This window comes from Scyliorhinus canicula, chromosome 16 (genome assembly GCF_902713615.1).
Source record: "Scyliorhinus canicula chromosome 16, sScyCan1.1, whole genome shotgun sequence".
Lineage (NCBI taxonomy): Eukaryota > Metazoa > Chordata > Chondrichthyes > Carcharhiniformes > Scyliorhinidae > Scyliorhinus > Scyliorhinus canicula.
The window spans coordinates 121,118,779-121,190,867 of record NC_052161.1 but is presented as its reverse complement, the minus strand read 5'-3'; the positions used below and the strand labels follow the sequence as shown (position 1 = coordinate 121,190,867).

The window sequence follows — 72,089 nt, the reverse complement described above, 5'->3', positions numbered from 1 at the left end:
TTTGCTGACCACACCAAGTGTACGTGAAGGGGAGACATTTGTGCTGTATGGACAGGAGCTTTTGGAGGAACTCGGTGTAAGGGGGAAGAGATCTGTAATTTCCAACTGATTCGGAGTATTGCCTTGTGGCCCCAGCCAGTCTCAGTGGGGCTGGGTCTCGGGTGAGCGGTGGGGCTGGGTCTCAGTGGGGCTGGGTCTCGGGGTGAGCGGTGGGGCTGGGTCGTGGTGGGGCTGGGTCTCGGTGAGCGGTGGGGCTGGGTCTCGGTGAGGCTGGGTCTCAGGGTGAGTGGTGGGGCTGGGTCTCGGGGTGAGCGGTGGGGCTGGGTCGCGGTGGGGCTGGGTCTCGGTGAGCGGTGGGGCTGGGTCTCGGTGAGGCTGGGTCTCAGGGTGAGCGGTGGGGCTGGGTCTCGGGGTGAGCGGTGGGGCTGGGTCTCGGGGTGAGCGGTGGGGCTGGGTCTCGGGGTGAGCGGTGGGGCTGGGTCTCGGGGTGAGCGGTGGGGCTGGGTCTCAGGGTGAGCGGTGGGGCTGGGTAGCGGTGGGGCTGGGTCTCGGGGTGAGCGGTGGGGCTGGGTCTCTGGGTGAGCGGTGGGGCTGGGTCTCTGGGTGAGCGGTGGGGCTGGGTCTCGGGGTGAGCGGTGGGGCTGGGTCTCTGGGTGAGCGGTGGGGCTGGGTCTCGGGGAGAGCGGTGGGGCTGGGTCTCGGGGAGAGCGGTGGGGCTGGGTCTCTGGATGAGCGGTGGGGGCTGGGTCTCGGGGTGAGCGGTGGGGCTGGGTCTCGGGGTGAGCGGTGGGGCTGGGTCTCTGGATGAGCGGTGGGGCTGGGTCTCGGGGTGAGCGGTGGGGCTGGGTCTCGGGGTGAGCGGTGGGGCTGGGTCTCGGGGTGAGCGGTGGGGCTGGGTCTCGGGGTGAGCGGTGGGGCTGGGTCTCGGGGTGAGCGGTGGGGCTGGGTCTCGGGGTGAGCGGTGGGGCTGGGTCTCGGGGTGAGCGGTGGGGCTGGGTCTCGGGGTGAGCGGTGGGGCTGGGTCTCGGGGTGAGCGGTGGGGCCTGTTCTCGGGGTGAGCGGTGGGGCTGGGGGTGAGAGGACAGAATGGTGTCTGAGTTTGCACAGCGTTAGTCTGTGACTGACTGAGCTAGCACAGTTACTCGTCCTTCAACCTGCCCTGATGGAATCCCGCTTTTCAACTGTGTTGAGATTTAGTTAAATTGCTCCAAACCTAACTGCTTCTAAATCCCAAACAATTCCAGTCTCTGAAACTATTTCGCGCTTTGCTAGAAATTCCTTATTGAATGTGGTCGATGATCAACTTAAGGTTTGATATAAACTGGGAAAGTAAAATCTATGCCAACACTATCTCTGAGGCATGTTTAGTCTGCTCTCTGTGATGCGAATGGGTGGAAATTTGGAGCGGCTGGGCTAATACTCCATTATTTTCTGCAGGTGGGAATATGATGGACCTTGCAACCAATCATGCTCTTCAAATAGAGCCTTGGGGAGGGGCATAGATTGGAGATTTTTGACCGTGTTACAGGGAGAGTGGACCTTATGTATATCTTTCATACCCGATGAAAGAATCAGCCATCAGAAAATCCAACAGATTGCACTTTGCTTTCCTAAATAAAGCAGTGCTGTGAAATAGATCAATAATTGACTGAGAGAAGGACTGGGTGTTGGTGAGTTCACTCACTGAGCTGTCGAGGCTCATTGTGCTGCAGGCTCCCACGTTCAGTCTCCAGTCCCTGAAATTCCTGTTTCTGATTGTCAATGCCTGAGGACTCTGTGTCTGCGTGCAATGTCCCCACAGTTGAATCGCCAGCCTTCACTATTGCCTCTTTCGATGCATGAACCTGATATTCACAAATGATTGGGAACTTGGATGAGTGCCAGTAGGCAGCTAATGTTCATGGGATGGTTTGGGACGGAAGTCTATAAGACCACTCCCTCCTCCCAGCACAGCTTCAAACATATTGGCGGAGTCACCGCCCCCTTTGTACTCCCTTTGGTCTGGATTTGCTTGGGGGGGGGGGGGGGGGCTCTTGCGCTTGATGTGAACTTTTACATCTGCTGTAATCACTGAGTGAGTTTTTATTCATTTATTTATGCTCTGTGCTCGTGTGTTAATGTTCTGTGTGTCGTATTCACTGTATGTCACAGAGGCTTTCTGAGTGTCCTAGAAACACCGCTTGAGGCACAAAGTTGAAAGTAATCAGACAGATAAACATAACATCCTAAATTGCCCATTTCGGCACTGGCAAACCCTTGCTGTGATGTTGTTGTTCCAGGATTGCAGTTTGAACAATACTCTGCCTGTGTGACTTTCTAACCAGCCTCTGTACTTTCACTTCCTGGTGAGCCATGGAATAAAGGCAGTGTGTTGGTCAGGAGCAGCTCATGGATTCTGCCCAGCAGCCATACTGTGTTACTCCGTGAAATACAAATAATTAATACCCACACTTCAGATCAGACTGGTTTAAACGACATATTGCTGACCCTGTTTATTTAGCTGGTTAGATAGAAACAAACTAACCATCAAACCAGCCTTGGGGATCATTTACAGGAGGGATGTAATTCTTCACTTTTACTGTCTTCCACTTAAATGCCTAAGGATTGTTTACTATCGAGGATGGGGCAAGATTTTCATTCTACCCAGCAGTTTGTGAGCCCTCTCCAGCCCCTCTGGCCTGTTCTTCAGACAGCTGGCAATGGCAAATAAAGCATGTCCTCATCTTCTGGAAGAATGAGGTGGACAATTTCTCACTCGCCTTCCCCTGCTGTGCTCACTGGTCCCAATTTACAAAGCCCCATCCACAGAGCCTGGGAGCAGCTTGACTAAACAATCCCTGGTTGTGAAATTGTGTGTGGTGGAACGTAACTTCCAATGAAGAGTACAAAAGCAGACTGGAAATAATTGTTAGTACAAATCATTTTCACTTCCCTGATTATTAATATCCAGTGTTACTTTTCTGATTATTACCGCCAAATTTTCAATCCCCAGATAATTACTTTTGAATGTAATTTTCCTGGATATTACTGCCACACTGTTACTGTCCTGTATGCTCTGATGATTAGTGCTGTCCATTGTTACTGCCCTGATAGTTTTGCTATTGCCTGATGCTGCTCTGAGTATTGGTACCAGCCATTGTGGCTACTCTAATGATGTCATCCTCTGTAACTATTCCATCTGTAAATACCACCCTTTCTTACTGTCCTGTTTCATTACTACTGTGATAATTATAACCGGGGGTTACAGTCAGGATAGTGGATATTCTTTTATCTGTTCTCTTGTTGGATCCTGGCTTGTGGCTGGAGTGAGTTCTCTTGCAGAGTGATAGTTTCACAGGTTTTCCAAGTCTGTTGGTTACATTTTTGTCTTTCCGTCACTTAACAGGATATCATAAGAATTTGATGAAATGATTCTTGTCCCTTTTCATCATCATCTCGTTTGGCTGTTAACACCTCAAGGTTTAGAGGATTGGAAGGTGATGTGGCTATCAGCATCGGGTGAGACGGCATCTACAAACAAATCCCTCTCTTTCTTTCTTTCTTTAATAAACAAAGGGCTCCGCGTTAATTTATTTGCTTAAAAAATGTGAAACTGAATTAGACACTGGATGTTAGACAATCTGCGACGAAGCTCTTGCTTGTAGACTTGGACTGGCTTTAATTGATCATAGCTGACATTGAACTGGGATTCCAGACACACATCCATCTGAAAAACCACAGTGTCATTGTTATCTCCAGTGAAAGTTGCCTCGCGTTTTCCAGCATGATTTGGACTGCGCAGCTCCTTGTGATGGGTGAAAGAATCTTTTGCTGAATTGGTCGTGTGACCTTTTCATTGCTAGATTCAAGTTTGTCTGGTGGGGACAGAACTGTGGGAGTTAGTTTCCAATGAGAAATGAATGTTATGGGGTGGAATTGCTGGGTGATTTTCTAACACTGCTGTTAACAGTTTGAAATAAACTCATTGTGACAAATGACTCAATTCTTGATTGGGAATATTTTGCAATATTTCATGTTCGCTTTCAAAATCTTTTTATTCCTTCAAAGGACTTGGGTGTCGCAGGCTGTGCCAGCATTTATTTGCCCTTGAGTGGGCAGTTAAGAGTCAACCACATTGCTGTGGGTCTGGAGTCACATGTAGGCCGGGTAAGGATGGCAGATTTCCTTCCCTCAAGGACATTAGTGAACCAGATGAGCTTTTACGACAATCGGTAATGGTTTCATTATTAGACTTCAAATTTCACCATCTGCTGTGGTGGGATTCGAACCCACGTCCCCAGGGCATTATCCTGGGTTTCTCGCTTCTAGTCCAGTGCCACCGCCTCCACTGATATCTTGTACTTTTCAGTATTAAATATATATTTCAGCGAGTGCTGGAGATAATGTCCAGATGCCATTTTCTGTTGTCACATCCCACCTGAGGCTGTGGCTCACATTTGGTGTGTGCTGGAATTTCTCACCCACAATGGCCAGAGTTCCCTGCACCATTTCTGTAACTTCAAAGTGTTGGTATGACACACAATCCTATTTCCATTTTAAACACCATTGTGGCCTTGCTACCATTTATGGACATTGAAAGGGCTATTCCTGGTTCTTCAGTAACTAAAGCCATTAATCAAAGTACTCTGTTTAACCCTAGTCTACCCTGAGTCAGCTTGCCTTGGTCAGGGTACCTGCTCACTAGCAGCTAGAGTTGGGTTCTGTATCCTTGGGTTAGGGAGGGGAGAATGAGCCACGGTCTCTGCTCCTGACCAGCACTGAGTACCTCCTGTCAGACACCATTGGTATCTGGATGTTGGGTAAGATCAGGAGCAACAGATGTATCCTGCAGTTAAATAAACTTGTCAACACTCAACCTAAGCTCTGTGAATAAAGGCACATGGGTGAGTTAACAAAGGATGTCCAACTTAAGCTGCTTCATCAATGACCTTTCTTCCATCATAAGGTAAGAATTGGAGATATTCATTGCACAATGTTTAGCAGCATTCACAACTGTGCCGATAATGAAGCAGTTCATATGCACATCCAGCAAGATCTGAACAACATTCCGACTTTATCTGATAGGTGACTAGTAACATTCACGCCACAGAAGTGCCAGACAATGACATTCTCCAACAAAAGAAAATCTAATCGTTGCCCCTCGACATTCAATAGTATTATCATGGTTGAATCCCCCACTATCAACATCCTGGGGGTTACCATTGACCAGAAACTGAACTGGAATAGCCATATAAATACAAGAGGCGGTCAGAGACAGGAATCCTGTGGTGAGTAACTCACCTCCTGACTCCCCAAAGCCTGTTCACAAGGCACAAGTCAGGGGCGTGATGGAATACTCTCCGCTTGCTCAACAACACTCGAGAAGCTTGATGCCATCCAGGATAAAGCAGCCCAGTTGATTGGCACCCCATCCACAAACACTCACTCCCTCCACCATTGACAAACAGTGGCAGCCATGTGTACCATCTACAAGATGCACTGCAGGAACGCACCAAGGCTCCTTAGCACTTTCCAAATTCATAGCTAACTTTGACAATTGTATATCCCTGTCTAACTTCAACAATCGTACATCCCTGTCTAACTTCCATTAGACTAAGTTAGCAGAAAACATAAAAACTGACTGCAAAAGCTTCTACAGATACGTGAAGAGAAAAAGACTGGTGAAGACAAATGTAGGTCTCTTACAGTTAGAATCAGGTGAATTCATAATGAGCAACAAAGAGATGGCAGACCAGTTGAACAAATACTTTGGATCTGTCTTCACTAATGAGAATACAAATGACCTTGTGGAAATACTAGGGGACAAAGGGTCCAGCATGAAAGAGGAACTGAAGGAAATCACATTAGTTGGAAAATTGTTGTGGGGAAATTGATAGGATTAAACACCGATAAGTCCCCAGGGTCTGATGCTCTGCATCCCAGAGTACTTAAGGAAGCGGCCCTAGAAATAGTGGACGCTTTGGTAATCATTTTCCAGCATTCTATAGACTCTGGAAGAGTTCTAATGGATTGGATGATACCTAATGTAACCCCAATTTTAAAAAAAGGAGAGAAAACAGGGAATTGTAGACCAGTTAGCTTGACATCGGTGATGGGGAAAATGCTGGAGTTAATTATTAAGGATGAAATAACTGAGCATTTGGAAAGTGGTGACATGGTCGGTCCAAGTCAGCATGGTAAATCAGTGGAAGTTGTGTATCTGGACTTTCAAAAGGCTAGTGCCAAGATCCCACACAAGAGATTAGTGAGCAAAATTAAAGCTCATGGTGCCGGGGGTAATGTATTGACATGGTTAGAGAACTGTTTGGCAGACAGGAAGAAGCGAGAGGGAATAAGCTGGTCCTTTTTAGAGTGGCAGGCAGTGACTAGTGGGGTATCACAGGGTTCAGTGCCGGGACTCCAGCTGTTCACAATATACATTAATGATTTGGACGAAAGAATTGCAAACAATATCTCCAAATTTACAGACAATACTAAGCTGTGTGGCAGTGTGTGCTGTGAGAAGGATGCAGAGAGGTTGCAGGGTGACTTGGACAGGCTGGCTGAGTGGGCCAATACTTGGCAAATACAATATAATGTGGGTAAATGTGAGGTTATCCACTTTGCTGGCAAAAACTGGAAGGCAGATTATTATCTGAATGGTGGCAGTTTAGGAAAAGGGGAAGTGCAACGAGACCTGGGTGTCATAGAACATACAGTGCAGAAGGAGGCCATTTGGCCCATCGTGTCTGCACCAACCCACTTTAGCCCTCACTTCCACCCGATCCCCCTAACCCAGTATCCCCTCCTAACATTTTTGGACACTAAGGGCAATTTAGCATGGCCAATCCACCTAACCTGGACTGTAGGAGGAAATCAGAGCACCCGGAGGAAACCCACGCGATATGGGCAGACTCCGCACAGACAGTGACCTCATGGGGAATCGGACCTGGGACCCTGGCGCTGAGAAGCCACAGGGCGAACCACTATGCTACCGTGCTGTCATGGTGGAACAGTCGCTGAAGGTTGGCATGCAGATAGAGCAGGCGGTGAGGAAAGCTAATGCACGCTGGCCGTCATAGCAAGAGGATTTGAATATGGGAATAGGGATGTCTGCTGCAGTTTTACAAGACCTTGGTGAGGCCACACCTTGAGTATTGTGTGCAGTTTCTGTCTCCTAGTTTGAGGAAGGACATTCTTGCTATTGAGGGTGTCCAGCGAAGGTTCATCACTAATTCCTGGGGTGGCAGGACTGACATCTTGAATTTGCATGATCGGCCATGATTATACTTACTGGGGTTGCAGACTCAAACGGCCGAATGGCCTACTCCACTCATTTTCTATGTTTCTAGAAGGACAAGGGCAGTAGATCCCTGGGAACACCACCACCTGGAAATTCTCCCACCAAGTCACACACCGTCCTGACTTGGCAATATATGACCATTCCTTCGCCTTCACTGGCACTCGGTCAAAATCCTGAAACCCCCTCCCCAACAACACAGGATGTACCTTAATCTCCGACAGCAGCAGTTCAGGAAGGCAGCTCCACACCACCTTCTGAAGGGCAATTAGGCGATGAGCTAGCCTAGCTAGTGACAACCGCATCCCATACTGAGAAGTGTAAAGGTGCGAGGTTTAATATTCAGAATAGCAGATATAGGTGCACAATAAAATTTATCTATTTTTTGAAAGTGACCTTACATTCGGAGATGTAATGTAGAGAGGATTTTACACAAAGTTTCAAACTTTCCCAGTATGTTATACTAAATTACCATTTCCAGACCGATATCAGAATCATCTGCAGCCGAAAATCATTCGGCCATAATTTCAAACACCTCTTTTAAATCTCCCATTTAACCCCGGTCGTGAGGAGAACATTGCCAACTGCTCCACCCTCTCCAGATAACTGAGGTCCCCATCCCTCATTCTAGTAAATCATATCTGCATTCGCCCCCCCCCCCCCCCCCCCCCCCCCCCCCCCCAAGGCCTTGACAGCCTCGACAGCCTCCTGAAGTCTAGTGCTTAGAATTACAGGCAATACTCTAACTGAGGTCTAACAGGTGATTTATACAAGTTCTTCCAACCATTGTATCCTTGTTTTTGTATCCCTGCCTCGATTTATTAATTCAACTATCTATTTTAAACTATCTTAACAAGTGGTCCTGGCCCCCTCAAAGATGTGTGTATGTGAATATAGTTCACCTTTATCTCTCCATCACTGAATTGCAATTTACTCAGTCCAGTGAAAAGAGAGGGTTCCCCACTGCACGGATACCAGGCTGCAGTGGAACCCGGTGGGGCTGCATCGATTTCCTTCGACTCTACTTTCAATGTTGCTTCGTGCTTAGGATCTGAGGGTCACGATGTACAGGCGGCATTAGAGATTGGGGGTTTGAAGGGTTACAGTGCACTGATATGTAGATGTTTCACCAGCTGAGCTGGAAGTGCAGCATCTTTTGTGTTGTTACAGAACTGTCAAAATAAGTGCCTGAAATCCTGGGTGACCCACCTGGGATACAATGAGGTCGAAACACTGGGAATTGTTCATAGCTGCTCGCATGTTCAAATGAGCTATTGGATCACAACCCAGGGAGGGGGCCGCTTATTTATCCCTCCAGCCTCGACACTTTTCCTCTATAACTGTGATTGATAATTGACTAATTATTTATAATTATTTAGCAAGAATGAAACCCACGAGCAGCTTTCAGATGCAAATAAACGCGGGTCTGTTTGGCCACACCTGACAGCGATTTACTGGCCTGAAAAGGTTTGGGTCTGCAGTTAGAAACAGCTTCTGGATTCTCCCAAACTGTGCGGCTGAACTGAGAGACCTTTCTTCTCCCGCTGAATCATCTTTTATTCTGCACACTCTGGGAGGGTTTATTAAAAAAAAATAACCAGAATTTACAAACACTTTGAGAAATGTTTAGACGTAATTTGTTGCAAAAGCTGACGGTGTTTTGGTTGAGGATTATGTCCAAACATTATCCAGAGAGCAAAGGTGGAGTTAAATGAAGTGGGGTTGCGACCTGCAGCGTTTAATCTTTTCAGGGACACAGAAATGGAAATATGACTCGATTCTGAAAAAAAAATCAACACTTGTCAAGATCCCTGAAAATGTCTCCTCCAAGGGATTAAATTAGATTAAATGCAGATGCAATTTAGATAAAATTAGATTAAATACTTAAATAAAATTCTACTGTTGGTTTAGCCAGTTTCCAAAACAATAATTAGTTCACAATGATCTGGATACGGCAGATATACTATCATCATATCATCCCCACAGTGCAGAAGGAGGCCATTTGGCCCATCGAGTCTGCACCGACCCTCCAAACACTCTACCTAGGTGCATTTACCTGCACACATCACCCAACCCCTATAACTTAATCTGCACATTTTTGGACACTAAGGGGCAATTTGGAATATTCAATCCATCTAACCTGCTCACCTTTGGACTGTGGTAAGAAACCAGAGCACGCGGAGGAAAGCTATGAGGACATAGGGAGAACGTGCAAATTCCACACAGTCAGTCACCCAAAGCTGGAATTGAACTTAGGATCCTGAAGCTGTGAGGCAGCAGTGCTGACTACTGTACCACCCATATACTGTGTAATTTAATGTCCTCTTTAATGCCTTCACGTCCATCCTAGGTGTGGCCTGAGCCCAGAACTGGACACAACGCTCCGGTTGAGTCCAGGCGCAGCGTTTCATTCAGGTTCCTCATAACATCTTTGCTTTTGTGTTCCAGAACCTTATTTTAAACCTCAGCATCCCATATTTCTCAACTTGCCCTGCCACCTTCAATCATTTAGGCACATTAGACCTCTCTGCTCCTGCACCCCTTTTAGAATTGTGCCCTTTATTTAAATCACCTCTCCTCATTCTTCTTACCAAAATGTACCATTTAGCACTTCTATGCATTTCATTTCACCTTCCATGTGTCTGTTCATTCCACCAGACTGTTCATGGGCCTCTTGAAGTCCAATACTACCCTCCTTGTTGTTTCCAATACTTCCAAGTTTTCCAAGTGAATAAAGGCACATGGGTAACAGACAATGTCCAACTTAAGCTGCTTCATCAATGACCTTCCTTCTATCATAAGGTCAGAAATGGCTTTATTCGTTGATGATTCGCAACTCCTCAGACACTGAAGCAGCCCATGTGCAAATGCAGCAAGACCTGGACAACATTCAGACTTGAGCGATCATATTGAATTTTATGTTCAGTTTGAGGGAGGGAAGAGAGCGTCCAAGACACATATTCTAAATTTAAATAAGGGAAATTATTAGGGCATGAGAATGGAGCCAGCCAGAGTGAACTAGCAAATGTGCTTAAAGGATAAATCAACAGACACTCAGTGGCAGACATTTAAAGGGATATTTCAGGATGCACAGAATAGACACATTCAAATGATAAAGACAAATTCCAAGGGGAGGCCCCATAATCTGAGATTAACTAAACAAGTTAAGGACAGTATTAAATTTAAAGAAAAAAAACATATGTTTGTACAAAGATAAGTAGCAGTCAGAAGATTGGTAAGTATATAAAAAACATCAAAGATTGATAAGGAGGGAAAGCTAGTTAGTAATATAAATTTGGACAGTAAGACTTTCTATAGATATTAAATTTACAAAGTAAAAAAAAATCAACATTGGTCCTATAAAAAGTGCACCTGGGGATTTGATAATGGAAAGCAGGGCAGATAAATGAAACAGGTATTTTGCTTCGATCTTTAATACAGAGGACACAATAATATCCCAGAACTAGCCGTAAATCAGGAAATGGAGGAACTCCAGGGGAGTGGTATTGAGAAAATTGTTGGATCTGTGGGCTGACAATTCCCTGGGACCAGATGGACTTCACCCTAAGGTTAATAAACAAGTTTAGGGAGTTAGGCTGGAAGTTAAAAGCCAGGACGGACAGAGTTGTCATCTCTGGTTTGTTGCCGGTGCCACGTGATACCGAGGCTAGGAATAGGGTAGGAGTGCAGCTGAACACAAAGCTGCAGGAATTGTGTAGGAGGGAGGGCTTCAGGTATTTGGAGAATTGGAGTGCATTCTGGGGAAGGTGGGACCTGTACAAGCAGGACGGGTTGCATCTGAACCAGAGGGACACCAATATCCAGGGAGGGAGGTTTTCTAGTACTCTTTGGGAGGGTTTAAACTAATTTGGCAGGGGAATGGGAACTGGATTTGTAGTCCAGCAACTAAGGTAGCCGATGTTCAGGACGTCAAAGCGTGTAGTGAGGCAGTGGGGAAGGTAACACTGACAAAGGAGAGTACTTGCAGGCACGGAGATGGGTTGAAGTGTGTATACTTCAACGCAAGAAGCATCAGGAATAAGGTGGGTGAACTTAAGCCATGGATCGATACTTGGGACTATGATGTGGTGGCCATTACGGAAACTTGGATAGAAGAGGGGCAGAAATGGTTGTTGGAGGTTCCTGGTTATAGATATTTCAATAAGATTAAGGAGGGTGGTAAAAGAGGTGGGGGGTGACATTGTTAATTAGAGATTGTATAACAGCTGCAGAAAGGCAGTTCGAGGAGGATCTGCCAACTGAGGTAGTATGGGTTGAAGTCAGAAATAGGAAAGGAACAGTCACCTTGTTGGGGGTTTTCTATAGGCCCTCCAATAGCAACAGAAATGTGGAGGAACAGATTTGGAAACAGATTTTGGAAAGGTGCAGAAGTCACAGGGTAGTAGTCATTGGTGACTTCAACTTCCCAAATATTGAGTGGAAACTCTTTAGATCAAATAGTTTGGATGGGGTGGTGTTTGTGCAGTGTGTCCAGGAACCTTTCTAACACAGTATGTAGATTGTCCGACCAGAGGGGAGGCCATATTGGATTTGGTACTTGGTAATGAACCAGGGCAAGTGATAGATTTGTTAGTGGGCAAGCATTTTGGAGATAGTGACCACAATTCTGTGACTTTCAATTTAGTAATGGAGAGGGATAGGTGCATGCAACAGGGCAATGTTTACAATTGGGGGAAAGGTAAATACGATGCTGTCAGACAAGAACTGAAGTGCATAAGTTGGGAACATAGTCTGTCAGGGAAGGACACAATTGAAATGTAGAACTTGTTCAAGGAACCGATGCTACGTGTCCTTGATATGTATGTCCCTATCAGGCAGGGAAGAGATGGTCAAGTGAGGGAACCATGGTTGACAAGAGAGGTTGAATGTTTTGTTAAGAGGAAGAAGGAGACTTATGTAAGGCTGAGGAAACAAGGTTCAGACAGGGCGCTGGAGGGATATAAGATAGCCAGGAGGGAACTGAATAAAGGGATTAGGAGAGCTAAGAGAGGGCATGAAAAATCTTTGGCGGGTAAGATCAAGGAAAACCCCAAGACCTTTTACACTTATGTGAGAAATATGAGAATGACTAGAGCGAGGGTAGGTCCGATCAAGGACAGTAGCGGGAGATTGTGTATTGAGCCTGAAGAGATAGGAGAGGTCTTGAACGAGTACTTTTCTTCAGTATTTACGAATAAGAGGGGCCATATTGTTGGAGAGGACAGTGTGAAACAGACTGGTAAGCTTGAGGAGATACTTGTTAGGAAGGAAGTTGTGTTGGGCATTTTGAAAAACTTGAGGATAGACAAGTCCCCCGGGCCTGACAGGATATATCCAAGGATTCTATGGGAAGCATGAGATGAAATTGCAGAGCCGTTGGCAATGATCTTTTCGTCCTCACTGCCAACAGGGGTGGTACCAGGGAATTGGAGAGCAGCGAATGTCATGCCCTTGTTCAAAAAAGGGAATAGGGATAACCCTGGGAATTACAGGCCAGGTAGTCTTACTTCGGTGGTAGGCAAAGTAATGGAAAGGGTACTGAGGGATAGGATTTCTGAGCATCTGGAAAGACACTGCTTGATTAGGGATAGTCAGCACGGATTTGTGAGGGGTAGGTCTTGCCTCACAAGTCATATTGAATTCTTTGAGGAGGTGACCAAGCACGTGGATGAAGGTAAAGCAGTGGATGTAGTGTACATGAATTTTAGTAAGGCATTTGATAAGGTTCCCCATGGTAGGCTTATGCAGAAAGTACGAAGGCATGGGAGAGTGGGAAATTTGGCCAGTTGGATAATGAACTGGCTAACCGATAGAAGTCAGAGAGTGGTGGTGGATGGCAAATATTCAGCCTGGAGCCCAGTTACCAGTGGCGTACCGCAGGGATCAGTTCTGGGTCCTCTGTTGTTTGTGATTTTCATTAATCTCTTGGATTAGGGAGTTGAAGGGTGGGTCAGTAAATTTGCAGATGATATGAAGATTGGTGGAGTTGTGGATAGTGAGGAGGGCTGTTGTCGGCTGCAAAGAGACATAGATAGGATGCAGAGCTGGGCTGAGAAGTGGCAGATGGAGTTTAACGGTAGGGCTCTTGGCAATGTGGAGGAGCAGAGAGATCTTGGGGTCTATATTCATAGATCTTTGAAAGTTGCCACTCAAGTGGATAGAGCTGTGAAGAAGGCCTATGGTGTGCTAGCGTTCATTAGCAGAGGGATTGAATTTAAGAGCCGTGAGGTGATGATGCAGCTGTACAAAACCTTGGTAAAGCCACATTTGGAGTACTGTGTGCAGTTCTGGTCGCCTCATTTTAGGAAGGATGTGGAAGCTTTGGAAAAGATGCAAAGGAGATTTACCAGGATGTTGCCTGGAATGGAGAGTAGGTCTTACGAGGAAAGGTTGAGAGTGCTAGGCCTTTTCTCATTAGAACGGAGAAGGATGAGGGGAGACTTGATAGAGATTTATAAGATGATCAGGGGAATAGACAGAGTAGACAATCAGAGACTTTTTCCCTGGGTAGAACAAACCATTACAAGGGGACATAAATTGAAGGTGAATGGTGGAAGATATAGGGGGATGTCAGAGGTAGGTTCTTTACCCAGAGAGTAGTGGGGGCATGGAATGCACTGCCTGTGGAATCAGTTGAGTCGGAAACATTAGGGACCTTCAAGCGGCTATTGGAAAGGTACATGGATTACGGTAGAATGATGGGGTGTAGATTAATTTGTTCTTAATCTAGGACAAATGTTCGGCACAATATCGTGGGCCGAAGGGCCTGTTCTGTGCTGTATTTTCTATGTTCTAAGGTCTTGAAAGAGTGGTGAATGAGATAGTTGATGCATTGTTTTAATTTTCCAAAATTCTACGGTTCCATTAGATTGGAAGATATTCAAAAAAGATCAGTGCAGTGACCTTTATCTAGATTACGTGGACGTCATGAAAAGCACTGATTTGGGAGTGGGTTTGGATTGTGATTATTAAATCAAGGAATGAAGAATATCTGAAGCTGGAATACATGACCACATTCGACTCTGTTATCTATCTAATGAAAACTGAAAAAAGACGAATGATAATTAGAAATAATAGAAACGAGTGGAAAATATGGAACATGACGGAACGCCAGGGAGAGAGGGAGATTGTACCAAAAGATCACTCTCACTCGCACGTTCCTGAGAAACTCGTTCAATGTGTTGTGGTTTCAGGGAGCAGAGAGGACGTGTCAGAATGTGAGTGCACAGATTCTGATCTCGTTGAGTCCGCCAGGGGGCAGGGTGGCTCCAAGCTGACCAAACCTTCCTCCGCCTCTCTGCAACTCGACACCGAGAGGCTGCACTTTGGCACTGTGCCTGTTTGTGTGCCGGCTTTACGTCGGCTCCATGTAGATTGGAACTGTCATATATTAAACTCCTATCAGTAATGACGAGGCCACAGCAATCCTCCCGACTCTGACATCGGGAAGAAACTTTGACACAGGGAATAGATGTTAAAACATAATCCGAGTGATATTCCTCTCTTTTACGTCTGAGCGGAAGTTTATCCCATCCTGTTTCAGTACAAGTCACACAACAAAACGTCCGAAACATGGCCCACTGTCAGCGTGAGGCACGATTGTCACGGTCAGAATGAATGTTCATCATTGTCACCGTGTGAGTGTACACCATCACTGTGTCACCATGTGTGTTCACCATCACTGTGTCACTGTGTGTTCACCATTGCTGTCACTGTGATCACCATAACTAACCGTATGTGTTCACCATTGTTGTGTCACCATGTGTGTTCACCATTGCTGTGTCACTATGTGTTCACCATCACTGTGTCACCATGTGTGTTCACCATTGCTGTGTCATTGTGTTCACCATCACTGTGTCACCATGTGTGTTCACCATTGCTGTGTCACCGTGTGTTCACCATCACTGTCACTGTGATCACCATAACTAACCTTGTGTGTTCACCACACTGTTACCGTGTATGTTCACCACTGCTGTCACTGTGTGTTCACCTCAGGGTCACCGTGTGTGTTCACCATAACTAACCGTGTGTGTTCACCATTGCTGTGTCACCGTGTGTGTTCACCATTGCTGTCACTGTGTGTTCACCTCAGTGTCACCATGTGTGATCACCATAATTAACCGTGTGTGTTCACCATCACTGTCACTGTGTGTGTTCACCATCACTGTGCCATTGTCACCTGGTGCGTGGTCACCATCACTTTGTCATAGTCACCATGTACGTTCACCGCTACTGTATCACTGTCATCGTGTGAGTATTCACCATCACCACGTGCCGTGCATTGGTATCGCATGTGCCACCCACAGTATTTCCGTACAATATTTGGGCGGTACCGCTATCTAATGAACAACTCCTCATCCATGATGATATCTCCACTTCCTAATCAGACCCCGGTTCTTAACACAATAGCACTCTGGAACCCCTGCAGCCTCTGTGAGTGCTGACTGTGCTCTATGTAACTCTGGGTGTGCCTCCTGGTCTTCAATTAATTAAGTCCTACTTGTGATGAATGTAGGAATTTATTTTATGTAGTTGGTGGAGTAAGGGCTAAAAGATTGGGCTAGTGTGGGACTGCTGAAGTCATATTTTTAAAAGTCCAGGAACTGGATTCTCCTACTCGCCAGCCCTGTTTTCCTGCACGGCGGCCCTTGCCAGCAGTGGGATTCTCCATTCCCACAGCCAGGCAATGGGGTTTCCCACTGTGGGCCACCCCATGTTGTCGGGAAATGCGTGGGCGTGGGTGCTCTGCCAGAGGGGTGGAGGATCCCGCCGATGGAGAATCCCACAGATGGTTTGAAAGGCTGCAGACCGTTTGCTGTCAGAGGTGTAATTAAAGCATCATAAAAGTTGGGCTAATGGAATTGTGTTTATATACAGAGGTGTTTTTGTAAATTCACCACTCTGTCTTAGAATTCCCCCTATACCAAAAAGGGCCGATATTCCAAATGGTGAACAGGGATTCTCACTCCCTGACTCCGATGCAGGCTTCGGTGGGTGCTATTCAGGTCAAACTATATTTCCCAGTTATTCCCCGGTATAACCCATACCTTCACCGAAGAATTTTACCTACTTACCCCTTAATAGCATCGATGTCCTGGGTCCTGCGTTATTAAGGAAGTGAAGTAAGCTAATAACCACTTTTTCAGGTTAAGTTATTTTATTATTATACTTTTTTTTCCTTTAAGTTGCAAACACTTTCTTTACAGAAAGGAAAAACGACTAGTGATTCTGGATGCTGCTGGTGTGTTGTAGGGACCTTCAGACTCTCTCTCTCTTGTAGTTCTCCTCCCCTTCTCTCCTGTTGCTGTTTCTCTCTCTCTCTCTTTTAGTTCTCCTCCCCTTCTCTCCTGTTGCTGTTTCTCTCTCTCTATCTTTTAGTTCTCCTCCCCTTCTCTCCTGTTGCTGTCTCTCTCTCTCTCTCTTTTAATTCTCCTCCCCTTCTCTCCTGTTGCTGTTTCTCTCTCTCTTTTAATTCTCCTCCTCATTCTTGCTGGCGTTGATCTTCGAGCCTTCCACCTCCTTGAGGGGAGCGGAGCTCCCCCGGGCCGTGCCCCGGCTGCCAGCTGTTGCTGCCTCGCGTTCTGCTGCTCTCTGTTTCTGCCTCGCGCGTGGGGGGAGGGGGAGGAGCGAGGGGAGCCCGCGCTTAGTGCTTTTTGGCGGGAGAGATCGGGACCTCCGATAGGGGATGGGCTACGGGGCTTAAAGGGGCATGGTGGGACACAACCAGGCCAATGGGTCCCCCTCTATTCAGTACATCACAGTGCTTCAACACAGCACAAAGAAATCTATGCAAACTTTCTTTTTCTTTTTCCCTTTCTCCTGCTGCAGGTTGTAATAACAATTCTGACAGACTGAAATTGACTGCATTTTTGACAGAAGAGCTGGCCAGTTTCTGCTCTTTTCAGCTGCCACCAACCTCTTGTGGGATCTTTCCCTGCACTCTCCCAGACCAGATATTGGCAGACCTCTATGTTTCAAATGACACATCCTGTATTTTCCAGAACAGAGGATTCCCCGGGGAGTAGATAATTAGAGATAGCTTTTGTAAGGTGGTAGGGGCGGCATGGTGGCGCAGTGATTAGCATTGCTGCCTCACGGCACCGAGGTCCCAGGTTCGATCCCGGCTCATGTCACTGTCCGTGTGGAGTTTGCAGATTCTTCCCGTGTTTGCGTGGGTTTCGCCCCCACAACCCAAAGTTGTGCAGGCTAGGTGGATTGGTCACACTAAATTGCCCCTTAATTGAAAAAAAAATGAATTGGGTACTCGTAAATTTATTTTAAAAAAACAACAACAAAAAAGTTTTTAAGAGGATGGAGTTAATGGGAGGAGCAAGGGGCTGAAGTAGTCAGATGTTGCCTTTTCAGTTTTGAAATTCAGTTTTAGATTGAGAGTGGACAGCCAAGCAGCTTCCCTGAAAACAATGAGTTTTGATCTGTCTGTGAACAGGAGCAATCTCTCTCAAAACAGTGAGTCAAAGATTTGCCTGTTGACAGGACAGGCACAGTTTCTCAAAGGCTGGTAGGTGAGACAGTAATTTGAGGCAGGCAAGAATCTGCAAGTTGGTTCCTGAAGGATGTATCTTTCTCAAAGCACGGTATCCAAAACATCTCTATTAAGCAAGTACTCCTGGGTCTGCCAACTGCATTTAAAAGTGGATTGTCCGTGTGGAGTTTGCATATTCTCTCCATGTCTGCATGGGTCTCACCCACGGTGCCCAGTTCGCGCCTGGATCTGCAGCTGGAGCAGCGTGAACCGCTCCAGCACCGTGCTGGTCCCCTGTAGGGGCCAGAATTAGACGTGGGTGCGGCCCGTTGTAAAACACGATGGCGTTAACAATGGCGTGGGCACTCTGCCACGGGATTGGAGAATCCCACCCCATATCCCTATGTGTGTATGGAATCACTCCTGGAACAAAGTACCATTTCCTCATAATCTTACAAATTAAATAAAATATTGGGATTCTGTCCAGTATCCCAGAAACTGTTGGGGTCTGGTCGGGACCTGATTAAATTGGGGGTTCTTTACCGAGATCCAGAAGTATAATTCTTTGTTTTTTTCTTTTTAAATTTAGAATATCCAATTCATTTTTTCCAATTAAGGGGCAATTTAACGTGGCCAATCCACCTAACCTGCACATCTTTGGGTTGTGGGGGTGAAACCCACGCAGACACAGGGAGAACGTGCAAACTCCTCACAGACAGTGACCCAGGGCCGGGATTCGAACCCGGGTCCTCAGCGCCGTAGGCAGCAATGCTAATCACTGTGCCACCGTGCCGCCTGTATAATTCTTTGTTGAATTATTTAATTTAAAGATAGTGAGTGTGTGAGGGAACTGATGATTTCTTTCAGGTGTCGCAGTTTAAATAGGGAGTGGCTTCGGAAATGGATCTTTCCGTTGCAAAGATTTTTCCTGGGTGTGGAAGGGGTCACTCGGGCTGATTTGCAAAGGGTGGCTAAAACAATGTTTTTGGGTTTGGTGGTCAAGCTACAGTTGACTTTATCCGAAGGGGTGAGGAAGGTGACTATAATACAAGCAACAGCTCAGCATTTAGTTTTGTTGGAAACATAGCCTGAATGATTGGAATTAGCTAGAATTCAATTACGAATGGAACAATTAGAAATACAGGAAAAGGATAAACAGAAAGAAATAGAACTGAAGGAATTGAACAAGGAAGAAAAGTAGAGAGTGGCTATGGCAGAAGAAAAGGAAAGAGAGTGTTCTTTTCAAAAGGAAATGGATAGGAGGTGTGTGGTAAACCACGTTATTGCATTATATGTATTGTATTGTATTGTGCATGCCTGGGCTTGTCCAGGCTGGCTCCGCCTCTGGCTCCTCCCCTCAGGCTTCTGTATAAAGGTGGCAAGTCTGCGCCTCCGACCCAGTTGGGGTCCAGATGCAGGAGGCTTGCTGTTTAGTGTATTCAAGCCTCAGTTACGTTCATCACTCGTCGTGTGTTATTGATGGTGTAACAAGGTGGAAATGGAATGACTGGCAAAGGAAGAAAGGGATAAGAAAAAGGAAAAATTGGCAATGGCAGAAGTAAGGAAAAAGACAAAGGCCTGGATTCTCCACTGCTCCCTGCTGGCAGCGGGGTCCCCAAAGCTGCGGAGAATCAAAAAATCAGGATCGATGCCAGGCGCCAATCCAAATGTAATGCTTCGAACCCCAGCTGGAGGCAGGATTGATGTGCCTCATTTTCCACACCTGCTTCTACAGCTGTGTTTATATCAAGTCTTCTAGTTCAGCGTTCTTCAAACTTTTTTTCCGGTGACCCATTTTTACCAACTGGCCAACCTTTGTGACCCACGCCGGCCGACCTTCACGACCCACGCCGGCCGACCTTGGCGACCCACGCTGGCCGACCTTCACGACCCACGCCGGCCGACCTTGGCGACCCACGCTGGCCGACCTTCACGACCCACGCCAGCCGACCTTCACGACCCACGCCGGCCGACTTTGGCGACCCACGCCGGCTGACCTTCACGACCCACGCCGGCCAACCTTGGCGACCCACGCCGGCCAACCTTCACGACCCACGCCGGCCGACCTGCGCAACCCACCATTTTCTCTCACCTTGTTTGCTGCTGACAAAAATGGAGGAAATGGTTTCGGGTCCCTTTGGCCCTCGTACACGCTCCTCCAATGGAACCTGTTGGATGAAGGTGAAGCCTTCTGGTGTCGGAAAGTATGGAGTCTCCATCTGTCCAAAGTTCTGAATTTTTTTCCTGTAAAATTTTATCAAATAAACCCACCCCACGAACTTGTAAAAAAAAATAAAATAAAATGAGTAAAATAAATGAAAAAAATAAATAAACCCCCCAAACTTGTAAAAAAAAATTAAAATGAATAAAATAAATGAAAAAAATGAATAAAATACCCCGAAGTTGTAAAAAAAATAAAATAAATGAAAAAAATAAAATTAAATGAATAAAATAAATGAATACATGAATAAAAACAACTACAGAACTTGTGAAACAAAAAGCTGCAATCATTAAAAAAAATAGCAGCCGCGCTGCGCATACGTGCCCGATTATTGGCACGCATGCGCAATGCGGCCAATTTTTTTTTTTACATGTTCACGGAATGCACATGCGCGCCGATCAATGCAGCTGAATTTTTTAAAAACATGTTTGCGGCCGCTTGCAGGCGGCGTTATGAAAAGCCGGCTGCTGCGTGGGGATTTGCACGATCGGGAGCGTCGCGGACAACGGCTCAATGACCCTCCCGACACCTGCCCACGACCCACCCACGGGTCGCGCCCCCGACTTTGACGAACACTGTTCTAGTTCTAGCCAGACCTGCCCTGTAATATTCTCCACACTTGTCCCTTTTCAAATTCCTCCTTATGAACCCCAACATGTCCTATGGGCTTTCCTCTCAACTTCCAACATGCTGAACAAATATGTCCCACTTTATTGCTATGATAACACTTAGGCCTTTGAGTCTCACCTCCATCTTCAGTATCTTCCTTCCTGATCTGAGAAGGGGATCTCAGAGCATTCCCAGCTAGCCATTCCTTACCTTGGCTACCTGCCTTCCCTTCGCTTTCCCACTTCCTTTCCTTTTCAAAATTATGGGGGTGATGCAACAAAGGTTTAAATTCATGGATCAGCTCAAAATCATCAGCCATTATTGCTGCTTGTCCAACTTGAGTCTTCTCCTTAAAGGCACCAATGGTTTGTCACTGTCACCATGTGAGTGTTCAGCATCACCGTGTCACTGTTATGGTGTGATTGTTCACCGTCAATGTGTCACTATCACCATGAGTGTTCGCCATTACTGTGTTACCATCACCATGTGAGTGTTCACCATCATGGTGTCACTGTTGAGTGTTCATCATCACTGTGACACCATGTGAGTGGTCACCATCACAGCATCACTGTGTGAGTGTTCGCCACCACTGTAACACCACATGAATGTTCACTATCACTATGTCATTGTGTGAGTGTTTACCATCACTGTAACGCTATTACCATGTGAGTGTACACAATCACTATGTCACCATGTGAACGTTCACCGTCACAGTGTCACCATGTGAATGTGCACCATCACTGTGTCACCAACACCATGTGTGTTCACAAACACTACACCTTCACCTTGTAAGTATTCACCATCACGGTGCCACCCTATGAATGCTCACCATCATTGTGCCACTTGCAGCCTGTGAGTGCTCACCATCACTGTACCACTCGCACCCTCTGAGTGCTCACCATCACTGTGCCACTCTCACCCTGTGAGTATTCACCATCACTGTGTCAGCCTGTGAGTGTTCACCGCCAATGTGTCATCCTGTGAATCTTCACCACCACTGTCTGATTGTTCATTGCCACTGTGTCACTGTCACCATGTGAGTGTTCACTATCATTGTGTTCACCATTATTGTGTCACAATGTGGGTGGTCACCATCATGGTGTCATTGTCACCCTGGGAGTGTTCACCATCACGGTGTCACCATATGAGTGTTCACCATCACTGTGTTACCATGAGTGTTCACTATCACTGTGTCACTATCACCATGTGTTCACCAACACTGTCTCCCCATCACCGTGTGAGTGTTTACCATCACTGTGTCACTATCACCATGTATGTTCACAATGATAGTGTCACCATGTGAGTTCACAATAACTGCCACCATCAGTCTTCACCATCACTGTGTCACTGCCTCTGTATTAGTGTTCACCACATCTGTGTTACAGTCATCATGAGTGTACACCATCTGTGTCACCATCACCCTGTGAGTGTTCACCATCATGATGTCACCACCACCGTATGAGTGTTCACCATCACTGTGCCACTGTGTGAGTATTCAAGTGTTCACCATCACTGTCATAATAATACTCTTTAGGGTCACAATGAGGCTAACATTGCAAAGAAGTCACTGTGAAAGGCCCCTAGTCGCCACATTCCGGTGCCTATTCGCGTACACTGAGGGAGAATTCAGAATATCCAAATTACCTAGTAGCATGTCTTTTGGGACTAGTGGGAGGAAACCAGAGCACCCGGACGAAACTCACGCACACACGGAGAGAATGTGCAGTCTCCGCACAGACAGTGACCCAAGCCGGGAATCGAACCTGCAACCCTGAGCTGTGAAGCCACAGTGATAACCACTGTGCTATTATGCTGCCCACTGTGTCACTGTCACCGCATCCCCGTCCAACTGGCTATAAAGTCAGACAGTTTGAACTGTTAGGTAATGGACTTTTAACAATTTTATTAATATATCTGCACATTCTCCTTGTGACTGCGTGGGTTTCCTCCGGGTGCTTCGGTTTCCTCCCACAAGTTCAGAAAGACATGCTGTTAGGTGAATTGGACGTTCTGAATTTTCCCCGTGTACCCGAACAGGCGCCGGAATGTGGCATCTAGGGGCTTTTCACAGAAACTTCATTGCAGTGTTAATGTAAGCCTAGGCTTGTGACACTAATAAATATTATTAAATTATTATTATTTTGGGGGGGTTTGCAGGAAGAAACTGTCAATCTGACATGAGCCTAATTCATGTCAATCGTGTAATTATTTTATTTCCATGCATTTTACTGTCTAGCAGTGAAGTCTCCATTAGTTTTTTTGCATATGAATCACCCAGTCAGTCCATTCTCCTGCTCTCTCCCTCTGAATCCTTTAATATTCTTTATTGTCAAGCAATGATCCCATTCCCAGTTAAAGGAATTTATGGACTTCTTGCTTGAACAAGGATTTGTGACAGAGAATCCCGCATTCTAACCGTCCCCTGTGCTTTGTTATTGCCGCTTCAATTCTTTCAATTTCTCTCTTCTCGTTATCGTCTCGCCCATCAGTGGAAATAATCTCTTGCTGTTTGCTCAATAATCCTCCCTCAGATCACCCTGACCAACCTTCTCAAGCTTCACTTTATGACTGACGCAGCTCTCCATCCCTGGCAGCATCCCAGTAAACCTCCACCTGCTCCTTGTCTTTACATCCTTCCACTCATGGAATTCCAAAGTGAGCAAAATCTTCAAGCTGGGCTCTAACTGAGGACATACAGATTGTGGGATGTAGCCACCTGGGGTGACCACTGCCCAACACAAAATGGAAGATTGCAAGGAATGCAGGGAAAATGGACATGTTGTAAAAAGCAAGCAGCTTGCAAAGCGCTTGTATATTCAGACGACTGCAGAAACCAGTTTTGGCTGTTGCCGAAACCAGACAGCACTATGAAAAGAAACAAGTTAACATATTAATGAGGCGATACTGGGCGATCCCCAGGCACAATAGAAACAAGTTAACATTAATCGATACATTCAATGGAAGGCTAGACTTTTCGGCGCCAGAGAAGCCCAAAACAATAAGTCCCAAGAATCGCCCCAGTGATCGAGGAATTGCCCTGCTATTGGGGAATTCAAATCAATCGATTGGGAAGAGACCCAATCGATTGCGAGAGTATAGAGCAGGGGTGGGCAAACTTTTCCGTGCAAGGGCCACATTCAGAAATTCACAATTCACAAAGGGCCGCATAGTATATTAAGTAAAATAATTACTTCACCCAGTTATGATTCTGGGCGCCTCATATAGAACATAGAACAGTACAGCACAGAACAGGCCCTTCGGCCCTCGACGTTGTGCCGAGCAATGATCACCCTACTCAAGTCAACGTATCCACCCTATACCAGTAAGTAACCCAACAGCCCCCCCCATTAACCTTAAAAAAAAAATAAAAAAAAAATAAAAAAATGTTTTAAAAAAAAAAAAATTCTTTTTTTTTTAATGACTTGGTGGGCCGCAGAAATACCTTTGGCGGGCCGCATGCGGCCCGCGGGCCGTAGTTTGCCCACCCCTGGTATAGAGGGTCCGCACAGGTGGGCGCAAGACCCTGAGAGGAGTATAAGACAGAGACCGCGACCCCAGCTCTCTCTCTCTCCAGCCCTCCCAGCAGAACACCGTTGCAGCAGAAGAACCTTGAGGAGGAGAGGTCTGGACAGCAGCCGCCAACAAGTAAGTCACAACGCACGCTACGAGAGTTGACACTCCTGACCCCCTGTAGTCCATAACTACTGGAAGCCTGCGGACCCAGGACAAAGCTAGAGGCCGTTGTTCCCTGATCCGGCAGTCCCCTTATCCAGATAAGTATTTGGCCTATCAGTGGTAGGATTAGCCTAGTCTTATAGTTTTATACGCATGATTAGTAGATTACTGTAATATAATAAACGTGTCTTGTTTGAACTTACTAATTGGTGTATGGATTTATTGCTTTGAACTTGACCTTGAAACTTGTGGCTGTATCTTAATAATACCTGGCGACTCCAAAGCTAAGGAACGAAATAGAGCCAAATTGAGTGTTAAGCACACTCACCCAGAACGAGCAACAGGGAGGATTCGTGGCTGTGTAAGTGGCAAGGGGGTTGCTGAATTGAGTGCCCGGGTGTTTGCTTCTTTTAGTTAACCAACTAAGCGAAACCAATCAAACTGAAGGATAAATTAAAGGCAGCCCCATAAAGGGATATTGCGTCAATGCAAACGGAATCTCAAAGGAAACTTAAAACATAAAAACAAAATGTGATTGAAGGGGGCCGGTAAAACATCCTAGTCCCCATGGTGCCCAACGGGCATGGTAGACTTCAACACCACAGGCTCCTTTTCCAGGACACCTGCATAGTGAGCATAGCCACAGAAGGGGAGCAGACAGTTGGGGCAGATAACCCCCTTGACTGCCCACTGCCTGTAACTATTAATGGCCAGCTTTGCCAGGCCCAGGACCATGACAACAAGGAATACCAGCTTTCTCCCCACCCCTTCCCCACCAAGTGCCTGAAGATCAGGAAAATGGGGCTGAAATGCAACAAAAAAAAAGGAACAGATTTTTCCTAAAATTAAAAAGGGGTGTGGGCGTTATGTATGAGAGCAACTCATATGGCACGGTGGCAGAGTTCTTAGCAGTGCTGTCTCACAGCGCCAGATATTAGTTTATAGGGCTAGGGCAAGGGGGTAGACCTGGGGCTGGTGCTCTTTCAGAGGGTCAGTGCAGACTTGATGGGCCAAATAGCCTCCTAAAGGCAGCATGGTGGCATGGTGGTTAGCACTGCAGCCTCGCAGCGCCAGGGACCCAGGTTCGATTCTGGCCTCGGGTGACTGTGGAGTTTGCATGTTCACCCAGTGTCTGCGTGGGTTTCCTCCGGGTGCTCCAGTTTCCGCCCACAGTCCAAAGATGTGCAGGTTAGATGGATTGGCCGTGCTAAATTGACCTTAGCATCCAAAGATGTGTAGGTTAGGTTACAGGGTTGCAGAGATGGGGCAGGGGATTGAGCCTAGGTACGGTACTCTTTCAGAGGGTCAGTGCAGACTCAATGGGTCAAATGGCCTCCTTCTGCACTGTAAGTTCTCTATGATTCTAACTGATGGAATTAGGCAACTGGATCATTTAGGTTTCGCTGTGCTGCAGCACATTGCTTTGTCTGAATAAGAGTAGGTCTCAGCTGGTCTATCTGCTCCTCGACCTCTCCATTTCTGAACATCAAAAGGACCTCAAATAAAATGCTGCACTGTTAGAACAAACAAGCTGATTTCCAATTGCTGAGCAGTATGAATATTCAATTCAGTTACAAACAGATCGGGAATGATGCAATGGGTGGGTCACTGCATAGAACAGAATTAATTAAGTGGTTGTGGATTCTTCCATTTTGCAGATTGCTGTGTTGTGACATGTTTGGTACATACTACTGAAAGGTCAAACTATTCCCATATTCCAAGCTTTTCTATAGCAGCTCCTTCCCACCACCTGCTGAAAACTGAATGCCTTTGCGATACAGATTTGTGTCTCAATCCTAATTCAAGTTTGACCCCTATTCCAGGTTAACACTTAATTTTTGAGTAATTGTGCTTGCTCTCCTAGCTCGCCTCCCACCATGCACCCTCTATAAACTTGCACATGGGGTTGGCCATTTAGGACCGAGATGAGGAGGAATCTTCAGTGACAGGATAGTGAATCTTTGGAATTCCCTACCTGTGAGGACTGTAGAGGTTCATTCATTGCATGAGTGTGTTCAAAGCAGAGGTCGATAAATTTCTATCTACCAATGACATCAAAGGATACAGGGACAGTGCGGGAAGATGCCGTTAAAATAGATGATCTGCCATGATCTAGTTGAATGGCAGAGCAGGCTCGAGGGGCTGAATGGCCTACACCTGCTCCTATGTTCATCAGGAACTGCCTCTGTATCTTACATTTTTTTATAAGGTACTTTGAGATGTTCCTTGTGATAGGATAGTCTGTAAATAGAAGCATTATTTATTTCATTATATATATATTAAGCTATCTCATGATAATTAGACATTATCAGCCCATGAAATTACATGAATTATAATACATCTGTTAACCATTCTCCACTGAAATAATCGGAATTGTTCAGGTGAATTGCAGTGGATTCAAAATATGTTTGTATGAATGCATCTTACCAGTATGTAATTTAATTCTAGGGTTTAAGTTGCAGTGCCAATGGCATTTTATGCTTTACCTGTCTTATTATGGTACCTCAGCGGTTAAAATTAAGTTCACTTAAAAGAAAATAGCACAAACTGTTCAAACACCAAAGGCCCAAGCAACACATCCCATGTCAGTGGGGATTGTTAATCTATAAACTACTTCAACAGAATTGGGCAGCATGGTGGAGCAGTGGGTAGCACTGCTGCCTCCGGCACTGTGGATCCCAGCCCCAGGTCACTGCCTGTGGGGAGTTTGCACATTCTCCCCGTGTCTGTGTGGGTTTCACCCCCACAACCCAAAGATGTGCAGGATAGGTCGATTGATCACGTTAAATTTCCCCTTAATTGGAAAAAAATAATTGGGCACTCTAAATTTATTTTAAAAAGGCAGTGTCCTGAGTAACCCAAGTTGCCGCCTCCTCTGATAGTTTGTTGGCATTGTCAGCTTGATGGGGCCTGGAGGAGTACATACCGGTTTTTCTTTATTCTCAAGTTGAACATCAAAGGAGTTAGAAAGTATATCTCAAGTATGCTTGTCTCAATTCAGATGTCATGACAGACAGCACCACAAATCATTGGCCACTGTGTTACTGAAGGAGAGGTTAAGGAATGTAAGATCCAGGGCCAGGAGGAGGCCATTCAGCCCTTCGAGCATGCTCCGCCATTCAATAAGATCATAGCTGTCCTCGCAGTTCCACTTTCCTGTCTACCCCATCGTAACCCTCGATTCCCTTGTCTATCAAAAATCTGTCTAATTCTACCTTGTTCCATTGCTCGATGACTTAGTTGCCATTCTCTTCAACTTCCTTCCTCCTCTCGCTGTCTTCACATCCTCTTCGTTGATCCTCCTGGTTGAAGTCTCCAGGACCCCTGGCTCTGCCTTCACCCCGCCCCAGGTCCCACCTCCCCGGGAGCTGACAGGAGAAGCGGACCAGGCTGTGGGTGGAGTTGGTGTTGGGTGAAATCTCCTCTCTCTCTATGGGTGGAGCTGCCTTCCTCCCTCTCTGCCTCTCTGATGTCTGCAGCCAGCGGGAGGAATAAGGACGGCCTCTCCCCCGGAGTTCAAGCCTCCTCCTCCGGCAAAGGGAAGCCCATCAGCATCCCAGGTGGGGAAGTGGAACGGCGGATAAGGCGGAGAGGAGCGGATTGGGAGGATTCTGCCTCGGGCTCGCTGTGTGCCGGCTCCAGGTAAACTCAGCAGTTCAGTGTGAGGGTGGTCAGCAGCTGACTGTCCAAGGAGCCCATCCCCGGTCCCTATGGTCAGGACAGAGCAACTTTAACCAAAATAAGACAGGGAATGCTGGAAGTCAGCCCAGACCCCTGGTCCCTGGGCTGAGAAATTTGGATTTTAAAAATTTCTATTCAGAAGTCCAGTTGTATTTTGTTGATGTTTCCAAATCCACACTCCCGAATTCTAAGGGCCAATCGATTAAACTCGACACCATTGACTGGGGCGGGGGCCATTGAAATGTGACCACAGATCGAAATTAGTGCTGGATAAATGTGGGGAGGGGGGGGGGGGGACCAATTGAGGAGCGGGGTATCCCGGGTGCAGGGCGAGCATGGTTGTGAAATGGGAGCACAGCCCAGGAACAGGTACCCCCCCACCCCCCCCCCCCCCCCCCCCCCCCCCCAGCCTGGGGGTGCGGAGCCTGTGATGGGGACAAGCCAGCGAGCATCCCCCACCCCCTCCTCTCCCAGATACTGTACCGGCACAGATTTCGTTCATTAACGGAATAAAGCGACCTGGAGCTGGGGCCCGCTGCAAAACATACCCGGCAACAAGTCAGAGAGAGCAGGTAACAGGTCAGACCCCTGAGCCAATCAAATAGAATTGAAAACATCGAAATCTGCAAATTTAAAAACTGGGGATCCCAGAAAGAATAAGGAAAATGAAAAGGGAGAAGTGTTGGAGGGACAGGATGTGTGGATATCTTTAGAAGGATCAGACTGTGCAATATTCACACAGAATGGTTTATCTTCCAGTTAATATAAAACACAACATAAAAGAACCGGGGAGGTGTCCTTTCAGACACATAACGACTAGTGCCTTGAGGATAATTCATCCCAATCTCGTCCCCGGGTCTGAGAGACAACAAAAACGGAATATTCATTTCCAGCTGAATTTAACCCACCGGCTGTGAATCGCCAATGTGAATCCACATTGGGAACCGGAGTGAGTGTCACTCCCCCGCAGAATCTCCCGCTTAATGCCAAGCAGAAACTGCAATGGGATTCATGCTTGGGAAATAAAAGGGCCGGAAGGTATTTAAAATGTTCTCGGTTCTGTTTAAACAGACACAAAGGGAGACTCCGGCCTTCAATGAGATGAGGCTGATCTGAGAGAGATGGCTAGTGATGCTCCACGTCTCATTGTATCTTTGATTAACAAATCAATCTCAGATTTACAATTAAGAATTGATCTTGCATCTATTGCCTTTTCGAATTTCTACCCTCTGTGTCTCAGAGTGTTTCCCAATGTCACTCCTGAAAGGTTTGATGCTAATTTGAGATATTCCCCCCTCCCCAGTCCTAGATTTAACAGGAGGAGTCGTTTTTCGAACGACCCTGTCTGTTCTCTTTATTATTTTGAAAACTTTGATCAAATCTCCCGTTAACCATCTAAATTTGAGTAAATACAACTGATCTGTGTCGCCTCTCCTCGAGGTCCAGGTATCATTTTGCTAAATCTACACTGCACGCCCTTTGTATCCTTCCTCTGATATGACCTTGGAATGCCCTGTCGTGTGGGCTCATCCAGGGGTTTGGCGGCAACATGCCTCCTGTTCCCTCCCACTCCTTTGAATATAATGGTCAACATTACGAGAGCTTTTTTTTAACCAAAATATTTGTATTCTCCTTTTAACATTTTATACATAAAACAAAACAATGGAAAACAACAAGAACAACCCCCCCCCCCCCACTTTAACAATCGACACCTCAATAACTCAAAAATATCCCCCCCCCCCCCCCCCCCCACTTCAGCCGCTGACGGTAACCAACACTTTAAAGTGAAGAATAAACAGACCCCCATCTCTTGTGGAAACCCTCCATCGTCCCCCTCAAGGTAAACTTAACCTTCTCCCAACACAGGAGCTCCAGCAGGTCCCCCAGTCACACTGAGGCACTGGGCAGATAGTCTGACCTCCATCCCAGGCCCCGCCTGCCAGCAATCAGCCAGGGCCAGGTTAAAACATCCACCCCCACCCCCGTCCGCAGCTCCGGCAAGTCCCACACCCCAAATCCAGCAGCAGGATCGCCCACGTGGGGCCAGGAGCACTTCCTGGTTATTTTCTGTACCTGTTGATGACATTATTTAGGGGCACCCCCCGCCTTCCCCAGGGAAAAGTGTATTTGAACCTCTGCTGATTCTAACTTTCCAACATTTGGAAGCTGTTCACAAAGTGGGTGGCACTGTGTGTGTGAGGGGCATGTGGAGTGAGTGTAGGCAGAGGGACAGAGGGAGGTGGAACACACAATGCAGACGGGGTGAGGAGTGGGGGTAAGTCAGGATTTCTGAATCAGGCTGATGGGGACCCCTCCTGTCCCTGTCAGAGACCCCAATCATTGTTGGAAGTTTAATTGAAGTGAGGTGAATGGTTTGTTAAATCTCCCTTTCTATCAGTGTCACAGTCTGGAGGGTGGCCGAGTGCAGATTCTGTGCTGCCAGGGATCCCCCTCCTTGTGCCCGGGGAAGAGGGTCGGGAGCTCGATGTAAAGGGCAGGGTATTGTTGATGTTGTTGACTGTGTTTATAGGTGTCCTGAGGCTGGAGCCAGCCGCACCGTCCGCCGCATCGGGGCCGCCTGCCTCCTGTCCTTGGCTGCCCTGCTGGGGTCCATCTCCCTCGACCTGAGTGGAAGTCTGAGAGCCTGGAGGGAGGCGGAAAGTGCTCTGGAGGCCCTGAGCTCCTGCAGGAACATCCTCCTCCTCCACCTCATCAACCAGCTCCAGGAGGAACGCGACCACGTCTGGCGGCATCAGCAGGACCCCTGGCCGGGCGTCAGCCACCTCTCCCCCACTGCCAGGGGCAGGGGCAGGGTCCGTGCCATCTGCAGCCAGCTGGAGCGGGGCCAGGACCAATGTCTGGAGGGAGGACTCACTTGTCAGCGGCTCCTCAATGAAAGCACGGGGGGTCTGAGCGCAAAGGGACCGCTCCCTGAAGGCGAGGTGGGCACACTCATCTCATGGACCATCTCCAAGCTGCTGGACGCCCTGGGGGACCCGGAGAGGGACATGGCACTGGCCAAATCTAACCAGCACTGGGCAGATGTGATGTCACTCAGGCTGGTGCTGAGGGCCAAGGAGGCTATCTTCCTGATCCACCGGCCCCAGGTCAGGGCAACCCCCTCGGGACAGGGCGAGCAGCAGGGCAGCTGGCATCAGATCATCACCAGCCTGAACCACGCTCTCTTCATGTCGGACAACATGCAGACCTGCTGCAGGAGCAACATCAACCTCTCGCTGCACTTCACCCACTATCAGGGCGTCTGCCTCTTCCAACCTTCCACCCACCTTGTTTCTCAGACTTCCGACAGGGGCCTGATTCTTGGCGACCTGCAGCAGGTGAGTGTTGTGCAGGGCTGTCTGCTGCACAGGAGCAAGGTGTCCATCAGGAGAGGGTGCAGAGATATCCTGTCTGCAGTCAGCTTCCGCATCACCTTACTGAGCACCGCCTGCCTCATTTACCCCATCGTGCTGGTCTCCTTCAAGCAGATGACACAATGGATCCAGGACTATGCTCGGAGCCTGAAGGAGCGCACTGAAGACCTGAAGCGGCAGAGGCGCCTGGCCGAGGACCTTCTGCACCAGATGTTACCCAAGTCGGTGGCCAAACAGCTCCGAAGGCGCGGACACGTGGAGGCGGAGAGCTACGAACAGGTGAGGCCGGTGAGTGGCTGGGGCGGCAGAAAGATCCAGGAACTCCCTTCCTGAAGTCAGGTTTCAGCTGGTAACTGGCAGGGTTTCCTGGGGGGGTCCCGCCTGGGGTAAGAAATCCTCTGGCTGTGAAATCTCCCCGGAGCAAAGTGACCAGCGCCGCAATGAATCCCCCCCCCCCCCCGGGGTCCTGGGGGGGGGGGGGGGGGCTGCAGCCTGCAGGACCCTCAGCGACCCCCTCCCCCGGGGTCCTGGGGGGGGGGGCAGCCTGCAGGACCCTCAGCCCCGCAATGACCCCCTCCCCCGGGGTCCTGGAGGGGGGGGGCAGCCTGCAGGACCCTCAGCCCCGCAGTGACCCCCTCCCCCGGGGTCCTGGAGGGGGGGGGGGCAGCCTGCAGGACCCTCAGCCCCGCAGTGACCCCCTCCCCCGGGGTCCTGGAGGGGGGGGGCAGCCTGCAGGACCCTCAGCCCCGCAATGACCCCCTCCCCCGGGGTCCTGGAGGGGGGGGGGCAGCCTGCAGGACCCTCAGCCCCGCAGTGACCCCCTCCCCCGGGGTCCTGGAGGGGGGGGCTGTCTGCAGGACCCTCAGCCCCGCAGTAACCCCCTCCCCCGAGGTTCTGTGGGGGGGGGCAGGACCCTCAGCCCCGCAGTGACCCCCTCCCCCGAGGTTCTTGGGGGGGCAGCCTGCAGGACCCTCAGCCCCGCAGTAACCCCCTCCCCCGGGGTTCTGTGGGGGGGCAGGACCCTCAGCCCCGCAGTAACCCCCTCCCCCGAGGTTTGGGGGGCAGCCTGCAGGACCCTCAGCCCCGCAGTAACCCCCTCCCCCGAGGTTCTGGGGGGGGGGGGGGGAGCAGGACCCTCACCTTCTGCGCTACAGACCGAGACAAGTTTGGCTCCAAACCTGTTTTTCTGGCCGCGGGGCGGAGCTGACCCCGATATTCCTGAATAATCCGAGCGGTTTGCCCTAATCAGTTTGCTCACATCCAGCCAGTGAGAAAGTTACTGAGGGCGACACTTGCAAATAAATTACCGAGAGGCGCAAGAATTAGAGGACAGTTATAATGGAAGACTTGAATTATCCTGATATAGACTGGGATGGTGACATTGTAAAGGGTAGCGAGGGGGGAAGGTGCTGGAGATTTTTCTGCATCAGTATATTTCCAGCCCAACCAGAAATGGCATTGCTGGGTCAGGTTCTGGTGAAGCAGGTGCCGATAGGGTCAGGGGGAGGTCAGTGACTTTGTTACCATAAAGTTTAGCAATATAAAAGGAAAATACTGCGGGTGCTGGAAATTTGAAATAAAAAACAGAAACTGCCTGAATAACAAACAGGTCTGACCGCACCTGCAGAGAGAGAGAGAAACAGAACTCGAAACATGAAATTTAGGTTGGCTATGAAAAAGAATATCAAAAGTACAAATAATGAATGGGGGAGATGGCGCTAATTTCAAATGGGTGATAACAGATCTGGCCCATTATGAGGAACCTGAATGAAACGCTACGTCTGGACTCAACCGGAGCGTTGTGTCCAGTTCTGGGTCTCAGGCCAGGACGTGAAGGCATTAAAGAGGACATTAAATGACACAGTATGTCTGCCATGTCCAGATCATTGTAAAATAATTCTGGAAATTGGCTAAACCAACAGGAGGACGATTGTACAGAATCTGAATGTAATCTAAGTATTTAATCTAATCTTATCTACATTACATCTGCATTTAATCTAATTTAATCCCTTGCATGAGACATTTTCAAGGATCTTGACATATGCTGGGGTTGTCTTTTTTCAGAATCGAGTCATATTTCCATTTCTGTGTCCCTGAAAAGCTTAATCGCTGCAGGTCGCGATCCCACTTCATTTAACTCCACCTTTGCTCTCTGGATAATGTTTGGACATAATCCTCAACCAAAACGCCGTCAGCTTTTTGCAACAAATTACGTCTAAACAGTTCTCAAAGTGTTTGTAAATTCTGTTTTTTTTTAATAAACCCTCCCAGAGTGTGCAGAATAAAAGATGATTCAGCGGGAGAAGAAAGGTCTCTCAGTTCAGCCGCACAGTTTGGGAGAATCCAGAAGCTGTTTCTAACTGCAGACCCAAACCTTTTCAGGCCAGTAAATCGCTGTCAGGTGTGGCCAAACAGACCCGCGTTTATTTGCATCTGAAAGGTGCTCGTGGGTTTCATTCTTGCTAAATAATTATAAATAATTAGTCAATTATCAATCACAGTGATAGAGGAAAAATGTCGAGGCTGGAGGGATAAATAAGCGGCCCCCTCCCTGGGTTGTGATCCAATAGCTCATTTGAACATGCGAGCAGCTATGAACAATTCCCAGTGTTTCGACCTCATTGTATCCCAGGTGGGTCACCCAGGATTTCAGGCACTTATTTTGACGGTTCTGTAACAACACAAAAGATGCTGCACTTCCAGCTCAGCTGGTGAAACATCTACATATCAGTGCACTGTAACCCTTCAAACCCCCAATCTCTAATAACCGTCTGTACATCGTGACCCTCAGATCCTAAGCACGAAGCAACATTGAAAGTAGAGTCGAAGGAAATCGATGCAGCCCCACCGGGTTCCACTGCAGCCTGGTATCCGTGCAGTGGGGAACCCTCTCTTTTCACTGGACTGAGTAAATTGCAATTCAGTGATGGAGAGATAAAGGTGAACTATATTCACATACACACATCTTTGAGAGTGCCAGGACCACTTGTTAAGGTAGTTTAAAATAGATAGTTGAATTAATAAATCGAGGCAGGGATACAAAAACAAGGATACTATGGTTGGAAGAACTTGTATAAATTACCTGTTAGGCCTCAGTTAAAGTATTGTGTGTAATTCTAAGCACTAGACTTCAGGAGGCTGTCAAGGCCTTTGGAGGGAGGGAGGAATACAGAGGTGATTTACTAGAATGATGGATGGGGGACCTCAGTTATCTGGAGAGGGTGGAACAGTTGGCAATGTTCTCCTCACAACAGAAGTTAAATGGGAGATTTAAAGGAGGTGTTTGAAATTATGAAGGGATTTGAGAGTGCCCAGGGAGAAACTATTCCCACTGGTGCGGGGGGGGGGGGGGGGGGGGGGGGGTCCGTAACCAGGGGACACTGATTTAAGAAAACGGGCAAAATAATTGGGAGGGCCGATGATGTTTAATGTGGCGAGTTGTGAAGATTTGGGTTGCGCTGTCTGAAAGGACGTTGTCAGCAGATTCTTCGTCTAAAATCCTCCCTGGATTAGGGAATATACGGTCACTGTGTCAAAATATTGAAAGATGGATACATCCGGTGGTGTACCTATATGTGGTATTCTGGTATTAAACCCGACACCTTTACACTTCTCACTGTGGAGATGTTCTGTTTAATTCATTAAATCACTGGCTAGGCCATCTCGTCCCAAATTGTCCTTGAAGGTGGCAGAGAGCTGCCTTCTTGAACCGCCGCAGTCCATATGGTGTGGGTACATCCACTGTGCTGTTAGAAAGGGAGTTCCAGGATTTTGACCCAGTAACAGTGAAGGAGGCGAAATATTTCCAAGTCAGTGACTTGGAGGGGAACACCCAGAATACCCAGGTACCTGCTGCCCTGGTCCTTCTAGATAGTGGTCATGGGTTTGGAAGGTGTTGTCTAAGGAGCATTGGTGAGTTCCTGCACTGCATCTTGTAGATGGTACATGCTGCGGCAGTGGTAGAGAGAGTGAATGTTTATGGATGGGGTGCCAATCAAGCAGGCAGCTTTGTCCTGGATGCTGTCGAGCCTCTTAAATGTTGTTGGAGCTGCACTCATCCAGACAAGTGGGAGGCATTCCATCACATTCCTGATTTAGATGGTGGACAGGCTTTGGGGAGTCAGGAGGTGAACAAACAAATATAGGTCGGAATGCTGAGGCTAAGGTTAAGAACATTGCTTGGCAGCATGTGTGTAGCATTTAACTGGGGTACAAGCACAATCTTCTTAATTTAGCATCTGTACAAATTTATATTTTGTTTTAAATTATTGGCAGGTGACAATTTATTTCTCAGACATTGTAGGATTCACCACCATCGCTGCCTCGTGTACACCTCTCCAGGTGGTGGAGATGTTGAATAATCTATACATGTGTTTTGACACCAGGATCGAATCATACGACGTATACAAGGTACAAAATCAACTAACCCCAGAATCATTGATACCAAGACCATTAAGACAATGGTCTGTGGTCAGACCATTGATAGTTTTGCTCTGTACAATATATCTAATGGGCATTCAAGAGGCATGATGACTATCTCCATTCACGGGGTTGACTATACCCTATCCTGACTTTGTGAAGATGCAGGACCTTAATCACAGAGTGAGTTGAAATTGGGTCTGGTCTGATTTCAGGGAAAAGACATTCCAGAGTTCTTCTTCCTGTCCCTCTCTATAAACTGCAGTTCTAAAACTCTGGTGTGCATATCTTGATCCATCACTCCCGTGGTTTCTGAACTACACTGACTCCCAATCCAACAATGCTGGATTTTAACATTCTCATTTTTGTGTTCAAATCCTTCCATGCCCGTGACCCTTCCTATCCCTGTGACCTGCAGTCCCACAGCCCTGTGCATCCAACTGCCTAGGTGCTGTGCTCTGGAATTTCTTCCCTCTATCTCTGCCATTAAGGAGATACTGTGACCAAAAGCTTCGTCAAAAAATAAATTGTAAGGAGGGCTTTAAAGGAGAAAGACAGAGTGTGAAAACTATTTCTGATAACATTCCTATGTAGTATGCTTCATAGGTGCTATATGAATTTAAATTCTTGTTAGATGAATCGTAAAATAATCAACAAGAGGTCATTTGAAATATTCTCAAGTTTTTTTAAGCAAAAAAAATTGTGGATTCAATTTCTTTCAACATAATATTCAGTCTCACCTTGCTGTTTCTCAGTAAATGTCCCCATATTTCCCTCATTTCTGTCTGATAGGATACCGGACAAGACCCCAATTTTTGTTCAGATACTGGATGAGAAACCCCAAACATGTTTCAATTTGTAAAACTGTGAGGAAAGGATACTTCACCCCAGGAGTGATGACTCTGACCAATAGGTATCTTTCATGTTCAAACAAACTTTATTTAAACATCGAATTAACCACATTAACATCAAGTAAATATCTTACAATTAAACAGTTCTTAACTAAAAGGAAAAACATTAATTTACTATCTACACCTGCCACTATTCCAATTAAGCAATCCAATACAGTTCAAATGCCACTTCTAAATAAAGTTAACAAAACAGGTTGTGTGCTGATTTGTGCAGACCTTTGGAAAGAGAGACCCTTTTCAGGAACAGCCTGTAAATCCTTCTGTCTTGTCAGAATCTTCTGCTCAACCTAACAGCATCTGCTGCAACTAGAAACTACAGACAGACCTGACTCCTCCCATTAATTACACTAAGATGTCCCATCACCTGCTTAGCTAAGACTAAATACAATCCCTCATAAATGATCTATTCGCCAGGGAATTCTCAGCAATCAAAACAATATCCCATCAGTCATCCCTCTGTAAACAAGTAAATGATTAAAACCAATCATTCCCTCACCTTTTATGACTCCTTAATGACAGCTTTGGTAGACACACTGCCTATATGTATTTTTTTATTTAGTTTTTAAATTTAGAGTACCCAATTCATTTTTTCCAACTATGGGGCAATTTAGCGTGTTCAATCCACCTACCTTGCACATCTTTGGGTTCTGGGGCGAAACCCACGCAAACACAGGGAGAATGTGCAAACTCCACACGGACAGCGACCCAGAGCCAGGATCAAACCTGGGACCTCAGCACCGTGAGGCCACTGGGCTAACCCACTGCGCCACCGTGCTGCCCGCCTATATGTATTTTATACCAGGGTTTTTTAAGAACATTACTGCCACAAATATGAAATATATATCAATTTCTACATTCATCACATGTCTAATGAAGAACTTGTATAATGTCAGAGATTGGTGTTGTGTATTCTTAATTACAATCACCCCACCCTTAGTGGCCATGCCTTCAGTTGCCTAGGCTCCAAGCTCTTGAATTGTCTTCCTACACGTCGCTGCCTCTCTACTTTGCCTTCCTCCTTTAATGTGGAGATGCCGGCGTTGGACTGGGGTGAGCACAGTAAGAAGTCTTACAACACCAGGTTAAAGTCCAACAGGTTTGTTTCAAACACGTGAATTCACCTGAAGAAGGAGCCGTGCTCCGAAAGCTCGTGTTTGAAACAAACCTGTTGGACTTTAACCTGGTGTTGTAAGACTTCTTACTGCGCTTCCTCCTTTAAGACACTCTTTAAAAAACATATTTTGAAAATGTACTCATTCATGGGCACTTTTGGCCCGACCACAAATTATTGCTCATCCGTAGCAGCGCTTGAGAAGATGGTGGTGAGTTGCCTTCTTGCATTTTATAGTCTGTGTGGCGTTGAAACACCCATAGTGCTGATATGATCAATGATAATAATCTATGATCCTGTTTTTGGTCATCTAACCCAGTGTCTTTCAAACGGTTTTCCCGGAACCCACTTTACTGGTCGACCTTCGCAACCCACGGCAGCCGACCTTCGCAACCCACGCTAGCCGACCTGCGTGACCCACCCAGGCTGACCTATGTGACCCATCCCGGCGGACCTGCTTAACCCATCCCGGCCGACCTGCGTGACCTATCCCTGCGGACCTGCGTGACCCACCCCAGCCGACCTATGTGACCCACCCTGGCCGACCTGCGTGACCCATCCCGTCGGACCTGCGTGACCCATCCCGGCTAACCTGCGTGACCCACCCCGGCCGACCTTCATGACCCACCCCGGCCAACCTGTATGACCCACCCCGGCCGACCTTCATGACCCAACCCAGCCGACCTTCGCAAACCACACTGGCTGACCTTCGTGACACACCATTATTGCTTACCATTAATGCGACAGGTGAGCCTGCTTGTTCCTCATGACCTCACTTGCTTCGTCATTCAATGTTACATTTCTGCTAAGGACGTCAGCTGATAATTTAAGTTCTCGCTGCACTCTTTGAAAAAATCAAGTGGTTTGTCCTCAAACCCGTCATGCTAGCTGGCTTGCAATGCAGAACAATGCCAGCAGTGCGGTTTCAATTCCTGCACCGGCCTCCCCAAACAGGCACCGGAATGTGGCGACTAGGAGCTTTTCACAGTAACTTAATTGAAGCCTACTTATTATTATGATCAAAAGTCTTTGAAGTTTTAAAAGTTTTAAACTTTCATTTGCCAGTCCTTCCCTGCACGTAATACACATGGGCATTGCATCCTGATTTGTATTGGCACAATTGACAAAGCCATACCTCAAGAAATCATCTTTATACAGCTTTGTTCCTGATTTCTTCTTAATGGGTTGTTCACCAGAGACCCTGGAGCTCACACCAGCACTGCTTTGCCCTGCCGTGAACTCTACTGAGCAGCTCTCTCCAGCAGATTCAGTGTGAGATTCTGGTTGTTTGTGTCTCTGGCCCTCTCTTCCTTATTATGAAACAATCAATTTTCACTTCTTCACACTCCTGTTGCCTTTCTTGCTGGCAGCTGCAAAATGGAGGAATCTCTCCTCTGTGATTTTGCGCCCAAAGCATGGACTTACAGGGTGCTTGATGTCCGTGTACTTGCCGGGCGCGTGGCCTGCTCTCTGCCGCTGCTTCTGGCAGGAAGACCCCATTGTTTTTTAAAAGAAATGAGGTCCAGGGACAGCGTGCAGACATCAGCAGGAGGTGGTCTGCCCCGCCGTGCTCTGGGCCTGCCAACTGCTGGATCCACCTGAGGGGGCACACATGTTCAGGAATGCAACCCATTGCCCTCCATTGTGTCTACGACAAGGGGCAGCACAGTGACCCAGTGGTTAGCACTGCTACCTACAGTACTGGGGACCCGGGTTCGATCCCGGCCCCGGGTCACTGTGTGGAATTTGCACATTCTCCCCGTGTCTGCATGGGTCTCATCCCCACAACCCAAAGATGTGTAGTTTAGGTGGATTGGCTGCACTAAATTGCCCCTTAATTGGAAAAAAATAGTTGGTTACTCGAAATGTATAAAAGAAAAATGTGGCTATGACTTTGCTGCTTTGGTCATGAACCTTGATAAATCCTTGCAAGATAACACTTAGTTCCTTTTCTTTCACCACCAACATCAGCAGTGTTCCATGTAAATGCTGAAGTATATTGATGCCCTATATGCTACCTCTCATCAATGTATACCCACATGCCCTCTCCTTATTGTCATTTCCTTGTTACCTACTCGGTGTCATAGAGTTTTACAGCACAGAAAGAGGCTCTTCTGCCCATCGGGTCTGTGCCAGCCATCAAACTCTATTCTAATCCCATTTCCCAGCACTTCGTAGCCTTGTATGCCAGTGGGTTCAAGTGCTCATCTAAATGCTTCTTAAATGTTGTGAGGAGTCCTGCCTCTACCACCTTTTCCAGCCCTGAGTCCAGATTTCCACCACCTTCTGGCTGAAAATGCTTGTCCTCAAATCCCCTCTAAATCTCCTACTCCTTACTTTAAATCTATGGCCTCCCCCGGGTCCATGTCCATGAACAATAATCCTTGTCTTAATCACCTCTAGATTCAATCATTCCAATTGTCTCCTGACATCCTCCCATTCTCCATAAACATCACGGTAGCACAAGTGGCTCACACTGTGGCTTCACAGCTCCAGGGTCCCAGGTTCGATTCCCCGCTGGGTCAATGTGCTCCGGTTTCCTCCCACAGTCCAAAGACGTGCAGGTTAGGTGGATTGGCCATGATAAATTGCCCTTAGTGTCCAAAAAGGTTAGGAGGGTTATTGAGTTACAGGGATAGGGTGGAAGTGAGGCTTAAGTGGGTTGGTGCAGACTCTATGGGCCGAATGGCCTCCTTCTGTACTGTATGTTCTATGTTCTATCACCTCATCCAAACCTCTGCTGTCATAAGAACATAAGAACTAGGAGCAGGAGTAGGCCATCTGGCCCCTCGAGCCTGCTCCGCCATTCAATTAGATCATGGCTGATCTTTTGTGGACTCAGCTCCACTTTCCGGCCCGAACACTATAACCCTTAATCCCTTTATTCTTCAAAAAACTATCTACCTTTACCTTAAAAACATGTAATGAAGGAGCCTCAACTGCTTCACTGGGCAAGGAATTCCATAGATTCACAACCCTTTGGGTGAAGAAGTTCCTCCTAAACTCAGTCCTAAATCTACTTCCCCTTATTTTGAGGCTATGCCCCCTAGTTCTGCTGTCACCCGCCAGTGGAAACAACCTGCCCGCATCTATCCTATCTATTCCCTTCATAATTTTAAATGTTTCTATAAGATCCCCCCTCATCCTTCTAAATTCCAACGAGTACAGTCCCAGTCTACTCAACCTCTCCTCATAATCCAACCCCTTCAGCTCTGGGATTAACCTAGTGAATCTCCTCTGCACACCCTCCAGTGCCAGTACGTCCTTTCTCAAGTAAGGAGACCAAAACTGAACACAATACTCCAGGTGTGGCCGCACTAACACCTTATACAATTGCAACATAACCTCCCTAGTCTTAAACTCCATCCCTCTAGCAATGAAGGACAAAATTCCATTTGCCTTCTTAATCACCTGTTGCACTTGTAAACCAACCTTCTGTGACTCATGCACTAGCACACCCAAGTCTCTCTGAACAGCGGCATGCTTTAATATTTTATCGTTTAAATAATAATCCCGTTTGCTGTTATTCCTACCAAAATGGATAACCTCACATTTGTCAACATTGTATTCCATCTGCCAGACCCTAGCCCATTCACTTAACCTATCCAAATCCCTCTGCAGACTTCCAGTACCCTCTGCACTTTTCGCTTTAACACTCATCTTAGTGTCATCTGCAAACTTGGACACATTGCCCTTGGTCCCCAACTCCAAATCATCAATGTAAATTGTGAACAATTGTGGGCCCAACACGGATCCCTGAGGGACACCACTAGCTACTGATTGCCAACCAGAGAAACACCCATTTATCCCAACTCTTTGCTTTCTATTAATTAACCAATCCTCTATCCATGCTACTACTTTACCCTTAATGCCATGCATCTTTATCTTATGCAGCAACCTTTTGTGTGGCACCTTGTCAAAGGCTTTCTGGAAATCCAGATATACCACATCCATCGGCTCCCCGTTATCTACTGCACTGGTAATGTCCTCAAAAAATTCCACTAAATTAGTTAGGCATGACCTGCCTTTTACGAACCCATGCTGCGTCTGCCCAATGGGACAATTTCTATCCAGATGCCTCGCAATTTCTTCCTTGATGATAGATTCCAGCATCTTCCCTATTACCGAAGTTAAACTCACTGGCCTATAATTTCCTGCTTTCTGCCTACCTCCTTTTTTAAACAGTGGCGTCACGTTTGCTAATTTCCAATCCACCGGGACCACCCCAGAGTCTAGTGAATTTCGGTAAATTATCACTAGTGCATCTGCAATTTCCCTAGCCATCTCTTTTAGCACTCTGGGATGCATTCCATCAGGGCCAGGAGACTTGTCTACCTTTAGCCCCATTAGCTTGCCCATCACTCCCTCCTAAGTGATAACAATCCTCTCAAGGTCCTCACCTGTCATAGCCTCATTTCTATCAGTCGCTGGCATGTTATTTGTGTCTTCCACTGTGAAGACCGACCCAAAAAACCTGTTCAGTTCCTCAGCCATTTCCTCATTTCCCATTATTAAAACTCCCTTCTCATCCTCTAAAGGACCAATATTTACCTTAGCCACTCTTTTTTGTCTTATATATTTGTAAAAACTTTTACTGTCTGTTTTTATATTCTGAGCAAGTTTACTCTCATACTCTATCTTACTCTTCTTTATAGCTTTTTTAGTAGCTTTCTGTTGCCCCCTAAAGATTTCCCAGTCCTCTAATCTCCCAGCAATCTTTGCCACTTTATATGCTTTTTCCTTCAATTTGATACTCTCCCTTATTTCCTTAGATATCCACGGTCGATTTTCCCTCTTTCTTCCGTCCTTCCTTTTTGTTGGTATAAACCTTTGCTGAGCACTGTGAAAAATCGCTTGGAAGGTTCTCCACTGTTCCTCAACTGTTCCACCATAAAGTCTTAGCTCCCAGTCTACCTTAGCTAGTTCTTCTCTCATCCCCTTGTAATCTCCTTTGTTTAAACACAAAACACTAGTATTTGATTTTACTTTCTCACCCTCCATCTGTATTTTAAATTCCACCATATTATGATCGCTCCTTCCGAGAGGATCCCTAACTATGAGATCATGAATCAATCCTGTCTCATTACACAGGACAAGATCTAGGACCGCTTGTTCCCTCGTAGGTTCCATTACATACTGTTCTAGGAAACTATCGCGGATACATTCTATAAACTCCTCCTCACGGTTGCCTTGACCGACCTGGTTAAACTAATCGACATGTAGATTAAAATCCCCCATGATAACTGCTGTACCATTTCTACATGCATCAGTTATTTCTTTGTTTATTGCCTGCCCCACCATCTCGTTACTATTTGGTGGCCGATAGACTACTCCTATCAGTGACTTTTTCGCCTTACTGTCCATTTAGAAAAAAATGTATTTTGTTGCAAACATGAATCAAAACAGGTTACAACCCATAAACACCCCGGGAAACATACTTCCCAGCAATCAACTATCCAGTCTGTACAAATATTTCCCCTTTCTCACCCTCCCCCACCCGCCCCCCTGCGACAGACAGCTCCTCAAACACGGTCAAAAACATCCCTTACCTTTTCTCAAACCCCTCTGCAGAGCCTCTCAACTCACATTTATCTTCTCCAACCGCAGGAAGTCATACAGGTCACCCAACCATGCTGCTACCCCCGGTGGCGATGCCGACCGCTACTCCAGTAAAATTCGTTGCCGTGCAATCAGAGGCAAAGTCCACAACATCAGACTTCCTCCTCTCCATGGCTGAAACCCCAAATATCACCACCAAAGGGTCCGGGTCCACCACCTCCTCCACTATCCTGGCTAAGACCATGAACACTCTCGCCCAGAATCTTCCCAATTTTTCGCAACCCCAAAACATTTGCGCATGATTCACTGGCCCCCGGCCACACCTCTCACAATCATCTGCTACCCCCTGAAAGAACCCACTCATTCTCACCTGGATCATATGCACCTTGTGCACCACCTTAAACTGTATCAGGCACAGTCCATGTCCTATTCTACATAAAATGCTCTTTTCTCATTACCCTCTCACTAATGCAAATTTGTTCACAATTACAGTGCCTCAAATTTACAATTTTCATCTTCACCTTTAACACGTTTTATGGCCTTGCCCCTCCTGATCTCTATAACCTCCTCTAGTCTTACAGTTCCATTCCCCAGTAGTCTCTTCCCTGAATCTGGCCTCTTGTACATACACCTTCTATATCAATAGGTCGCTGCTCCTTCAGCTGCCTGAACGCCACACTCTGGAATCCATTCCTCAATCCATCTGCTTCTCCATCTCTGTCCTTTCCTTTAAAATCTGACTCTTTGACCAAGATTTCGGATATCACTCCAAATATCTCCTCCTTTGGCTAAGCATCAAGTTTTTGATTACGCCTCTGTGCAGTGACTTGAGATGATTCACTAGATTTGAAAAAAAGAAAAGAAAGGCTTTCATCGAGATGACCCAACGTTGTCACGGGTGATATATTAGAGCACTTTACAGCCAATAAGTACTCTTGAAGTGTAGTCGCTGTTGAAATGTAGTAAATGTGGTGGCCACTTTGCACCCAGAATGGTTCCACAAACCGGATTTGTTTCATTGACGTTGATTGAGGACACTGAGGAACGTTTTCTCACTTTTCTTTGAAATATTGCCATCGGATCATTTGCATGCACTTGAGAAGGCAGATGGGACCCCAGGTTAACATCTCATCTGAAAAACAGTATAACTGCAGCCCTCTCTCAGTAACTTCACTGGATGTGCCAACCTGGAATATGTGCTCAGGTCCCTGGTGTGGGACTTACAGCCACAACCTTCTGACTCAATGACAAGGTTGCTACCACTGAGCCATGCTGTGTTATTGTGACATTATATGAAAAGAGGATGCTGTGACATTATATGAAAAGAGGTGTTCTCCCATGTTTTCTCTGTGTTTTCCAGCATTATACTAAAAACTGTTTTCTAAACTAACCTGCACTTACTTCATTTTCTTCCTGATCAAGGTGGAGACGATTGGAGATGCTTACATGGTGGTGAGTGGCCTCCCCGAGCGGAAGGGGACCAAACATGCAGATGAGATTGCAAAGATGGCCCTAGATCTAGTAGCAGCTGTAAGACAGGTGCCAATTCCTCATATGCCAACAGAGCGACTACAGCTGCGGGCCGGCATTCACACAGGTCTGCAAATCTGTAATCCCAGAGAATTTGCCTGCGTGACTGTTTCTCTCCTTGATTCCCAGTCTTGGACTCTCGTCCACCATTCCCCACAGATTATGGGCTGGATTCTCCGTTTCAGTGGCTAATGCCGGCCCCAGTGGAGCATTTGGTCTTTTACGACCAAAAGAATTGGCGTTAATCCCTCACCGATTCGGGGACCGGGGAAGGACTGGAAGCGACACCGGGTGAAACTCCTGCTTCCCAACAACAGCTCGAGAATGGCCGGGCGTGGACGGCTGACGATCTGCAGCAGTCGCGCCGTACAACATGGTGCCAGCTGTGCGCGGACGTGACCCGCCATCCGCGACCCCACAGCCCACCCACCTCCAGCCCTCGCAGAAGCCACTCCGGCCAGCTGCAAAGGTCCCGGCCGAGTGTGGCAGCGCTGGACACAGTCTGCAGCTGCCACGCCGGGTTCCCACATGGCTGAGACCACACGCACCGTCGGGAATTCAGCCCATCAGGGGCAGAGCATCATGGGAGGGCCGGCCGGTGACGCTGCAACGGCGTGATGATGCCATTTCAGAGGGGGCGGAGCATGGCTGACCGGCGTCAAACCGGCACCTGCCCCGACCTCGGCGTCGGAGCCCATTCTCCGCCCAATTGTCGGAACAATTTCAGCGTCGGGCAACGGAGAATCCCGCCCTGTGTCTTTGGTTATATTCCTATTATTCCCTGTAGATTGTGGCTTTGACTAATTGTTTCAAATTTAACACCTTCAGTTGTTTGTAGTTTAGTTTCTAGATGGTAATATTAGACAGCAAATATTACCTTTTATATAGAATATAATTGCCACCACCCTATTAAAAATAATCTTGAAGCATGTCATATAACAACTTCAATGTTATGTGCTGTATGTATTGTTATTGTTTTCGTAGAGAGGATGCTGAGTTAGTGCATTGTTGTTGGAGATCCAGCAGGATTCTCACTCCTGTGTTAAAGAGTCAGGGATAGAATTGGCAGGAATTGAGTGCATCATTCTTGCAACGATGCGCAGCTCAACAAGCAGAGTGGGCAGGCACATATTCTGGAGTTCCTGGGGCACAAATGCAGTAGATCGTAAACTGTTGGTTACTGAGAGTGAGAAAGGGGCCGGAACCGATCTTTCACCTTTGACAATAATTTGGTAAAATGTCAATTTTAATTTATAATGGGAAGTAACAAGCAGGATGATAAAGCATGAGACTGTGCAGGTTAATTAGCACCTTGTGGTAAACGTCAGCTTGTTTTAATATAAAAACAATGAGTCATATATAAGTGACAGGGACTGTGTTCCAGTCCAATATTTTCTTGTTGCTCTGCACAACTTCTGAAGTAGCCGAGCAAGCTATTATATTCTTAAAGAACAAAGAACAAAGAAAATTACAGCACAGGAACAGGCCCTTCGGCCCTCCCAACCTGCGCCGATCCAGATCCTTTATCTAAACCTGTCTCCTATTTTCCAAGGTCTACTTCCCTCTGTTCCCCGCCCGTTCATATACCCATCTGGATGCCTCTTAAATGATGCTATTGTGCCCGCCACTACCACCTCCACTGGTAAAGCGTTCCAGGCATCCACCACCCTCTGCGTAAAAAACTTTCCACGCACATCTCCCTTAAACTTTCCCCCCTCACTTTGAAATCGTGACCCCTTGTAACTTGAGGGATGTAGCCTTACCCCAAATGCTACAATCTTAAAAAAACCTTAGCACAGTGTGGTGGTATGGATATGAGCTCTGCCATTGGTGCAGAGCACTGGCTCCCCATTGGCTCTGGCTGGTCATGAGCCTCTCGTCCGATTGGTTGGGACTAGTCATGTGACTGCTCTCCAATTGGTTGAGAGGCAAGTAGGCCCAGCCTCTGAGGCGGGGTATAAGTACCCAGCATTCCCGGCGGTCGGCCTTACTCTGTAGTCGACCACCGGGCTAACAACTAGCTGATTAAAGCCACAGTTTGGATCCTAATTGTGTCTTGAGTCGAATTGATGGTACATCACACAGTATAAGTTAATAGGCTATGGGTTGGCAGGCTGCATAGGAACAGGCTGTGTGGGGACAAAGTGGTAGAGTGAGCTATGGACTGCAGGACAGTAGGTAGGTATGGGGAGGGACAATTAGCAAAAATCAGAAGTTGGCTATTGTGATGTTGGTGTAGGGAAGGTTCTGACAGTAGATTTGGGGCCTTTTAAGGGGAGGAATTGGTGAGTTTGCAGGATGGTACCAGAGACAAAGGGCAAGTGAGTGGAGGTTTAATGCCCTGTTGCAATTTGTTTCCTGAGTACCATATTCCTTCCATTCCTTGTTCACTAGACTTCTTTGCCATCTATCCCTTCACCACTTCTGTCCTACCTTCCCCTCTATTATTCTTCAAGCATCAGGTGATATTTACAGAGGGTGAAAGGTGGGAGAGAGTTGCCAATCCTCCAGAATTGACGTGGAGTCTACAGGAATTTGTTGATCATCTCTGAGACATTCCTGTGAAAAAAATCAGAGTGGGATTAAATTTTTAAAAAATCCTTGAACACGTCTGTTTATTAGTTTCAGAAATATTGGAGATGCAAGGAGAAAAGGTTGTTTGATTAGCAAACAAAATGACAGGACAGGAAAGTCTTTCTAATTGCCAATTGGCTGGGATGGCAGGACACAGTAGGCGACCTGTGATGAGAGTCGAAGGCATGAGGTCATTTGGTGTAACTTCCAGGAATGTATTCAACCAGAATTGGAAATCCTAGGCGGGGGACTGGTCACAGCAGCATATCTGAGAAACAGATGAGAATTGCGGCTGCAGATGGGTTAACGCAGGGGGTATGGTGGGTGCAGAGAAGGGCGATGTTATGGAGGTAGAAATAGGGGGTCTTCATAACGACCAAAAGCAAAGGGTTTAGGCAGGGGTGAAAACATTGATTTTGGTCTTCCCAATGTGTATCTGGAAGAAATTGCAGGTTATTCAAGACTGGATATCAGGAAACAGGCACTAAGGGTTCGGTAGAAAATGAAATGAAATGAAATGAAAATCGCTTATTGTCACAAGTAGACTTCAATGAAGTTACTGTGAAAAGCCCCTAGTCGCCACATTCCGGCGCCTGTCCGGGGAGGCTGTTACGGGAATTGAACCATGCTGCTGGCCTGCTTGGTCTGCTTTCAAAGCCAGCGATTTAGCCCAGTGTGCTAAACAGCCCCTTGCAGTGGTGAGATAGTTCTGGTTGTCATTGGCATACATGTGGAAGCTAACCCTATCTCTGCGGATAACATTACTGATTGACTGCATGCAGGTGAGGAAGAGGAAAGGCCATGAAATGGCCGGAGATGTTGTTGAGAGAATGGAAAAGAAGCCATTGTTAGAGATGTTCAGACTCCAGGTAAGCCTGGAACAAAGTGAAGGTAGTCCCACTGAGTTGGACAATGTAACAACAAAAAGTGCAGTTTGTAAACAAGAAATAAGCCATTTCCATAAGATTTTTAGTATCATAAATATTAATTGTAACCAATCAGAATCTAAGGACCCGTGAGTTAATTGTGTCGAGTTATGTACCAACCTCTGCGATCTGGGCTCTGTCATACTAGACTCCAGACTTAGTACGGCCTGACTACATTTAACTCCACAGGTAAGCGGATGTAAAAAAAATATAATTTCCCTCGTTAAATATATATTTTTAAAAAGCATGTTTTGATATTTCCAGTATGTTTTTCAGTATTACGGTCTGCATTACTGACACTATAAATATAACTATTTTATAATACTTTTAAAAAATAAATTTGGGGCAATTTAGCTTGGCCAATCCACCTATCCTGCACACCTTTGGGTTGTGGGGGCAAAACCCACGCAAACGCAGAGCGAATGTGCAAACTCCACACGGACAGTGACCCAGAACCGAGATCGAACCCAGGACCTCTGCGCCGTGAGGCAGCAGTCCTAACCACTGTGCCACCATGCTGCTCAGTAATACTTATTATTTTTAAAGCAGCATTGCTACAGGCAGTATTGGCCAAACAGGCAGGTGCTAATATGTAAGGGATACCAGAAAGGATCAAGGCAAAGAGTTGGCAAGGCAAGGAAAAGGAAAGAGTTGTATGTATATAATATCTGGCTGTCCCTGGGGTAGCTGAATGAATAGTACCAATGTTGAGATGTGAGTAACATTGTGTATTCTAGGTCCTTGTGTAGCTGGAGTCGTGGGACACAAGATGCCTCGTTATTGTCTATTTGGAGATACAGTGAATACTGCATCCCGTATGGAATCCACCAGTCTGCGTAAGTCACCACTGCCGCCTTTTACTACAATCTTACATTAAATTGCTTGTGGCAGCATTGCACACATTAGTCACAGTGTTACCCAATAGAAAATGTAAGTCACCATAATCCCAGAAGACATAGGCTGCACTACGCGTTGAGGGAGAGCTGACTGGTGGTGATTTAACCTCAGGGTCACCGTACCTCAGGCAAGGGGCAAGATTGAGAAGGCGAGGCCTTCATGGATAACCTCAGCTGGTACAGAAATTGAAGCCGTACTGTTGCCGTCACTCTGTATCATGATACAAACATACATACATATGAATTGGGTGCAGGAGTAGGCCAATTGTCCACTCGCCTGCTGTCCCCTTCAATAAGGTCATGGCTGATCTGATTGTAGCCTCAACTCAACATTTCAACTTCACAGCGCCAGGGTCCCAGGTTCTATTCCCGGTTTGGGTCACTGTCTGTGCAGAGTCTGCACGTTCTCACGGTGTCTGCGTGGGTTTCCTCCGGGTGCTCCGGGTTCCTCCCACAAGCCCCGAAAGACGTGCTGTTAGGTGAATTGGACATTCTGAATTTTCCCTCTGTGTACCCAAACAGGCGACTAGGGGCTCTTCACGGTAACTTCATTGCAGGACTGAACATCTTTTTAGTCAGGCACCTAGGGCGGAATTCTCCGACCCTCCCCGGGGGGGTCGGAGAATCGCCCGGGGCCAGCGTCAATCCCATCTCCTCCATGTCCCGAATTCTCCGCCCCCCGAGATTCAGCAGGGGCGGGAATCACACCACGCTGGTCGGCGGGTCCCCCGTGGCGATTGTCCGGCCCGCGATGGGCCAAAGTCCCGCCGCTGACAGCGCCGGCCCTAGGGTTGCTGGCGCCCCGGGCAAGCTGAACTTCGGCGCCCTTGGGGGGGGGGGACGGGGCCGAGAGGGGGGGGGCGGGGCCGAGGGGGGGCGGACCCGGGGGGGCGGACCCGAGGGGAGGGGCGAACCGAACGGGGGGGGCGGACCAAGCGGGGGGGGCGGACCGAGCGGGGGCGGGGGGCGGGGGGGGCGGACCGAGCGGGGGCGGGGGGGCGGACCCGAGGGGGGGGCGGACCCGAGGGGGCGCAGGGGGGGGGAGCGGACCGAGCAGGGCGGCCACCGCGCATGCGCTGGTTGGCACCGGCCCAACTGCGCATGCGCGGGACCCGAGTCTGGCGCCCCCTAGCACATGGCGCCCCGGGCGACTGCCCGAGTTGCCGGTGCCTTGAGCCGGCCCTGGCCGCTGACAGGCCTTTCCTGCCGGCGTGGTTTAAACCACCTACCTGGCCGGCGGGATTGGCAGCGCAGGTGTGCTCCGGGAAGGGGGGGGGGGGGGTGATCTGACCCAGGGGGTGCCCCCACAGTAGCCTGGCCCGCGATCGGGGCCCACCGATCGGCAGGTAGGCCTGTGCCGTGGGGCCACTCTTTTTGTTCCGCCTCCCCCATGGCCTTCACCATGGCGGAGGCGAAAGAGACCCCCTCCCCTGCGCATGTGCCGGTATGACGTCAGCAGCTGCTGACGCTCCGGCGCATGCGCGGACTTACGCCGGCCGGGGAAGTCCTTTCGGCCCCGGTCGGCGTGGCGCCAAAGGCCGTTCATGCCAGCCGGCAGAGTGGGAACCACTCCGACACGGGCCTAGCCCCTCAATGTGAGGGCTTGGCCCCTAAAAGTGTGGAGAATTCCGCACCTTTGGGGCGGCCCGACGCCGGAATGGTTCACGCCACTCCGACATGCCGGGACCACCCGCCCTGCCGGGTAGGGGAGAATTCCGGCCCTGATCTCCATTGAGTACTTGAAGTGGAAAATAGCTGTAAGAAAACTTTGCACTGCTGGGACTGTGGCGCTGAGGACCCGGGTTCGAATCCCGGCCCTGGGTCACTGTCCGTGTGGAGTTTGCACATTCTCCCCGTGTCTGCGTGGGTTTCACCCCCACAACCCAAAGATGTGCAGGTTAGGTGGATCCACCACGCTAAATTGCCCATTAATTGGAAAAAAAAAATAATTGGGCACTCTAAATTTATTACACTGCGTTGCACTGACCCCTAGCCCCACCTCATCCCTCCCAATCTGAGTCAAGTTCTTCACTGGGACCTGTCTTCATCTGTTATTGTCCAATGAACTTCTATTTGTAGCCAGTGGTTGTTGTCGTTGACCTGGCTGTACAGTGCATTATGTAATGTGCTGTTTCCTCCTTTTCAGCTCAGAAAATTCACATTAGTTCAGTTACGTTTGCTGCCCTGGCACAGGATGATGCCTATGAAATTGAACTGCGAGGTGAAACTGAACTTAAGGTAAGGTCCAACTGCTCTGCTTCAGCTGAAAAGACCTGTGGGTTTATTGTCGCGTTTACTCCAATTGTTCCGTTTTTAGTCATGTTATTTTAACTCACCAAGAGAACAAATGCACTCCATTCAAAGGAGTGAGGACAACTATCATTCAGTGGCAGGGTGGGATTGTATGGTCACTCAGAGCTCACAGTGCCGTGAGCAACTCGTACCCACTGTTTCAGGTGGGATAGAGGGGGATGTAATGGGGTGGAGGAGTTGCGCTACTTGTTAGGGAGAATATCACAGCTGTACTGCGGGAGGACACCTCAGAGGACAGCGAGGCTGTATGGGTAGAGATCAGCTATAGGAAGGGTGCAGTCACAATATTGGGGGTTTACTACAGGCCTCCCAACAGCCAGCGTGAGATAGAGGAGCAGATAGGTAGACAGATTTTGGAACGGAGTAAAAGCAACAGGATTGTTGTGATGGGAGACTTTAACTTCCCCAATATTGACTGGGACTCACTTAGTGCTAGGAACTTGGACGGGGAAGAGTTTGTAAGGAGCATCCAGGAGGGCTTCTTAAAACAATATGTTGATAATCCAACTAGGGAAGGGGCTGTACTGGACCTGGTATTGGGAAATGAGCCCGGCCAGGTGGTAGATGTTTCAGTAGGGGAGCATTTCGGGAACAGTGACCACAATTCAGTAAGTTTTAAAGTGCTGGTGGGCAAGGATAAAAGTGGTCCTAGGGTGAATGTGCTAAATTGGGGGAAGGCTAATTATAACAATGTTAGGCGGCAACTGAAAAGCATAGATTGGGGGCGGATGTTTGAGGGTAAATCAACATCTGACATGGGAGGGGCTTTCAAACGTTCATGTGAGGAGGAAGGATAAATATGGCAAATTTCGAGAACCTTGGATAACGAGAGACATTGTAGGCCTCGTCAAAAAGAAAAAGGAGGCATTTGTCAGGGCTAGAAGGCTGGGAACAGACAAAGCCTTTGTGGAATATAAGGAAAGTAGGAATGAACTTAAACAAGGAGTCAGGAGGGCTAAAAGAGGTCATGAAAGGTCATTGACAAATAGGGTTAAGGAAAATCCCAAGGCTTTTTACACATACATAAAAGGAAGAGGGTAGCCAGGGAAAGGGTTGGCCCACTGAAGGACCGGGGAGAGAATCTGTGTGTGGAGCCAGAGGAAATGGGCGAGGTACTAAATGAATACTTTGCATCAGTATTCACCAAAGAGAAGGAATTGGTGGATGTTGAGTCTGAAGAAGGGTGTGTAGATAGCCTGGGTCACATTGAGATCCAAAAAGACGAGGTGTTGGGTGTCTTGAAAAATATTAAGGTGGATAAGTCCCCAGGGCCAGATGGGATCTACCCCAGAATACTGAAGGAGGCAAGAGAGGAAATTGCTGAGGCCTTGACAGAAATCTGGATCCTCACTTTCTTCAGGTGATGTCCCGGAGGACTGGAGAATAGCCAATGTCGTTCCTTTGTTTAAGAAGGGTAGCAAGGATAATCCAGGGAACTACAGGCCGTTGAGCCTTATGTCAATGGTAGGAAAATTACTGGAGAGAATTCTTCGAGACAGGATCTACTCCTATTTGGAAGCAAGTGGTCATATTAGCGAGAGGCAGCACAGTTTTGTGAAGGGGAGGTCGTGCCTCACTAACTTGATAGAGTTTTTCGAGGAGGTCACAAAGATAATTGATGCAGGTAGAGCAGTAGATGTTGTCTAAATGGACTTCAGTGAGGCCTTTGACAAGGTCCCTCATGGCAGACTGGTACAAAAGGTGAAGTCACACAGGATCAAAGGTGAGCTGGCAAGATCGATACAGAACTGGTTAGGTCATAGAAGGCAGAGAGTAGCAATGGAAGGGTGCTTTTCTGATTGGAGGGCTGTGACTAGTGGTGTTCCGTAGGGATCAGTGCTGGCACCTTTGCTGTTCGTAGTATATATAAATGATTTGGAGGTAACTGGTCTGATTAGTAAGTTTGCGGATGACACAAAGGTTAGTGGAATTGCGGATAGCGATGAGGACTGTCAGAGGATACAGCAGGATTTAGATCGTTTGGAGACTTGAGCGGTAAGATGGCAGATGGAGTTTAATCCGGACAAATGTGATTTAATGCATTTTGGAAGGTCGAATACAGGTAGGGAATATACAGTGAATGGTAGAGCCCTCAAGAGTATTGACAGTCAGCGAGATCTTGGTGTACAGGTTCACAGGTCACTGTAAGGGGCAACACAGGTGGAGAAGGTAGTCAAGAAGGCATAAGGCATGCTTGCCTTCATTGGCCGGGGCATTGAGTATAAAAATTGGCAAGTCATGTTGCAGCTGTATAGAACCTCAGTTCGGCCACACTTGAAGTATAGTGTTCAATTCTGGTCGCCACACTACCAGAAGGATGTGGAGGCTTTGGAGAGGGTGCTGAAGAGATTTACCAGGATGTTGTCTGGTATGGAGAGCATTAGCTATGAGGATAGGTTGAATAAACTCGGTTTGTTCTCACTGGAATGATGGAGGTTGAGGGGCGTCCTGATAGAGGTCTATAAAATTATGAGGGGCATAGACAGAGTGGATAGTCAGAGACTTTTTCCCAGGGTAGAGGGGTCAATTACTAGGGGGCATAGGTTTAAGGTGCAAGGGGCAAGGTTTAGAAGAGATGTACAAGGTACATTTTTTACACAGAGGGTAGTGGGTGCCTGGAACTCGCTGCCGGAGGAAGTGGGGGAAGCAGGGATGATAGTGACATTTAAGGGGCATCTTGACAAATACATGAATAGGATGGGAATAGAGGGATACGGACCCCAGAAGTGCAGAAGATTTTAGTTTAGACGGGCAGCATGGTCGGCACGGGCTTGGAGGGCCGATGGGCCTGTTCCTGTGCTGTATCTTTCTTTGTTCTTGTTCTTTGTACTGCCTCGAGCTGTCAGTATGTGAGAGCAAAGATATGACAGACTCGCACTGGTGACAGGTGTACTGTAGCTTTAGTTTTCGAATGAGACAAAGTGTATACGCCACGTGTAGGAGAATTTGCTGATCTTTATTTGACCTTGACGTCCAGGATTGTCCCCCTGTGTTACCAGAAAGCAGGACTGTCGCTAAGCAGCTCAACTCCATTTCCTTGACCATTGTTAATGGCAGTGGACCAGGCAAAGTGATTACTTTTTAGGCACTTTACTTTGTTTCAGTTTCCAGCATCCAGTCATTTGCTTTGAATTACTTTTTAAGAGTTTGCTGCTAGAAATGTCTGAATTGGGTAAGAATGGGATTGAACTTGGTTCTGATGCCATCCACATTCAAATAGACCAATGTTCAGTGGCTAGTTTGAGGGAGGAAAAATGTTCGCTTTGGGGAGACACAAAATACCTAGTAATAGTGACAGATTCCGACTGAGCGATCACCAAAACTGTCAGAGATAATTCTGCTGCGCAACCAGAAGTATATCAAATACCCTCAAGTATTTTACACTGAAACAGGAACATCAGTAGGCCATTCAGCCCCTTGAGCCTGCCCCACCATTCAATGAGATCATGGCTGATCTGTGACCTAAATCCAAATACCTGCTTTTGGTCCATATCCCTTAATATCTTTGATTCACAAAATCTATCCATCTCAGATTTAAGATTAACAACTGATCCATCTTCAATTGCTGTTTTGGGGAGAGAGTTCCAAATCTCTCCCACCTTTTGAGTGAAAATCTTCCTAACGTCTCTCCTGGACAGTCGGGCCCTGATGTTTAGACTATGCCCCCTAGTTTTATAATCTCCAACCAGTGGAAATAGTTCATCCTTATCGACCCTGTATTTCTCTGTTAGCATCTTGAATACTTCGATCAGACCACCCCTTAACCTTCCAAATGAAATAGGAATGAAATGTTGGGTCGGTCATTTATATGAGCTTCAAGTTGTTCTCTTGTGGTTTCCTTTTGATAAGCTTGAGCCTGCCTCTCTGACAGGGAAGGGGGAAAATGAAAACCTATTGGCTGATTGGGAACAAGAACTACAGTGTTCAGAATGATAGCCTGGTCTGTCACTGGAACCCGCGTATCAAGAAGAAAAATGAGAATGGAGACAGTATGTCATCAGTACAGCAGGTGAGAGTGAGTAAAGGTGAATCCAACAGTGGTGATCAAGTATAAAATCAAACCAGTTAACTCACTGCGTCAGGTGTAATTTTAATGTTGGATTCACCATCTGTGAAATTTAAAAAAAAAATGTTACTGAGGCATTTATATATCTATATATATATATATCAAACACGTCCATAAAAAACAATAAACAGGAATGCAAATAATCGAAACAAATAGATATCTAATACCCCACCATCCCGCCTACTACTTCCCAACTCCCCTACCTCCTTTCTTGCCCCCGACATCTTAACTATTTTCGAAGAAGTCGATGAACGGCTGCCACCTCCGGGCAAACCCTTCCACAGACCCTCTCAAGGCAAACTTTATCTCCTCCAGCCTGAGGAACTCTGCTAGGTCGCTCACCCAAACCCCTCGTTTTGGCGGTCCCAAGTTCCGCCATTCCAATAAGATCCATCTCCGGGCTACCAGGGAGGGAAAGGCCAGGACAGCAGCCTCTCTCTCCCCCTGCATTCCTGGGTCTTCTGACACTGATCGCCACTTCTGGACTCGGAACCACCTTCACTTTCAGGACCTCTGACATAACATCGGCAAACCCCGGTCAGAATCTTCCAAGCTTCGGACAGGCCCAAAACATGTGGACATGATTCGCGGGCCCACCCGCGCACTGCCCACGCCTATCCTCCACCCCATCATAAACTCTGCCCATCCTGGCCACAGTCATATATACCCTGTGAACCACCTTGAACTGTATAAGGCTAAGCCTAGCACACAAAGAGGATGCCTTCATCCTCCTCAGTCTCCTCCCACAACCCAGCCTCCAACTCCCTTTCCAACTCACTACCCCTAACGGGGCTCCCTCCCAATCCGTTAACTCCTTATAAATTTCCGACACTCTACCCTCATGTACCCCCGTTTTTGACACCACCTTGTCCTGTAGCCCCTGGGGTGGCAGGTGGGGAAAGGTCGGCATCTGCTTCCTGACAAAATCCCTCACCTGTAAATACCGGAACCCATTCCCGACGGACAACTCAAATTCCTCCACCAACCCCTTCAAGCTCGAGAAAATGCCCCCAACGAGTAGATCCCCAAACCGCTCAATCCCCGCCCGTTGGACCTTCTGTGAAAATTAAACATAAAGCTTTTCATTCAGCTGGTGGTATATTTACAACACTATGAACATGACCAAAAATAAAAACAGAAAAGACTGGAAATACTTCGCAGGTGGGTGAACTGATGTGCTGACAAGTTACCATTTCAGGTGTGGAGCCTCCGAATTAAACATTCTGAAATGTTAACTTGTCTTCTCTCCACTGGAACTGACCAGCCCACTCAGTGAGTCCAGCATTTTCTAAGAACATAACAAATAGGAGCAAGAACAAGCCATACGGTGCAATATCCCAATCAATAGGACTGTGACGCCGTCCACATCGAACCTTACTTCTCACCCTAACCCCTTTTTGGTTATATTTTTTAAATATAAATTTAGAACACCCAATTCTTTTTTTCCAATTTAGCATGGCCAATCCACCTAACCTGCACACCTTTGTGTTGTGGGGGTGAGACCCACGCGAACACAGGGAGAATGTGCAAACTCCACACGGACAGTGACCCAGGGCCGGGATCGAACCTGGGACCTCGGCGCCGTGAGGCAACAGTGCTAACCACTGCGACACCGTGCCACACATTTATTGGTTGTTTCACTCAATGATAAAAAACAATCAATCTCATTCTTGAATACACTCATTGACTGAACCTGTACAGCTGTCTGGAGAGGGAATGCCAAAAGATTCACTCCAGTGAAGAAACTTCTCCTCATTTATATCCTAAATGGTCAATCCCTTAGCCTGAGGTTATGACCCCCCCTCCCCGAGTTCCAAATTCCTGGGCCAGGAAAAGCAGCTTCACAACATTTACTCTGTAAAAACCCTCCGAAATGTTTTATACACTTCAATGAGATCACCTCTTCTTCTAAACTCTACAGAATATAGACCCACTCTACTTCATCTGTTTTTATTTCTGATGTCTGGCATCTGCAGTTTTGTCTTGTGACCTTTATTACCAGTTTGACCAGAGCCTGATGACACGTGGTGTCCTCCAAAATAAGTCAGGAGTAGGTGTAAAAGATACCTTGCACAAAAGATTAATCTCCAGCCATCAGTGGAGAAAAAGGCATTTTCCTAATAAATTGTTCCAGATAATTCCAGGAGGTGGCAGCGCTAGCCCATATTAGAGCTCCTGCCATGGTGTGTGGTGCACAAGATACAAGCTCTGATTTCTTGCTTTGGGAATTGGGGCTCATCTCTGGATTGTAACTTTCAGCTGCTGCAGAAATGGGTCCCTGAACCTTGGCTCATTTTCACCCAGGGTCACTGCCATATTTGAGGAAGACAACCGCCCCCCCTCCCACCCACCCCACCTCCCACCCACCTCTCTCCGCTGCCTCTGTTCCTGGAGCAGTCCTGCTAAAATGAGCGAGCGGGAGTTTAGATCCATTTGGCCTTGGAGATTGGCTCTGCTTAGGCACATTCTCCCTTCAGCCTGTGTGAGGGCCAGCGCATGCAGGCGCTGGCTGAGGCTCCAGGAGATTTAAGCGTTCACCAACTCCAGGAGCCAAACAACAGCAAAAGAAATGTGTATTTACCGAACACTTTTCGCACCTTCTAAGCAATGAAGTGTTTCTGCAGTGTAGTCACTGTTATAACAGATTGCAAACAGCAATGAATATTTATCAGATAATCTTGGTCAGGGCACCAAGGATAATTCCCCACTTCTTCTTCCATGGCATATTTTATATCTAACTGATGGGGGCAGCCTGGGCTCAGGTTTAGCATCACACCACAACAAAACAGCACTGGGGCATTCGTCTTGATTTAAGTGCTTAGGTCCTGGACTGGGAGTTGAACCCACAATCTACTGACGCAAAGTTCAGAATGCTCCCAGCGGAGCCACAGCTGATACCATGGGGCAGAAAGAGTCCGGGGCAGATGATGGACAGAGAATCTGGAAAACTGCAGGAGGAGGTCTAAAGATCCAATTGCAGGGGATAAACGTACCACAAAATTTTAATTTATTTGTACGACATTGCATATATATTTTTTCAATATCCATCTGGCATTCCTTAAACAAATGAGTAAAGATTTTCAGTTAAAATAAATAATCTAGGGGCGTCATGGCGGCGCAGTAGTTAGCACTGCTGCCTCATGGCGCCGAGGACCCAGGTTCGATCCCAGCCCCGGGTCACTGTCCGTGTGGAATTGGCACAATCTCCCCGTGTCTGCCTGGGTCTCACCCCCACAACCCAAAGATGTGTAGGGTAGGTGGATTGGCCGCGATAAATTGCCTCTTATTTGGCAAAAGTTTTAAAACATCTAATCCCTATGAGTTCTGTTGAGATTTTAGAAGATTTAAGATGTGTCTGAAAATCTACAAATGCTCTCCACCCAATGTCTTAAACTTCCCATCTCCAAATCTGAGCTAAGGTAAGCCATAATGGTTAAATCAGGCTTAAAGGAATTACAGGAAAGCGATGGGTGCCTGAGAGGAAATTAGGAACTACAGGCCCAGAATTTCTACAGTTATCAGTGCTTTAAGCATATTTTTGTTCACAGTCAGGTGGAAGTTCCTTTGTGCAGTCACCAAGCAACCGAACCACACCACTTTCCATTATGGAGGTCAGTGCCAATGGACACGCAGGAGCTAAGAGTCTGCAGAATGTTGACAGCCAGTTAGCTTTATCATCACTACAATCCAGTGAACATTCACAACCTCACAGCCCGAATTCTGAGAATGGAGTTGCCCTGCACAGCAGAAACCCAGACCAGGAACAAGAACTCTACCTCAAAGGTACATCATCGGTGGAATCAGAACCTTTCACCACCAAACCTGATGTGACACATGTTGACCATGAAAACAGACACCTGGAGAAATCAGAGCTCCTCCCTGGGTTTGTAAACTTCAGTTAACAAAGGAAAACCGCCACAATTAGAAACTCTGCCATAGTCATTTTAGATTTTATTGAGGCTAAAATGTACTTGGAATGTGGATGTGGTGGTATTTATTGACCAGTTGTAGTTGCTCTGAGGGAATTAATATTCACCTGGGAGTGGGGGAGGTTTTATTTTAGACATGAAGTGGATAATAGCCAATTAGCCATCTGACTTCACTGATGATTAAAAACTGGAGGATGTACAACATGCAGCTGAATCAATATTGCCCGTTTCACACTATCTCCCAGAGTCAAAACGATCCAGCTAAAATGACTGGTGTTACATGTAGCCAGGCTGAGTGGAGGATTTAGGTTCCCGTCCTTGAAGGACATCAGTGAACCAACTGAGTTTTTACAACAATCTGACAGCTTGATAGGTAACTTTTCTGGTTTATTGAATTCAATTTCACAACTTTTCACAGTAGGATTTGAACTCGTCTGGTTGATAGTTCAGTACCAGGCTGTCAGATACTACCACACTATCGCCTGTGTGAACACAGACCGTCCACCATTAGTACACTTTGTTGATACTCGTATTATATATAATTGCTGGGTTTTACCACCTCACATGAATCATGTGAGAAGTACATGTTACTGACATACCATGGAGCTGACTGTTTCCGACATTGGGCCAGTTCAGTTTTCAGTACAAACAAAATTTAGTCCTTTTTATTCCTGCTCTGTTAAGCTAAGATGGAAGACATTTACACTAATGTTGATGTGACGAGAGTGGTGGAATAGTGTACAAGCGTACCGGGATACATTCACTCGGTGGCTTTTGTTTGTCTTTTAATTTAAGTTTGTGATTATTGCAACTTCAGTTTTGCTATAAATAGGTGTGAGTACCCGCAGGAGCTCTTAGCCTGTGTCTGATTCCTCATGGAGTATAACTCCAATGCAGTGACACCCAAGCATGTTTCTGGAAACCTATGTGGAACTGTGCTAAATGGGGGTGGCACATCAATGGTGTTTAATCATTTGGGAGATATGTCTGTATGAGACTCCAACTTCGACATCCCACAATTGCAACTGAAGAGGCACACAAACCCTGGAACAACAATGTAACCTAAAATTAATCTAGGCTTTCAAAGCTCTTCTGCTGAACCTAGGGTGGATGGGGGTGGGGGGGGGGGGGGTGAAACCTTGTGGACATTCATTGCCTGCTGCAATAGCTCAAGACATACAATATAAACAGGGTAAGGCCAGGGTCAAACCCACACTGGATTATATGCTGAAGGTTCAAACCTAACCTGGAGGTAGCCCTCACTATAACCACTTTTAAAAACAGGGGCTACATTATAAACGCAGCATGGCTATTTTCAGATCACTATTTTTCCCACATAATGATCAATTAGCAATGCACCCGGGGCATAGAATTAAAGAATCTTGTAGCACAGAAAGAGGCCATTCGACCTGTCATACCTGTGCCAGCTGTTTGAAGGAGCGATCCAATTAGTGTTAATCCTTGCTCTTTCCCAATAGACTTGCAAGTTTCTTCTTTCCAAGTTCTCTATCCAGTTCCCTTTTGAAAGTTACGATTGAATTTGCTTCCTCCGCCCCTTTCAGACAATGGATACCAGATTCTAATTTATTGCACAAGTATATTCTTACCTTCCCTCTGATTCTTTTCCAATTATCGTAAATCCATGTCCTCTGGTTACTGTGGTGAATCAAAATCTAGTAATTCACAATGTGTTATATTATATGTTATATTATATATTATATGGGGCAGCAGGGTAGCATGGTGGTTAGCATAAATGCTTCACAGCTCCAGGGTCCCAGGTTCGATTCCCGGCTGGGTCACTGTCTGTGTGGAGTCTGCACGTCCTCCCCCTGTGTGCGTGGGTTTCCTCCGGGTGCTCCGGTTTCCTCCCACAGTCCAAAGATGTGCGGGTTAGGTGGATTGGCCATGCTAAATTGCCCGTAGTGTCCTAATAAAAGTAAGGTTAAGGGGGGGGTTGTTGGGTTACGGGTATAGGGTGGATACGTGGGTTTGAGTAGGGTGATCATGGCTCGGCACAACATTGAGGGCCGAAGGGCCTGTTCTGTGCTGTACTGTTCTATGTTCTATGTTCTATATTGTGTCCTTGTGGGCTCAGTATACGAGCAGTTGCGCGGCTCTGCCCATAGGGGGAGATGAGGAGTTTGTACTGGGCTCCACCCTTGGCTCCGCCCATGGTTGCGCCCATGGCTCCTCCCACTAACCGGAAGTATAAAGCTTTGCAGTCGTGAGCCTGCCTGCCAGCTCATTCAGTCGCAGGAAGGCTCTGTTACAAGACTATTAAAACCACTGTTCACTTCCAAACACGTGTCTTGTGAATTGATGGTCACATCAATTTAATAGGCTTAGGAAGCTTGAAGAAAACGACTATGGAATCAGCCCTCAAACCTGATCGACTAGAACTCGACCCACAGGCTGCAGAGGCGAGAGAAATCTTTCAACACTGGCTCCGATGTTTCAAGGCCTACCTGGCTGAATCAAGCACTCCAGAAACTACAGAGGAGCAGAAACTCAGTCTACTGCACACAAGGGTGAGCCACCGTATATCTACTCAACTGAACAGTATTAATTCGTATACGGAGGCCCTAGCCATGCTATATCGAATGTACGTGACGCCCATCGACGAGGTCTACGCGCGCCACATTTTTACGACCCGCCGCCAGCACCAGTATTTGGAAGAATTCCTGCGGGAATTAAAGACTTTAGCTCGGGACTGTAGTTACCAAGCTGTATCAGCCGAACAGCATATGGAGCTCGCCGTCAGAGATGTGTACGTAGCAGGGCTCAGGTCAAACTAGTGGCGCCAGCGGCTGCTTGAAAAAGGGTCCCAGAATTTGGAGGACACTGTAGAATTGGCGACTACCATGGAGGTCTCGTTCCACAGCCTCACCTCGTTCCCCGCAGACCAAGCGACCCCATCTTGGGCCCCCGACCAGCGACTGCCCCAGGCCTCCGCCGCGCGGCCACCCACCCACTACGCAGCCCCAGCGTGCCATTTTTGTGGACAGCCCCAACACGCACGGCAGCACTGCCCGGCTCGCAATGCGACCTGCAGCAGCTGCGGTCGCAAAGGACACTATGCCCGGGTATGCCTAGCGAAGAAATCCCCCTCTCCAAACTCTCCCGCAGCCCAGAGCACTCGTTTCCAAAACTCACAGGCCCGCAGGCCCCGAAATGCTGCGACCTGTACTCCGACTCCGCCCCCACCCGACACGTGCGACTCATGGGGGCTGCCATCTTGGCAACCCCCCTCCACGCGGCCGGCCACGTGCGATTCATGGGGGCCGACATCTTGGGATCCATCCTCTTCAAACTCGGAAACTCACCTCGACGACTACGAACTCAGAGGGCAGTCATCACAGGGCCACTCCAGCACAGCTGATCGAACCGCTGACTACCCGCAACTCAGCGCGGTCACGTTGGACCAGTCGCATCCAAAGCACCTCCGCAACTCAGTGATGACCATTAAAATCAACGGGTACAGGACACCGTGCCTCTTTGACTCCAGGAGCACCGAGAGCTTCGTACACCCAGATCTCGTAAGACGCTGTTCCCACACGGCAAACTATCTCCCTCGCTTCGGGCTCACACGCCATTCACCTCCAAGGGCGCACCGCCGTGACCCTAACGATCCAGGGCACTAGCTACGCTAGCTTCCAGCTGTACGTGCTCCCTGAACTCTGCGCCCCACTCTTACTGTGACTCGACTTCCAGTGCAACCTCATAAGCCTCACACTCAGCTTCGGCGGGCCCTTGCCCCCACTCACTATCTGCAGCCTCGCTACGCTAAAAATCGACCCCCCTCCACTCTGCCAATCTCACGCCGGACTGCAAACCCGTAGCCACTCGCAGCAGGCGATACAGCCTGCAGGACAGGGTGTTTATCAGAACCGAGGTCCATAGGCTTCTATGTGAGGGGATCATAGAGGCCAGTAACAGCCCCTGGAGCGCTCAGGTGGTGGTCGTCAAGACCGGGGAAAAATTCCGAATGGTAGTGGACTATAGCCAAACCATTAATCGGTTCACGCTCCTCGATGCGTATCCCCTCCCCAGAATTGCAGACATGGTGAATCAGTTCGCCCATTATAAAGCCTTCTCCACGGTGGATCTGAAGTCTGCATACCACCAGCTCCCAATCTGCCCGGAGGACCGCCACTACACAGCGTTTGAGGCAGATGGCCGCCTCTTCCACTTCCTCCGGGTTCCCTTTGGCGTCACGAATGGGGTCTCGGTGTTCCAACGAGCAATGGACCGAATGGTGGACCAGTACGGGCTGCGGGCCACGTTTCCGTACTTGGATAACGTCACCATCTGCGGCCATGATCAGCAGGACCACGACGCTAACCGCCATCAATTTCTCCAGACTGCCCAGAAACTCAACCTCACGTATAACACTGGGAAATGCGTTTTCCGCATGACCAGGCTAGCCATCCTCGGCTATGTCATGGAAAACGGAGTCCTGGGCCCCGACCCGACTGCATGCAACTTGCAACTCCCTCTCCCTCATTGTCCCAGGGCCCTCAAAAGGTGCTTGGGGTTTTTCTCATATTATGCCCAGTGGATCCCCCAGTATGCGGACAGAGCCCGCCCACTATTTAAGGCCACACTCTTTCCTCTGTCAGATGAGGCTCGCCAGGCCTTCACCTGCATCAAGGAAGACATCGCCAAAGCGGCCATGCGGGCGGTGGATGAATCCGTCCCCTTTCAGGTAGAGAGCGATGCCTCAGAGGTAGCTCTCGCAGCCACACTAAATCAGGCAGGGAGACCAGTCGCCTTTTTCTCCCGAATCCTCTTCGCTTCGGAACTTCAACACTCCTCAGTCGAAAAGGAAGCACAAGCCATCGTGGAAGCGATACGTCACCGGAGGCACTACCTCGCAGGTAGGAGGTTCACCCTCATCACCAACCAAAGATTGGTAGCCTTTATGTTTGACAACTCACAAAGGGGCAAAATTAAAAATGATAAGATCCTACGGTGGAGGATCGAACTCTCCACTTACAAGTACGATATAATGTACCGACCGGGGAAGCTCAACGAGCCCCCAGATGCTCTGTCCCGCAGCACGTGCGCCAGCGCGCAAGACGACCGCCTGAAAGCTATCCACAATGACCTCTGCCACCCGGGGGTCACCCGGCTTGCCCACTACGTCAAGGCCCGAAATCTGCCTTTCCCCACCGAGGAGGTAAAAGCCATCACCAGGGATTACCCGATCTGTGCGGAGTGCAAACCGCACTTCTATAGACCAGACAGGGCCCACCTGGTAAAGGCATCCCGGCCCTTTGAACGCCTGAGCATCGATTTCAAAGGGCCACTCCCCTCGACCAATCGGAATGTGTACTTGCTAAACGTAATCGACGTGTTCACCTGCTTCTCCTTTGCTATCCCGTGCCCCAATATGACCTCCCACACAGTCATTAGGGCCCTGCACAGCATCTTCACCCTGTTCGGTTTCCCCAGCTACGTGCACAGCGACAGGGGTTCGTCCTTTATGAGCGACGAGCTGCGTCAGTACCTGCTCGACAAGGGCATCGCCTCGAGCAGGACTACCAGCTACAACCCCAGGGGGAACGGGCAGGTGGAGAGGGAGAACGCAACGGTCTGGAAGACCGTCCTACTGACCCTCTGGTCCAGGAAGCTCCTGACCTCCCATTGGCAGGAGGTCCTCCCCGACACGCTCCATGCTATTAGGTCCCTCCTATGCACAGCCACCAACCAGACACCGCACGAGTGGCTATTTGTTTTTTCCAGGGGCACCACCATGGGGGTTTCGCTCCCAGCATGGTTGAAGACATCGGTCCCGGTTCTCCTCCGGAAGCACATCCGCACCCACAAAACTGACCCGCTCGTGGAGAGAGTGCTCCTACTCCACTCGAACCCTCAATATGCCACTGGGTCACTGTCTGTGCGGAGTCTGCACATCCTCCCCGTGTGTGCGTGGGTTTCTTCCGGGTGCTCCGGTTTCCTCCCACAGTCCAAAGATGTGCGGGTTAGGTAGATTGGCCATGCTAAATTGCCCGTAGTGTCCTAAATGTAAGGTTAAGGGGGGGGGGGGGTTGTTGGGTTACTGGTATAGGGTGGATACGTGGGTTTAAGTAGGGTGATCATTGCTCAGTACAACATCGAGGGCCGAAGGGCCTGTTCTGTGCTGTACTGGTCTATGTTCTATGTTCTATGCGTTCATTGAATACCCTGACGGCCGTCAGGACACTGTTCCCCTCCGGGACCTGGCGCCTGCAGGTTCCAACGCTGACACTACTACCGCCGAGGTACCCCTCACACTACACCCCACCCAACCCCCCGCGCCCGGCGCCCCCACGCCTGCAGATTCACTGCCCGTGTTCCACGCACCCGCGCCTATGGTTTTCCGGCGCTCCCCGTCACCAGTCGAACCAGTCGGGTACAAAGCTCGGACCGAATCACCCCCGGAGTCCGCCATGGTACCCTCGCCGACCGCCACCACCCAGCCATCAGAAGAGGCTGCAACCTCGGTGATTCGCAGATCTCTGAGGACGACCCGACTGCCGGACCGACTCAATTTGTAGGCCCATCACCCCTGCTGGATTTGATGTTTTTACAGGGGGAGAATGTGGTGAATCACAATCTAGTAATTCACACTGTGTTATGTTGTATGTGTTGTGTTCTTGTAAGCTCAGTATACGAGCAGTTGCGCGGCTCTGCCCATAGGGGGAGATGAGGAGTTTGCACTGGGCTCCACCCTTGGCTCCGCCTATGGTTGCGCCCATGGCTCCTCCCACTAACCGGAAGTATAAAGCTGTGCAGTCGTGAGCCTGCCTACCAATTCATCTCGTCGCAGGCAGGCTCTGTTGTAAGACTATTAAAACCACTGTTCACTTCCAACCACGTGTCTTGTGAATTGATGGTCACATCAGTTACTGACCCTTCTACCTATATAAATAGCTTCTCGTTATTCAGCAGTTTTCATGCTTTGGTACTCTGTTTATGAAGTCAGACCACGCGCTTTTATATTGGCTTTATCGACTTGACTTGCCAACTTTTAAAGATTTGAGTTGGCTAGTACCCATCTCTCTCTGTTCCTGGATCTCCTTTAAAATGGTAGCATTTAAATATATGGTCTGCCTTATTTAACATCGAGTTAATGAAGAGGTGAAAAGCAGGACATAACCTATCAGGTAGTACTGGGTTAGGGTGGAGTGCTAATTTCTGCTCATTGGACTAGTCCAATAAGCTGAAGACATAAGCAAGTACCCATGGAAACATTTTTATCAGATTGCAAAATTATGACGGAATCTTTTATTCAAAGTATTCTCCATTCCATGGAAAGAAATTGAGTTCAGAGAAGCCTTCTGTAAACTATAATCAAATGACCAGAGATATTGGATGTGATTCTCCATTTGGGAGACTCCTGCCAGGGGAGAATTGCTACTGATTTGCGCTCCCAAATCACAAAACAATCAGGCCGTCACAAACCAGATGTGAATCTTGCTTCATTCATCTTCTTCATAAATGAGTAACTCTAAGTGCTGTAACCACAATGTTTACAGACATCAACCATATCAAAGAGAGTTAAGTTCATTCCAATCACACCCCTTCATGCTTGAATGATTTTGAAGTTGTGACCTGGAAATTGACAGCACTTAACTCTCTTTGATGTGGTTGGTGTTTGTAAACATTGTGGTTACAGGACTTAGGGTTACTCATCCATGAGGAGGATGAATGAAGCAAGACTCACAGCTGGTTTGTGGAAGCTGTCAATCTGGTGCCCAGCCCGCTAAGTGAATGCAAATGGTTTATTAGGACCTATTTGCATCCATTAGCATCCTTCCACTGGTGCATGGCTGCGAACCCTGATCCTGCCACCAGCAGGGGGCTGGAGCATGGCGGTCGGTTTGGCGCCAATCTGAATTTCGGCCTGACATCCGATTCTCCGCCCGATCGAGATTCGCGATTCCCGGCGTTGAGGGGCGGAAAATCCTGGCCATTGGTTCCTGAATTTAAAAATCCTACACTTGAATTTCGTTCACCTTCCAATTTCTTCTCCCAAATAATCAAGCAGTCAAGCCAAAGAATTGCAAATCTCAAAGGATAAGATTAAAATGTTGTCACCAAATTGTAATGTGTCCCATTCTATAATCTAACACCAGAAAAGGCTGCACCAGAATCTTTTATTCATGGAATGATAGAATTTACAGTGCAAAAGGAGGCCATTCGGCCCATCGACTCTGCAACGGCCCTTGGAAAGAGCACCCCACCTAAGCCCACACCTCCACCCCATCCCCGTAACCCAGCAACCCCACCAAACCTTTTTTGGAGACTAAGGGCAATTTAGTATGGCCAATCCACCTAACCTGCACATCTTTGGACTGTGGGCGGAAACCGGAGCACCCGGAGGAAACCCACGCAGACACGGGAAGAACGTGCAGACTCCGCACAGACAGTGACCCAAGCTGGGAATTGAACCTGGAACCCTGGAGCTGTGAAGCGACTGTCCTAACCAATGTGCTACCATTCCGACCCGGTTGTGAAAACAAGCCAAGGACCCGGGTTCCATCCCGGCACCGCGTCACTGTCTGTGTGGAGTTTGCACATTCTCCCCGCATCTGCGTGGGTCTCACCCTCACAACCCAGAGATGTGCAGAGTGGGTGGAATGACCACGCTAAAATGCCCCTTAATTGGGGGGGGGGAATTTTTTACCCCCCAAAAAAATTTAAATTGTGAAAAAAGATGCTTTCAATTTAGGAAAGGGATCATATAAAAAAACAATTCCCTTTTTAAGTGAACTGCTGATTATATGGTCCGTTAATATGAAACCACATATTTTGTGAAGCTGAACTAAATTGGGTTTTATATCTGTTCCGTGTTCAATAAGTGTCTCTTATGTTTACACTTGCCTTTGTTACTTGGAGATATTTAACACTTGGCATGTGCCATGATTAGATGGTTCAGATTTATTGTTTCACTTTCAAAACCACATTTTTTCTTGTTCTATAAACCCTCTGGTTGTGTATGTGGGTACCTCACCGAGTATTAAGCAATGTGAGATTCTCACTCGGAGCTGCTTTTGTTTGATAATTACTGGCACTTATGTTGTAACGTTTAATTTTTTATTTGCGTTTCACATTGACTTTCTTCAAACATATTTAATTTGTTTAAACAAAATAAAAGGAAGCAACTTTGCATATGGCATTCTGGATTATTTGGAATTGACAGTGACTGACTGCATACCTCTCAAACATGAACAGCATGGTCTATACAGCATGTACAAGTCGTGCATTGAATGGTAAGTATGCACAGCCCACGGAGTGAATAAGCAGTGAGCACATTCAGCCATCAGAGTGAATGCTCTGTACGTACTGTCTGTAATCAGCACCAATCTAAACATTTCACAGCAAGTCCAGCCATCTCTTTGTCCATGTTACACGACTGCAGGAATTCTAGCAGAGCTTTACTCCGAAATCATCCACAGATATGCAATCTTGGATGGAGAGTAGCTCTGAATCCTCGATTACTGGTTCAATCACCTCTGACTCTCCCAGAGCAGACTGTATATGGGAAGAGAGTGCGTACTCTACATCAGATGCATTGTGAACCTGCAGGGAGAGAGTGTGCACCCAATACTGGGTACACAAGAGACTCGACTGGCGAGAATGAGTTTCCATTGAGCTTGATTTGGAGACTTAAACACAGTGATGGGTTTGTAATCATTCAGACATTTGACTGTCCATAAAAAAATATCTGTCCGATTAAGATCAACTGCTGCTTGAACTAGATACCCAACGGCGGAGGGAGCAGTTGTGGTTACTCAGTTACATGAACTGTTAATAATAATAAAAAATTCTGTTTGTAAATACACAGCTCTGATCTAATCTGAGATGGGTTTATTCTCTGGTCAGTAATTGCTGTAATCATGGAGATAGGACAATTTTATATAATTTTCCAAATTAAAATTTATCTCAATGCACCATGTTCTCTGAAGAGGCATACATCAGAACAGGATGAATTATCCATGCAAATGACATGTTTTCTAATCTTGTTGCTGAAGCCGCTTGTTCATTTTCATAACAATAAGAGGCTGTTAGAGGGACAAAACCACTGCACTCAATTCATTCCTCAAACCAGCATTTCACTTTCACATCCTTCAGCCAGCTTTTGCTTAAGAAGCAAGCAGAGAAATTAAAGCCACGTTTCTTTTTTATTTGCACCTGGGGCACGATGACTAATTTTCGTCCATTTACGTAGCGAAAATAATGAGAGAAATTGGAAGAAGCTGCTGCTAACGACGCTTGGTTCAAAAAATTAATGATTTGTTGCAACCATTATTATCATTTCTGAAGCAATGTCATGTATGAGGATTGAGACTACCCTGCTGCAGTATCAAATAAATTTCAGGGTCAGGTATGTGAGAAGCAGCACTGTTCAAATTGAATAATTTAATCAGTCCTTTAGTGAAACCATATTATTTTGATGCCTGTGATTGTGAGGGGAGTGTAGCTACACTGGAGATTGCATAGCAATCAATTTTAGATATAATTCAAACTGCTTTGTAATGAGAGCATAAATTTGTTCCAATCTAATTTCTCCTGAAAACAAATTAACTCTTTTGATCTCATGTTACATTTATGCATGGGAAATACACTGGAACCAAAAATGAAGCAGACACTATTCTATTATTCTGGTGTGCTAATACTGAAGATGAGTGATTAAGGTGCCCCCTCCTAATTGCACCCTGAACAAGAAAAGAATGGGAATCAGTGGTATTCCATGTGAAACCAATCTCTGGCACATCCTGATCTGACATTGTCTTGGTGAACTTTGAAACAAGGAAGAGGAAAAAACGTCAACATCATCTTTTATGAATCAGGATTGCATACCATAGATCATGAGTGTTTTGCACTTGACAATGCTTCCACCTTCAACATTTACTTTCCTTCACTAAATCTACCAGAAGGACCATATAATCTTACAGCACAGAAGGAGCTCCCTTTCATCCATCTTTTGAAAGTTATAATTCAGTCACTTCCACCAACCTTCAGCAGTGCATACCAGATCACCACAACCTACGGCATTGAAAAAAATTCTCATTTCCCCTCTGGCTCTTTTGCCGCTTAATTCAAATATGTGTTTTCTGGTTATCAACCTAGCTGCCACCAGAAATAGTGGGGCGATCGGCCGCTCTGCGCCTGAAAAGCAGCTCGCCACTGCACAGCGTGGCCGATGAAAGCCGGGAGGCCCCGCTCCCGGAATATAGCCGGCCCGCCACTCCTCACCTCCTGGGATTCAACATGATCTTGCATGAAACTGCTATGTGAATCCTGCCCACAATGGGCGGGATCACCTTTTGTCAATTCTGGATATTTGAGCAAAGCAGTAAGCCTCACTCCAATGTACCGATTCCTGAGGTACCTGAGGCTTTGGGATTCAACCCCTTTGCCTCAAATTGACCCAATTCATGGTCTCCACAAAGGAGACATAGAAGATCCATGCTGACATTGCACCTCAACTGGGCTTGATCTTAGACAAAAGGCCGATAAGTGCTAACATTCCCACTTCTGACCTTAAAATGGAGGGAATGTCATTGATGAAGCAGCTGAGAATGGGCTGAGAACACTACCCTGAGGAACTCCTGCAGTGATATCCAACAACCACAACCATCTTCCATTGTGCAGTGTATGGTTCTAACCACTGGAGTGTTTCCCCCGATTCCCACTGACTCCAGTTTGGGCCATACCCTTTTTTTTGCATTCTGAAATTCAGAAGAAAATGCACTCACCTTGGCAGCATGAAATCTAGCAACACTTTTGGGACTTTAAATTAAAAGGAAAATATATTTTAACAAGGTATTTCAAAATTACAGTTACACAGTTTTAATCAGTCTTAAAAACCATTCCCTCCAAAAGACTCCGTACTTGATCAGACCCACAAGTAAACATCACCCGGGCAACAATCCCTTACAGATGTTTGACTATAAAATTTGCAGTAATATCACACCAAGGCAAAGCTGCTGTCACTTTAATAAGGAATTCCAAACCTTCATATCAAGACTGCTTTTTGAAGCCTCAGGACTTTTCTGGCTTGACTGGATGGCGGATTCAAACTGCACATTATCTCCAAGCCCAGAGCTGTTTCCAGCAGGTCTTCCTCACAGCCAAAACTAAGCTCTCCACAATAACTCGAAAACACCCTTTCCCTTCTTTCATCTCAGGGTAGCACGGTAGCATGGTGGTTAGCATAAATGCTTCACAGCTCCAGGGTCCCAGGTTCGATTCCCGGCTGGGTCACTGTCTGCTTGATGATGGTTTCCATCACTTTGCTGATGATCGAGAGTAGACTGATGGGTGATAATTAGCTGGGTTGCACTAGTCCTGTTTTTGAGTGCAGGACATACCTGCGCAGTTTCCACATTGTCGGGTACACGCTGGTGTTGTAGCTAAAATGGAACAGCTTGGCTCAGGGTGTAGCTAGTTCTGGAGCACAAGTCTTCAGTACTATTGCTGGAATATTGTCAGGGCCCATAGCCTTTTCAGTATCCAGTAGCTTAGGCTGCTTCTTGACATCA

The 72,089-nt window shown here is 47.4% G+C and overlaps 2 protein-coding genes across 2 annotated transcripts in view; both read left to right on the top strand.

The window, feature by feature from the left end:
* Window positions 1–3,977, top strand: part of kiaa2013 (KIAA2013 ortholog) — an 11,075-nt gene extending 7,098 nt beyond the window's left edge. Inside the window, exon 3 of the mRNA XM_038821745.1 lies at window positions 3,386–3,977. Within this exon, the coding sequence (XP_038677673.1) occupies window positions 3,386–3,403 (18 nt within the window). The 3' untranslated portion in view covers window positions 3,404–3,977. The remainder of the gene's footprint in view (window positions 1–3,385) is intronic.
* A 26,594-nt stretch (window positions 3,978–30,571) lies between these two features.
* On the top strand, window positions 30,572–60,657 carry LOC119979711 (receptor-type guanylate cyclase gcy-19-like). Its single transcript, XM_038822271.1, has 7 exons — window positions 30,572–31,601; window positions 35,598–35,732; window positions 44,745–44,919; window positions 49,090–49,188; window positions 51,395–51,486; window positions 55,433–55,570; window positions 59,176–60,657. Exons 1-7 carry the CDS (start codon window positions 30,957–30,959, stop codon window positions 59,527–59,529), a joined length of 1,638 nt encoding a protein of 545 aa, XP_038678199.1. The 5' UTR covers window positions 30,572–30,956; the 3' UTR covers window positions 59,530–60,657.
* The last annotated feature ends 11,432 nt before the right edge of the window (window positions 60,658–72,089 follow it).

Coding starts and splice junctions, on each gene's coding strand:
- LOC119979711 (XM_038822271.1), top strand. CDS start 30,957: ATGGCACTGGCCAAATCTAACCAGCACTGGGCAGATGTGATGTCACTC. Junction 49,189..51,394: donor TATGGAATCCACCAGTCTGC/GTAAGTCACCAC, acceptor CCTCCTTTTCAG/CTCAGAAAATTCACATTAGT. Junction 55,571..59,175: donor GTATGTCATCAGTACAGCAG/GTGAGAGTGAGT, acceptor TTTTGTTCACAG/TCAGGTGGAAGTTCCTTTGT.